The 72,089-nt window shown below is 39.7% G+C and overlaps 1 protein-coding gene across 1 annotated transcript; it reads right to left on the bottom strand.

The window, feature by feature from the left end:
• Nucleotides 1-24,313: 24,313 nt before the first annotated feature.
• dtx3la (deltex E3 ubiquitin ligase 3L a) lies at nt 24,314-48,849 on the bottom strand. The gene is made up of 5 exons (XM_080050153.1): nt 48,726-48,849; nt 47,809-47,891; nt 47,549-47,700; nt 30,823-31,034; nt 24,314-25,114 (listed from the first exon to the last, which is right to left on the bottom strand). Exons 2-5 carry the CDS (start codon nt 47,888-47,890, stop codon nt 25,045-25,047), a joined length of 516 nt encoding a protein of 171 aa, XP_079906279.1. The 5' UTR covers nt 47,891; nt 48,726-48,849; the 3' UTR covers nt 24,314-25,044.
• Nucleotides 48,850-72,089: the final 23,240 nt, after the last annotated feature.

The following is a 72,089-nucleotide window of genomic DNA, read 5'->3' as shown; positions in this document are numbered from 1 at the left end:
ATAATATCTTATACAGACTCATTACATGCAAAGTGAGATATGTGAAGCCTTTATTTTTATAATTGTGATTATTATGGCTTACAGTTTATAAAAACCCCAAATTCAAAATCTCAGAAAATTAGAATATTACATAAAATCAATAAAAAAAGGATTTTAAATACAGAAATGTCGGCCCTCTAGAAAGTATAATCATGCATATGTACTAAGTACTTGGTTTGGGCCCCTTTTGCGTGAATGATTGCCTAAATGCGGCATGGCATGGATGCTATCAGCCTGTGGCACTGCTCAGGTGTTATGGAAGCCTAGGTTGCTTTGATGTGGCCTTCAGCTCGTCTGTATTGTTGGGTCTGGTGTGTATCATCTTCCTCTTGACAATAGTCCATAGTTTCTCTATGGAGTTCAGGTCAGGAGAGTTGTCTGGCCATTCATGCACAGTAATACCATGGTCAGTCAACCAGTTACTAGTGGTTTATGGTACCGTGGGCAGGTGCCAAGTCTAGCTGGAAATGGAAATTGTCATCTCCATAAAGCTTGTCAACAGACAGAAGCATGAAGTGCTCTAAAATCTTCTGGTAGATGGCTGTGGTGACTTTGGACTTGATAACACGGTGGACCAACAGCAGCAGATGACATGATACCTCAAATCATCACTGATCCAAATTAAATGTTGCGTTTCATTTGGAAATCAAGGTTCCACAGTCTAGAGGACGAGTGGAGGGGCACAAAATCCAAGGGGCTTGAAGACCACTGTCAAGTTTCAACAGTCAGTGATGATTTGAGGCATCTGATGGTGTTGGTCCACTGTGTTATCAAGTCCAAAGTCACCACAGCTGGCTACCAGGATATTTTAGAGCACTTCATATTTCCTGTCTGTTGACAAGCTTTATGGAGATGCTGAATTACTTTTTCCAGCAAGACTTGACACCTGTCCACAGTGCCAAAACCACAAGTAACTGGTTGACTGACCATGGTATTACTGTGTTGATTGGCCAGACAACTCTCCTGACCTGAACCCAATAGAGAAACTATGGACTATTGTCAAAAGGAAGATGATAAATGGACTTGACTTATATAGCGCTTTCTAGCCGATTTTCTCAGCCCCAAAGCGCTTTACATATCTTACCACATTCACCCATTCATACACACACTCATACACCGATGGTAGAAGCTGCCATGCAAGGCGCTCTCTGAACCATCGGGAGCAATTTGGGGTTCAGTGTCTTGCTCAGGGACACTTCGACATGTGGCAGGGAGACGGGGGATCGAACCTCCGACCCTGCACTCCAGAGGCGATCGCCCTACCGACTTCGCCACTGCCGCCAGACCCAACAATACAGAGGAGCTGAAGGCCACTATCAAAGCAACCTGGGCTTCCATAACACCTCAGCAGTGCCACAGACTGATAGCATCCATGCCACACCGCATTTAGGCAATAATTTGTGCAAAAGGGGCCCAAACCAAGTACTTAGTACATATGCATGATTATACTTTCTAGAGGGCCGACATTTCTGTATTTAAGAGATGGAGACTCATTGTGGGAGTGGAACTACACTCACTCAGTGAGTGTAGGTCCACTACACTCACTACACTCACTCACTAGTGACTGCCTTTTTTAAATCACAGTTTGCCTTTGTTGTAAAAACGGCCGCTCTTGTGCTTTTGTCACAGTTTTTATATTCTCTGTAGAACAAGAAGTATGTCCGTATTGAGTGGACCTCTTCAGTATACCTCTTCAATTTACTTGATTGGAGTAAATTGATGTATTGGTGTTTCGCACCACTAGAGGTCACCACAGGCCAGTCAACAGACTCACACTAACCTGTGTTTAAACTGGTTTTATGAACCAGCATTTAAGGGGACGTAAATGATATGGTCCTTTTAGCTAACTTCCTGTCAGTGACTGCAGTTAGCAGTCCCCTCCCTTTTCCCTACATCACCACCAGATGGATGTGCATCCGTCTTCCGTCTCGTCAGATAGTGCCGCGATGGAGAGCAGCGAGTCATCGTTCACAGGCCAGGGGTGTAAAGTAGCGAATTACATTTACTCGCGTTCCTGTAATTGAGTAGTTTTTTTGTGTACTTGTAATTTTTTAAGTGATTTTTTTAAACCTATACTTTTACTTTGAGTATGTTTATTTTGAAGTATTGTACTTCGCTACATTTTATATCACCTGCGTTACTGAGTAAAAAAATAGTTAGGCTAAAGGAGAGAAAAGAAAATAAATATCGCGGGGGCTTTTATTTTTACGGCACAATACCGGAAACTAACACAGTGAATGATCGACAGGAAGGAGAGAACACATTGGCCCTCATTTATCAACCGTGCGTAGAACAGAAAAATAGGTGTACGTACATTTCCACGCAAATCTCGGCATTTATCAATATGGACGTGAGCGTAGGATACGCTCAAATCCCACGCCAGCTCTCAGCTCGTGTACGCACGTTTGTAAACAGCATGGACTCGCAGTGCAGGCTGTGCCGGGTAGCCGATGACTTTGTTGGACAATTATTAGAAGGTAATACAAATGCAGTGTTTGCTCAGACCGAAATAAAGATATTAATCACTTAAAATTGTGCAGCTTATGGTGTGAAACTGAGTAGGAGAGCTGATTCAATAGTGCGCACACAGGCCACAGGAGCCCTGCATGGGACTGCGTAAGGGCAGTTATCTTCGACTTGGAGCAGCTGGGGGGACACTGAGGCACGGGGGCTGCATTCATTCAAAATGTTAGCCACAGTATTAAATATGTAGTAGGCCTACACTGCTCTTTATGATAAAAAATACACGGCACAACATTTTATTTATTTGACGCACTTTTTAGATGTTAGTTCCTCTTTTAATGTGTCATTGATCGCTTAAGCGAGCGATTTATTTCCACCGTTAACCGGCACGTTTTTCCGATCTGCTAGTGGAGCAGCTCAGCAGGACAGTGGGCGCTCTCACAGCTGATCGTTGCCTGGTCGGCTTGTGCAGCTGACGGCCGGGCTGACCACTCGTGCCAAGAGCATGCTGTCATACAGTAACATGCAAAATGTGTTATTTTTAGTTTTTAAAATCCTTTTTTTATTGATTTTATGTAATATTCAAATTTTCTGAGATTTTGAATTTGGGGTTTTCATAAGCTGTAAGCTATAATAATCACAATTATAACAAATAAAGGCTTGAAATATTTAATTTTGAATGTAATGAGTCTATATAATATATTAGTTTCGCCATTTAGGTTGAATTACTGAAATAAATTAACTTTTGCACGATATTCTAATTTTTCGAGTTTCACCTGTATATGAGCAATAGGAGCAGAGTGCTCTTACTTATTGGGACTGTTAACCTTAACGTGTTAATCACGATGAATACAAGGCAGAGCCTGTGTGGTGGGACTCAGCTAAGCTGCCTCTATGTGTGTGCTTCACCTGATTGTACTCTCTCACAACTCTGTCAATCTAGACCCTCTGCACTGGATACACAGGGCCGCTATAGTTTTGCTGGATAACGGAGCACGTAACGTATCAATCCAGCACAACACAGATTGAGCGATGAAGTAGGACACTTACACAACATTAAAACATCCGCAAAATGTTCTGAATAAAACACTCACTGTGTACTGGAAACAGGTCGTATTTTGCCTAACTATATCAACAAAACATCAATGTGTGAAGCCTCAACAGGTGTGAGGTTTTCAAGATATCATTGAGGTGGAAAAGCACTCACTTATATGGTCAAAGTTAAAATGATTATCATAATAGATAACTTTCTGTGTGTTTGTTGTTATGGTTATACCACTTGATTGTTTGTAATTCTGTTATTACCGCGGGGAACTCGTTAGTCTCGCAGCTCCAGCTCCAGCACAGCAGTGTGAGCGCTCCACTCTGAAGCAGACAATGGTTGCTCCCAGACGGGGGAGCACAGAGTGGGCACTGGGAATACAAAGCCCAACACAAATGGAAATTTGAATAGGAAAACAACAATTTTGCATTAGGAATTTGTAGTGTTAGTCCAAAATTGCTGTGTGATTGACTCCTGTTGCTGTAAGTAATTAGCTGTCAACACAGAAATCCACAATACATTAATTTGTCTTACATTTATTGTCAACATTAAAGGTTCAGTAAGCGGCATGGTCAGTTTAGCTAACATCCTGTCACTTACTGCAGTTAGCAGTCCCCTGCCTCGTCCCACCTCACCACATTAATACACTGCGGTCTTCCAGAAGTTATCTAGCAACATCTCAGATCCTTAAGTGTGATAAAACATGATAAAAACCATCAAAACAGACATTGGGAAGGATTTTTACCTGCTCCACAATGGTAGGCGCATACACATTCACCCATCTGTGCTCTGCACGTGCACCGTCAGTGAGACGGGTGCCGGTTTGTGGCGTTCTCTCTTCTGATTGGTTATCAGTAGTGGGATCCCTGAAAAGTTTATTTGACGATTACATGCAGAGCGGGTGACTGAGAGATCGGCTTTATGAAACGCGCACATTTTATAAGTGATTACTGTATGAATAAAGAGCGATTTAACACTAATCTTAACATAAATAAATCGCTTATTGACTCTCAGCTCTTTTAAATCGGGTCTCAAAACGTTCTTGTTTCCCTTTTAACCTGTAATTTATTTATTTATTTTTTTTATTTATTTATTTTTTTTGGTAAAATGTTTTAATTCTTTTATTTAAATGTTGTATTTTTATCCATGTTTTAAATTTGTTCATTTTTTTTCATTTTTTTTTTTGTATTTGTATTCTTTATTTGATTTTAACCCTGTGAAGCACCTTGAGTGGCCCTGTGCCTGAAATGTGCTCTATAAATAAAATTGCCTTGCCTTGCCTTGCCTTGCTTACTTCACCTTTAACTTCACAACATTTTCTCTTCTAGAGATTTGCACGGTGGTCTCTGCATTCTATTGAAAGCTAAACATCTACTATGGTTTTTGTCACTTGATCATTCAATAAATGGTCAGTTCACTGCTCATTGAAGTAGGGAGCTATCTGAAACATACTGTACATAAAGTGAGCATGAATGTGGTCTTGTCCCTCAAACTTCTGGTGCCCTTGTCTTTGATAAAACATTCAAAAGTATTGTAGATACTGCTAAAGGTCATGTCACAGAAAAATTTTCTAATTAAATAGTTGGGTATGCGATGTCCAAAGATTTTATTTTTATATTAATATTAACTGGGTGTGGCTCTCCACTGCGTTTAGATGACCGTTAACAGAGCCTAGGCTGTGTATAAACAACCAACTTTCTTTCAGGGCGCGCAAACTACGGACAAGTATCGATGGTGAGTGAAAATAAGCTGATTTTGACAAAAAATGTTCTGGATGGCATTGACTGAGCCTTCAATTTGCTGCTATTCTATATTACTTAAAGAGATTTCAATAATGAAACAGATATTGGTGTCTCATAACCAACACTGCTCGTCAGTCTTACATTGGAGGAGGGCAATAGTCTGACTTCAGAATAGCTTTGGCTTTCAGAGATCATTTTTAATTGACAGTTTTCTGTCTGGTTGACACGTTTTATCTGCCCCTTCTGTGTCTGCATGTGAATGCTTTTCACTCCACCCAGATCTGTCCAATTTGGGGGCTACTTTGCATGCGACATGCATTACTGCGCATGTCAATATGGTTCATTCAAGAGTAAAATGCACACTTAAAAAGTCTGTGTTAACGCTGCATTCGTTCTTGTTTTGTTTTTTTAAATGGAATGACGAATGAGAACAAAGAACTGCCATCCACACAAACACTGTCTCCACCTCTCCCATTTTATTGTTCTTTCTTTCTTTCTTTCTTTCTTTCTTTCTTTCTTTCTTTCTTTCTTTCTTTCTTTCTTTCTTTCTTTCTTTCTTTCTTTCTTTCTTTCCATCTCTATACCTCTTTCTCCACTTTCCTCTCTGTCTCTCTTGAGTTCAAAGGCTGCCAAATCCTCCCAAACCAATTAGAGTGTATGGAAGGTCCTTAGGGGGGCCCTGCGGTGACAGTACACTGTATGGAGTGGCAAGGGGTCTGAGGAGGCAATCAAAGTCTGCAGTATTCAACAATATCAGAGAGGAACAACAATAGCAGGCCATAAATCAGTCCTGGAACAGTGAATAGACATTGACTTGTTGGATACGGGGAGACAATAATAGTGGCTGGTGCAGGAAAAACACAACAGAAGAGGCCCCAACAAATGTACAGAGCAATGCATGCTCACAAAAATTACTTGCATTACTGATAAAGATGGCTATCATCCACACATTATTCAAATGCCTGTCTTTCAGTAACCATGTTTTGCAGCCATAACTTACACAGGGATAAAAACATTTAATAATGAATTCAGTATGTATGTTTGGGTTGGTGTTTGTAGGTGATGAGCTTTCTAAAGAGTTTCAAAAAGAGCGGTCGGTTAGCTCTCATTATAGTTAATTGCAAAGTGGATTAAAACCCTGGTTTTATTAATACCATAATATCTCCTGACTGTGATTTCCTCTTAATGACACTGGCATCTCACTGTTCCTCCAGATTGTATTAAAGGTGATAGGTTAACACCAAGGCTGCTCCCAATAATCTTTCCTGCTGGTTTATGAAAGCAGATGGCTCTAAATACTGCCATAGCACTCTATTCTGCTGATCTGCATAGACATTTAGCCATCCAATCACTCAACTCACTCAGTCTCTTCCGGGGCCGGCGGCAGCCAGGGGCAAGGGTTCGCCCCACCCAAATGTGGGCCCTTCCCACCCAATCAAAAGTGAAACAATGTTGATGCTACTGGCACAGTGGAGGGTCACTGCTCCTGAACGTTACTGTCCACAAGCTCTGCCCCCCAGCAAACGCTCTCCCAAGGCTGCACCTATACTCATAGAATCTAGAGTTAGCTTACAATACATAACTAACGCTTTCTCTTCTATTGGCTCAGGCTGCCTACTGTAACATGCCTTGTCAGGTTCTGAGGTGTCTTTGTGACGGTGTTGTGCAAAATATTCTGTATATTTATTATCTTCTAAGAAAATTTGAAAATTAAATATTTAGCTTTTCATAGAAGGTTGCACATGGTTGTTATGTGGAAAACTTCTGGTAGCAATGCTATCCTGGTAAACCCCACCCCTACAGCACTGATGTGTCTAAATGCTTACATTAGTAAATGTGCCAAAAAGCAGGCGCAGAGATCTTGCAAGGGTTAGTAAAATGTCCTGCACGCTCGCATCTTCGGCTCCTGGAACGCCTCATCCTGGCTCGTATCACCCCAGTGGTCGACCCCCAGCTACCTAAAGAACAAGCTGGCTTCCGAAGCGGCAGGTCTACAACAGACCAGGTAACCCTCCTGTGCCAAGACATCGAGGACAGCTTCCAGACAGGGGAGAAGGCTGGCGCCGTCTTCCTCGACCTTACAGCCGCCTACGATACTGTCTGGCTACGCGGGTTACACCTGAAGCTACTGATAACCATCCCAGATAGACATATGGTGAGCTTTCTAATGGAGATGCTAAGCAACCGCAGCTTCCGGCTACTGACCAACAACGGCCAAAGCAGCAGGGTGAGAAAGCTCAAGAACGGCGTCCCACAGGGTTCAGTGTTGGCACCTGTGCTGTTTAACATCTACAGCCATGACCTACCCCCAACAACATCTAGGAAGTACGGTTATGCAGATGATCTGGCCATCCTACTCAGCAAACCATCCTGGCAGGCAGTGGAGGAGGGCCTCTCGGAGGACATGAACACTCTGTCCTCGTACCTGAAGAACTGGCGCCTCAAACTCAGTGTGGACAAGACTGTGTCCACAATGTTCCATCTTAACAACAGGGAAGCGTCACGCCAAATCAACGTCATGGCTGACGGCACCCGGCTACAGTCTCAAGCCTCCCCTACGTACCTCGGCGTAAAACTTGACAGAACACTGTCATTCAAGCAACACCTGGACAGTGCCATGGCAAAGACCACCGCCCGTACTGCACTTATACGTCAACTAGCCGGTACAACATGGGGAGCCACGACGAGGACACTGCGCATCTCCACCGAGGCCCTGGTCTTCACTGCTGCTGAGTACTGTGCCCCAGTCTGGTGCCGCAGTCCGCACGTAAAAAAGCTTGACACTTCCCTCAATGAAGCCCTACGTACGGTCTCCAGATGCCTACGAGCCACCCCAACCCACCAACTACCTGTTCTAGCTGGAATCGCCCCAGTCGAGATCAGACGGGAGGGAGCCATGCTGGCTCTTGCTCAGAAGGCACTGACAAGTGAATCCCACTTCCTCCACAAGACCATCACGGAGAGACCACAGCGCAAGCGCCTCAAATCCCGCCGCCCATTTGACATACATGCCCAGGAACTGCTCAGCACTACACCAGCTGACAACAGCAGAGCTTCCTGGGTCAAGGCCAGATGGACGGAACAGTGGAGAGCAGCAGTACCATCCAGACTCCACCGCTACATTGAGGATCCTGCAGGCAGTGGACAACCCTCAACCGCCTGAGGACAGGTGTGGGATGCTTCGGAGAGTCAATGCAGCGGTGGGGCCTTGCGGACAGCGCCCACTGTGAATGTGGAGACCCCCTACAGACTGTAAATCACGTCCTGACCAGTTGTCCCAAACATCGACCACCAAATGGCGACCCTGGCCTAGCGATGACGAGACGCTGGAGTGGCTTGCTACAACCGAGCTGAGGATCTAAAGACATACGCAAGAAGAAGAAGCATCTTCGGCATCTCTGCCCACCTTTTATTTACATAAGCCCACCCTAATCTCACTGGTTAGAATCGGTCTCTTCTCTGTCGTGATTCCACAGAGTTGGAAAGAATATCTAACTGAAGTGTAAATAGCAGAAACACTGCCCGTCTTCTGCCAGACTAAATACCTTGAGTTTCAGACTACTTCAGCAACCTTTGCTATCACTTCTCATTCCTCTTATTAATTAAAAAAGAGAGATAAAACATATCTAAGCACTTGAACATGTTTTCAGTTATTTCTTTAAGAGTATACGCCTTATTGCAACTGGCAGATAGCTTTTCGGTTTAAAATACATACCCAATACAAAATGTGACTACTGCAATTACTTGCCACATCATCCAGTTGGTGTGTCGGGCCAGGATTACCCTTCCCTATTTGCATGAGCCAACCCTAAAGACTTCCGATAATATCAAACATGTTTGACTTTGTCAGAACGTCCAGACTGAAAAATTACTTACTGAAATCAGGTCAGATGACGATCTTACACCAAACCATTGACATTAGGGACGCTCGCCACATCTCGAGCAAGATTCTCGTGATTTAATTCAGACATTGGAAATGTGTCTGTGACAGTGAAATCCTGTTAAAGTTATTTGGTTTAAGGGTGGCATAAGTCTTTCAATAGATTCCAGACCGACAGTTCCAGACCGACAGTTTTCTACTCCCAAGCTACATTATATGCATCTACAGAAACGTCAAGATTCCCTGCTATACCACTGAGTGGGCGAGGACAGACAGACAAGGTACCCTCTGTACATTATTGCTTTGTTTAATGTCTCTAACTTCAGAGAAAACCTTTGACACAGTGAACTCCTTTTTTCTCCAGCAGTTCCATATATGCATCCATTCATTATGTTTTTCTTATTCTTCCCAGATGAGTTATGACATTCCTATAGGCTTTCTCTTAGGCTGAGCCAAGCCACTATGTGGAGATAATGCTTTTTTTCCACTTGCATCTTATGACCATAGGTGTGGGTTTAAGCATAGAATGACTTGTAAATTAAAAGATGTGTTCCTTCCTCTGCATTAGTCCTAAAGGGATGGGTCAATATTTGGCCTGCAGCAGCATTTAGTCCGACCTTCTGCTGGCTCGTTTACTTAAAGATAATAGAACAAGTGTTGAATTTAACCGGCAAAGACTGCTTTTCTCCAAACCGTTCTTTTGAAGGTGTAGACGGCGTGTCAGCATAAATAAATAAAAATGGAGTTAAACAGTGTAGCTGTATCCAGCAGGCTCCCTGCAGCTCTGGACTGATCCATCACTCAACCCTCAGCAAGCTCATTAATCCTGACAGAACATGAGCTCAGCCGAGGAGGGCAGTTAGAGAGGGAGGAAGTTCCACTATACTGTATGCCACTGACTGCCTCTGTGTTCACAGCAGCATGCGGCTAGTGTTTGTATATGTTCCTAAATGACAGTAGTGCTGTACTATTACTGAGATGACACTTACAACCGTTTGTTCTTTCTGGGAAAATTTTAATTTCCCATGAGTGTGTATCAATTTCCACAAGTGACCAAATGGTTTTAGCTACTTCAGTGTAACCAAAAGCTTCAGCTTGTTTTGGTTACATGGACTTTTCTGAGTATGGATTTGACTGCGTCATTGAGACTTGGAAGGAATTACATGAAGGATTTTAGATTTCGAGATTGCTGCCAACAACCACCAACAATATTCAGGCAACATCTCTTTTGAGGTTATTTCTATGATGTAGTTCTAAAGAGGGTCCATTCTGACCTTTACAGGGAAACATATCACCTGGAGTCTATCTTAAAGTTGTCCTCCAACAGCAAAGCTTCACTCAAAATTTTCTGATCCAGCTTAATGGTTATGAGTTGTTCAGAATTCTCTTCACCCAAGTCACCCAAACATAGGAACTTATGCCTCGTATCCCCTGACCAGTACAGTTCGGTTCAGCACGGTTCGGCAGGAACAGTAACCTTAGATCATGGCTTACGTTTCCACTGCTGACAATACCCTTACATGATAGGCGGGGTTCATGATAGCACGGTCAGAGTAAATAGTCTATGGGTCATAGCCACTGAAAGGTGTTGGCCTACTTAACTATGGTGACATAGTAGTGGGACACAGTGTAGCCCGCTGAAAATAGGCTAGATTGGGCCTGATTGTTCTGTCAAAACAAACAGATTTGGCAGAGCGGCAGCTAAACCATATGCCTCAGCTGTTAAAGAAAGGTGTCATAATGTAGCACACAAGGAGTAATAGTGTGTCTGATGAATCCCAGCATGCACTGGGGTAATGGAATTATCGTGATCATATTTTTTATCTATTTTGCTGTACTCTTACTGATTACGTATATAGAGATACTCACCCTTGAAAATCTGATTCCTAGATAATGTGAATCACATTAAGTGTGAAGCTTCAAGCTCCTGAGTTTTTTCTTTTCTCAAAAAAGTATCTTCTCGTCTACTTGCATCTGCGATGGTTAAATATTACTACTATTAAAGGTTGGCGAATGGTCCAGAGAATGTTTGTTTATATTTATACTAACTGAGGGAATATTTGACGCTCAGAGCGAGTGCTGCAACCGACCTGACAGGCGGCCATCAACACAGGGGGGGCCGTGCCCCAAGTGACTGTGTTTAGATAGCCTTTTACAGAGTCTAGGCTGTGTATTAACACAGACACATAGTTTTTATATGGTATATATAAAATAGCGTACATATTTCTGACATAATTGCTATAAAGTGAGGATGTTTTCAAAAATATTATCAAGAGACTTCAAATAATATACTACATTTTACATAGCACCTTCTTTAACATTGTTAAAGTGCTTATCAAGGGAAAACACCTGTAAGAAGACAGGCAGACAGGCCCAAGCACAGAAATATTAGAATATCATAAGAGAAATAAAAATGGTATAAAAACAGAATAGATCAAAGCTCAGGATCAGCGGATGTTAATAAGATCAGAGATAACATAGGTAAATATAATCACAAGTCAAACATATCCAAACGCTTTTATAACAAGGGTAAGGGGTAGTCATTATGGTGCCAGACAAGGCCACATAGGTTTACTAATGAGGCCTAGCACCTCTTAAAATTAAAAATAGGATACAATATAAAAAGTCCACAGAAACACAATACAAACAAACCATGCAAAAAAAGAATTAACACTGTAAAACAAGGCTATGTTAAAAATAGTAAATAAATGAAGGCACTGCAGAACTCAAAACACAATTTAGAATATGCATCACAAAAACAGGGAGAAACAGAAACCAACAAAATCAATATTTGGTGTCACCACCCACCCTTATACCGAACTTGTTTTAAAGGAAGTGAGTTTGTTTCATTCACAGTGGTTGGTGTTTAAAATCCACTGCAGGCCAATCTAAAGGCATGTTTGTCCGCTGTTAAAAGCTGAGTGACGCAACATTGTCCTAAATTCTGATCAAATTGAATCGCTAGCAATTTGCTCCCCTTTGATTGAGAAATCAGTCCGATCAGTTAACAATACATTTCGGCAATTGCGTAATCTCTCAAAGCTCACAAGTCAGAAATCTCTGTGTTAAGTTTGACCCTAACCTCTCGTCGGATCAACACATCAGACACTAACAAATGAGTGTGTTTTCACCTAATAAATGTAGCTAAAATTAGGTCTAGTTTGAACATGGAGATACTAAGATATGCCTGTGTGTCCTCTTGGCTAGACTACTGTTATGTAATACTGTCTGAACTGCCTAGAGAAATGATGATTGATGAAATGATTAGAAGTTTACAAAAAATCCAAAACACTGCAGCAGTGCTCCAAGATAAAACTATAGAAAATTTGACCACATTACTCTGATTTAAGCGTTGGCTCCCTGTCCATGTTAGCCTGGCTCCGCCCGCCCACCTACTTCGGCCCAAATTTAATTTTCCCTTCAGTAGTCAGTCTGGGGATGGGGCGTATTAGTGGGATTCTGCTCGTCCAGAGTTGTGGTTGTCCAATCAGCGAATAGAGCGAGTGGCAGAGAACGATGACATCGAAGTCTCGCTCCAGTTTCAGTTGAATGCTGCGTTCCTTTATCAGGGCTGTACGCTTATTTTTTTAGGTGGTAGCACTGGTGCTAGCAAGCAAAAATAATCAGTAGCACAAAAATAAATTCAGTAGCACACAAAGTATGATCGAAAACTTGCATAACCTTAACCCATGCATTTCGCTCTAATTACCTGTTAGCCTGTCATCTTGATCTCATTTGAAATTCTCAATTAATATCATATCCTAGTGTGTGCAGTAATAATTGTAGAAAAATGAATAGGGGTGCACTGATTGTAATTTAGACAAAATAATCTAACCTGCCAATTGCAATTTTTTGCTGATTCAGAATAAATTCTCCCCATGAAATTAATATCTATATATTTTTTGTACATTTTTGGTAAATGTCTTTCTGTTAATTAAAACCAAACTTTAAAACATATAGCCTATTAAATAAATAAGTATACATATTGGTACAATTTAGGATAAGTTAAATAGGTTGTTGTGAATGTGTTGGAAGTTGTTCTTCAGTGGCTTATTTCAAACTTTGTTTAAACCTGCAGTGTGTAGAATTTTGGGTTTTATTTCCTAGCAGATTTTGTAGAAAGTAATTATAATATCCATAAGTACATTTAATTTAGTGCATAATAGCTGAAAAAAACGTTTTGAATTATTATTTTTTCCCTTAGAAAGGGTCTCATATATGTCCATATTTCTGCATATTTTGGACCAAGGCCTAGTGCCGCCATCTTGAAAGTGTCATAGTTGGAATGTCATCAGGTGCATTGTTTAAAATTTAGAATTGTTCTTGTCCTTGAAGGCCACTGTAGCTTCTGTTATTATTCAAAAGGGGTGGGGTTACCCAGGGAGTGTTGCATTCTAGAACTTTGTAGAACTTTCTTGATGATGTCATATTACACACTGCACCTTTAAATAGACTACTGTTGACTGCTCTCTGCAGCTGAATGAGTTGCCTTTCTAGCTAGAGCACTGCAGGGCTCTGAAGCGCTAACTTCCTGTTCTTACCGGCTTCAAAATAAAAGTCAACTCACGTTTGGCTATTAACAGGCTTTTAATGTGAAGGCGCACAGGAAATGTTCTTTTTGCACACGCGCTAATTTAACTGCGGTAATCTCCTTTCCGGTGACTTGACATTTTCTGCTACCCGTCAGATTTTGCTCCCTAGTGGTTCTGCGCATGCGCATTCCGAAAATAACAATCCTGCGTGAGCAGCCGTCAGATTCTGCTACCTTTTTTTCCTACCGAGTATTTTCTTCAAAACATGTTTTTAACTGCGTAATTATGCTACACATATGTTTAAATTGTGCCTTTTGACCTGTGAGCATGTAGACACTGGCTTTGCTGCTGAATATAGAAATAAAATTATAGGCTTTTCTATGTGTTAACTTTACCAGACTCGGAGTGGAGAAAGTTTTCGCCGGTGGTGGTGGTGGGAGGGGGGTGTACATAGGTAGTGGTGTAAAATAACGTGATTCTGTAGCGGGAGCATTATTTGATAGAGACAATTGATCTCACATTATACCCTACTAAATCTATAATAACGTTATAAAGTAGCATAAAAATATACAGCTTTCAGTGTAGGCTACATGGGGTGAGTAGTGGTGTTGTAAGTAACGTGATTCTGTAGTGGGAGCATTATTTGATAGTTAATGGGTCTACAGATCAAATACGCTACCAATTACGTGAGGTAGCATTTTCTGATAGGGTAGCATAATTTGATATAGGCTATTAAACACTAACAGCATCAAAATATGCTCCCCATATTCCTAGGCTACACTGTGTGTAGGCCTACATAGGGTGAGTAGTGGTGTAAAATAACGTGATTCTGTAGTGGATGCATCGTTTGATGAGGTAATTGTCTATACGCTACCATGACGTAGGGTAGCATTTTCTGATAGGTAGCAAAATCTGACGAGGGAGCAGAAAATGTCAGAACACCGGTTATTACCGTTGGTGAAGTGTATTAGACGCTGGAATCGCCGCACAAGTACAGGTCCGGGGCACACATCTTTCACCAGCCAAAGTGGAGGGTGGACTCAATAACTTACTTGCCTTAGACCGCATTTGGAGAGTGTTAATGTCGACTACTGTTGACTTTAGTGTTGCGCAGTGTTGTGCATCTCTCCTCTGTGTCTCAAAGAGACAGCATCTGCTCATTAGCAAGCTGTCGCACTAGTGCTAGTGGACTTGTATACTCGGAAATCAGAATTTACCGACTTGGTAGTTCCGAGTTCCGACCTGTCAGTGCATCTGCTCGGGAAAGTATGGACCAGGGGTGTCCAAACTTTTTTCACTGAGGGCCACATACAGAAAAATCTACGAAGGGCCGGGCCACTTTGCAAAAGTAACACATTTATCAGGACATGTAGCTGCTCTGATGTTTAGTTTCATAGTGTCTTCGTAAATTGTAATCCTTCTTCACGGCAACACTTTCCTTACACATTTCCCCTCTTGTTTATATGCCAATGATACACCCAGTCTTTTCTGCCTTTGCGTCCAATGTCCAGCAGGGTGAAAATAGTATCCAGCCGAGGTCCCGACCCTCCTAGGGGGGTCCGGGGGTATGCCCATTTCACTTTAATGTTTTTAAAGTGAAATGCATGAATCTGGTGCACTTTGAGAGGGAAATTAAGAGGCTAAATCTGAAGAATTTTGTATGAAAAAAAATGGAGACACTGTGTCAGATGAATTAGAAGCTATTGGAGAAGGACACATAGATTTTCCATAATAATATTAATTTAAAATAAAATATTATGCAGGGTCCTCTGGGATGGGCTTGTTGCTCTTTTTCTTTTATGGGACATATTTCTCTGTAATATAATGAGTGCATTTAAATTATTAAAAAATTAAAAGCGCCATATTACATTATATTTTTCAAATGTGCCACGGGCCAATCAATCAGTGTTTGACACCCCTGCACTAGTGGGTTAACTAAGAAATGCAAAAAATGTTATATATATATATTTGTTTCTTCTTCAAAGGGCCATATTACATTATATTTTTTTAAATCGGCCACGGGCCAATAAAAAGCGGGCGGCCCGCGGGCCGTAGTTTGGACACCCCTGGTATGGACGCTTACAACCTTTCTCATTCAAATAACTAAACATTAGGCTCTAGAAAGTTACCGTTGCCAGGTAGATCCATAGACTACAATATGTAGTGAAGTCGAAAATTTCTGAGTTCCCGTCAGAAGCCGGCTCATGTCGTACGGCACAACCAAACGTTATGCGATTGGTTGGCTAATCCAGAGTGGCACTGAGCAGATCCAATAGTTTTAAACTTCAACAGACACCCGCCTCCAAGTGAGCACTTTAAAATGTATGCCCCATCCCGGGCAGTACGGCCTATGAATGCAGGGCTCCTGTCTGTTCCCCAGGGTTAAAAAAGGCTGCCGGCTGCAGGGCCTTCTGCTAGTGAGCTCCTTTTTATGGAACAATCCCCCGGCAGACATCAGACAATCTGAGTCTGTCTAGGTGTTTAAATCTAAACTTAAGACTTATCTTTTTGACCTAACCTTTAGATTGAACATAGTCATAGCCAGAGGGATGGCCTGGGAGTGACGTTAGAACAGCAGCTGGTTCGGTCTTTTATGACAAAATTATGAATACATATCTGGATAAATGTGAGTAACAAAGATCTATTCATTTTAATGATGAAATTTAAGGTGTGTAAGGAACACATTCTAGATCCGCAACCCTTTGCTTAGGTCAAGAAAACTATATATTTTGAATACTTTTATTTAATTTAGACATCAAACCAAACAGGCCCAAACGCCGCTCCATATCTTAATGAGAGGAACTAGTCCCTAGTGTCACAACAAATCAAATTGTCTACTTCATAAGCGTTCTCTATGAACAACATTCTACTCCATTAGACCCTATATTTACTTTACAAATAATATTACTAAATACCATACGCAGAGTCCCTCACTCTTTAGTGTGTGTCATGTTAAAACACATGGTTATGGCAAAACTGAATGGCTTAATGCATACATTTTAACAGTCAATGTCAATTGTTACATGGATGTAAAAGATTTCTGAGGATGTTACAGGCACATTATCAAATGTTTTATTATTTAAGCGCTCTGAGTGAGAGAAGAGCGCTATAATAAAATATATTATTATTATTATTATTATTATTATTATTATCGCTTTGTTATCATTTGGATTTGGCTTTGGCTTTGGAAAAGAGTTTAAAGTGGTCGTATGAAATCCAATTCAGTCACACAAAACAATTGCCCACATAACAATAACTTTCTGACTCATTTGATGTAATTGGCCAAATGAATCAAACAGAGAACCTGCTCAACATAATGATATTGGTCTGATTAGAATGCTCAGTATCTCCTCATTCTGACCCGCTCAACATATCCAATCATTCTTTCATTTGGCCACTAAGTGAAAGCACCTCCTCCTGTGCTGTTAAAGCTGTAATGAGATACCTATGTCTCACTCAATCCTTCTCCCCTGCACTGATGATTTCATTCAGTTTGGTCAGTAATAGCCAAGGAAGTAATAATTACATTCAAATATTAATCTTTGTTGTTGGGACAGAGCAATAAATCAAAATCCTTCATTTCATCTCTTTCCAAAGTCTCCTCTCGTTCTTTGATTGCCTCCCCATACTCCCTGTACCCCCCCATGCCACCCAGCAGATTACAATGACAAATTATTGTAATTACCATTCACAGTAAAGAGGGATGGATTTGAGAGCCAGTTTTGTTCAGATTTGTGGTGATAAGTGGAGCACCATACTAACCGGACTGTGTGTGCAAGAGCTCGCATAGTCCCTACAAGTGGGTGTACTTGTGTGTGCTTAAGATGAGCTGAGGATGGAAGAATATATGCTAAATGTAGTGAGACAACATTTGCATTGCATTCTTTAGAGGGTCAAAAGCTGGAGCCAATCACAGCTGATTATGGACAAAGGGCGGGGTAAACCCTGGACAGTCGATTACACATTCATATTCAATCCTACAGATACAGTAGAGAAGCCAATTAACCATGGACAAATGGTCAACGGCCGGGGTCTGAAACTCAGTTTGGCCTCAGACCTTTCCAGCCGGTAGGTGGCGGGCCGAAACATAATCAAAGACTAATTCAAGGAATGTATTAATGAAAAATGCATCTGGTATTCACAACAGACCACCTCATGGGCTATGACACACATGTGTGAAAAAATGTGGGGAATAAATGAAAATAAGTTCAAGCTATTTAGCATTTTAATTTTGAAAATGACAGGCTGGTTTGTCACACAATACACAAAACATTATTACTAAAAATGAAAAAGGAATCATAAGCATGATCAATAAGGGCCAGATATTATTTCTGGAGGGCCAGTTATTGTCCACGGAGTACATTTTGGGTGATAATGAGAACACAAAGACTTGATGGATCGCATACCAGCCAACAATGAGAACTGCACGTTACAGGGACTCAAGTACTATCAGCTTATCAGAGCTGCAAGACTGTTGCTATATTATAGTCAAGAAATATGTATTAGTGGAGGCTTAAGTATGGTACAGTTCAACACATTTGCATTACCTAAAACCATTTCCACAAAATCATCAGGAATAAATTGCAATTTGCACTGTGTTTACACAGTACTATAACGCAAAAAAACGAATATGTAAAATATGTAAATGTCGTCGGGACTAGAATGCCAATAATGATCACACACAAGGAAAATAAATGGCATATGAATGGAAGTCCTATCAGTCTGTGATTTACATGGGATTTGATGTCACTTTTCTCTCTAGTTGCTCACACTGGGCTATGGCTTATATCCATTAATCACACATAAATGGTTGTCACAGCTGTATTCTACACCCATCTAACATGGCTAGCCACTGTCAACTGGTTGACACATGGAGAAAAGGAGGAGTCTGGAGACTGAGCAGAGGGGGAAGGTGACTGGGGACCCAAGTGGGTTATGGTTCTTTAACAAAAGACACAATGATAAGCTCGCAGAATCAGAAATACTTGATCCTCTCACATTTGTTTATATTGGTCAAGATCTATGTTTAAAGTACATTATCATATTTACTATGCTGATGTAAATTAGAAACATACATGCCATATCATCAGAATCATAAAATGGTTTTATAGCAACGTTCTGTCTCTCTGGTTTTGGACCAGTTAGTATTAGCTGGGAGAAGGCCCTCTATAACAACCCTAGTCCTTCAATTAAAACCAATGGAACTATATTTGGCACATTTTTTCATATGGCACATTTTTATTTACAAAGCCTTGACTGGGAAGCTTCCTCATTATTTAACAGAAATGCTGCACATTTCAGATGGGCTTTATCAAACCCGCTCCACTGACATGCTTATGCTTTATGTCCCACAAGCCCGGTCTGAGCTGGGAAAGACAGCTTTTAGCTTCAGTGCCCCCGACTCCTGGAACAACTTACAGCTAAAAATTAAACTAAATACATTCATATCCTTTGGCCAATTTAAACAGACTATCCTGGATCTGCCAAACTCTACTTGTAACTGTTTTAATTAGACTATATTGTACTTTATTCCTTTTAATTGCTGCCACTCTTCACCACTTTGTAAATGTTTCAATTGTTTTTTTTCTCTTCTCTTCACTTGTTGTGTATTTGATGTATTTGCATTGAATATTTTGTATGTATTGTTGTTTTGAATTTGTTTTGAACTCGACGTCATTGAAAATGAGGGTCACCCCTCAATTGGTCTCTCGAGGATAAATAAAAGTTAAATGAAATGAAATGAAAATATCTGAACCTTTCCAACTCCTAAGATCTACCCGGCAGGATTCTTCCGCCTCACCATACCTCTTCATTTTGGCCTTAGAACCTCCAGTATGATGTGCAATCCAAGCAGATAAGAAAATCGTTGGTATCCATATTGGGGGTTATGATTTTGATGCCAATGCCAATGGAAGTTTTCAGTGTATAAGGGAGAGAGAGAGAGAGAGAGAGAGAGAGAGAGAGAGAGAGAACCATGTATGGAGGTAACATAAAAAAGGAGATCTAATTAAGGAAGGCAGTGGATAGGGAGACCATGACAAAATCAGCGAGGGCCTAGGTAGGATGGATGGGCTCTAACAAACCATCTCTGGGTCATCTGGCCGCCAGTCAGGGTGGATGATGCAGTGTGACATTTATTGGAGCCCAGAGAGCAGAATGTGCAGATAGAGTGAACGCTATGAGAGAAAGGAGAAGACAATAGAAGTGAATGGTGGGAAGAAATGAGAAAGGAAGACATAAACGAGAGAGAAGGAAAAGACAAGAGTGAGTAAGCCACGAGGAACTGCGCTTTTCTGACGTTAATGTTCAACCTCCATCATGACAAAGACAGACCAACAGCTACAGAAGATATTTTCCACATGTTTCCATCTTTCCTCTAGTATCATCTTTCTTTTGTCTCTGCCTTTCAACCAGCCAGAGGAGAAAAGGCAAATATCTATCAGCAATTAAGGGTGAGGCAGGGTACTTTTCTTATGGAAAAATAAAGTAGGGAATTGACCATGGACTGCATGGCTTTGAGTGCCATGTCATCCATTATATCCCCCTCCACTTCCACCTATTTTCAATCATTCACTTTAACTGACATTTATTAAGTAAGCAAATGTATTCCCAGCAAAGTCATACTACTGAGTGATTCATTTGGAAAGGCAGATAAGGGGTGGAACTAAAATTTAAATTTGGCCTACAGGTGCGTATCTTTTGACAGACAAGTGTTAGATAGTCGACACTGACAGAATAACAGTTGCACATAAACAGTAGAATGAGTCCACGAGTTGGTTATAAATGAGTAATTGCTTCAATGTAGTATAGAGTGTAGTATCAATAAAAGCATTATTTTACTAGTTTTTTTTTATATATAATTCAAGAACTCAGGAGAACTCTCAACTCTACAATAGACTGTACATATACAGTCTATTGTAGATATGTATGATTAATGTTGCCCAACTAATTCATAGTCTTCTGTTCTCTATCATAAAGTGATGTGAATGAGAAGCTAAAACACAAGACATTAAGAAGTCCATTATGGAGACACAAACATATTATTCATAGAAGTTCAATGTGAATGTATGAATTTAAATTTTATCTTAATGTGTTTAATGTTTACACCTTTTTTTGGTTAGAGCAGGTGAGCCGGACAGCTGCTTTTAGACTACCGTTCATACAGAGATTTTAAACATGAAATGGTGATGTCATCTGGAGGCCAGTAGCCGGCACCATTTTAAGGGGGGCAGCAGGCCAGAGTTTAGATGCTTTATCGAGGACCTTTTAAAACACTTTTTAAATAGTCCTGACTAACATCCAATGCTCTGACATTCACTCACTACTACATTCAGATTCAGGGAATGTATTTTACAGTCAGGATGAATGGCTGTGTCCACTGAGAGTCAACATTCCAAAACTCCTTCACTGCTCTGTGAATAGCGGGGAAGAGGACAGAGATGTGCAGACACTGGAACCGTCGCGTATATGATATCACAAGTCTCCATCTTCAGTGAGGAGAAAGCTTGAGCAGAAAAGGAAAAGGGGGCAAAGATCCAATCACATGACAAAAGATATGTTAGAGAAAGGGAGCCACACACACACACACACACACACACACACACACAGTCCACTTAGCATGGCTGGGACTATAACCTCACTGTACAATGTGTCTACAATGGCCACTGCTGAGTCTTTTGTAGAGGGATCAAGTGAGAGCACAGGGGAAGATGATTGACTGTAGCCTGGGCTCTGATAGCATTGTGAGGAGTCAGGGTGTAGGGCAGGAGAGGACTGCTTATTGAAGGATAAAGAATGACAGGACCAATGTCAAGGAAGCATTTAGGTAGCTATCTGAAAAGCATACCCCTCTAAATGTCTTTGGAATCTGATTCCAAATATTTGGTTTCAACCATTTCTTTTTTTCTTTCTTTTTTAGAAAGTCACATACTTTCTGATATGATTATCAGGAAGGCGGTTATCAAATCCAATTTATTTTTATTTAAAATATAAAATGTATGCAAAAATAACACTTTTTTGATGTATTTGTAAAGATGTCTAAATCTACTTTTTCATCCAAATAGGATGGAGTCTAATTGCGGGCCAAATTAAAGAGCGTAATGAAACTCTGCTTTGGACCATTTATCAGCTCTCACAAAAAGACAGGGGCAACAGAGGAGGGATGGAAACACCAACACGTTAAATAAATATGTAGTGTTTCTGTGGTTGACCCTCACAACTTTACTATTAGGGCTTTAATCCAACTGTTTATAAATATGTAAAGGAAAGGATAACTTAAATCAAATCGTGAGCCTCCTCATATCTTCTGAATAAACTGGAATTGGGTATATAGCCGCCCCTGGAGCTGCAGACTATTCTACAGCCTAGTACTTCCCTGATGTGTGCGTTTATCTCGGCTGTGTTTGTGTGTGGTGGTGAAGACAGATTTGACAGGCTGTGTGACCTGCCAGTGGTGGACAGATGAGTCTGTGTGTGAGCGTCCAGGAGAAAGTGCTTTAAGAGGCTCCTGGATGACAGAGGCCTCCCAAATGAGATTAGACTTTATTGTCAGTGCAAGGACCTGGGTGTAATTCAGTTTGAGGAGAACAGCAGGCCTGCATTAAACTGGAAAAGTTCACACTTGGCAATATGCACCACTAAGGCAGCGGCATGGCTTTAGGCAGGGTATAGAGAGAAAAAATATGACTGTTAAAGAATTCAGCCACCACTTCCAACTTGAAATGTTGTGCATTGGAACCACTTTTGTATGTCTTAAAGGTGGAGTCAGTGATTCTGGAGACTGTTTGTTGTCAAAATCACCTTTTGTCAAAATCAATTAATATCTCCTCACAATCCGCGACCTGCCCGTACTGTGTGTGTGTGTGTGTGTGTGTGTGTGTGTGTGTGTGTGTTGAAAAATAATTTGGTTTTAATAACAAGCCCCAACCACAGCGAGTTCTACCAGCATCCAATGAGGAAGTGACAAAAAATGCAGTTCACCGAGTGGCCACAAAGAGGTGAAAACCAAAACAGAGCAATTTCTCTTTTCACTCCCATGTTCAATAGGCCGTTTTCACAGCATTATTAAACTTATTTACGGCCTGGTCCAAAAAACCATTCTAGTCTGTATGTTTAGGTCATTTCTCCATTACAACACTGAGGGGGGTTAATTGTTTTGGCCCATGCTAGTTTTTATTCTATTGGAGGTTGACGTCATATGCCTTTTTTTCGGTAAGAGGAAATGAGTTAAAACCATAGATAGTATAATAAAGGTTAAAACCTGACAAGATGGTGACGCGCATAGGCCAGGACGATTGGATGCAGTTGAAATAACTGAGGTCAGCCCCGGATGCTACATCCATTTTATATACTATCTATGGTTAATACACAGCCACGGTTCTGTACAATGTTAGTTAAAAACAAAGGGTACGCAAACGAAGCTGTGTTTCAGCATGCATTACTTGTGATGAACTGGCAATAACGTGATTCTGCAAACTTCTTTTTAAAATAGATAACTTTTGGGACTTTTATTATCAGTGTCCAATGTCCTTTAGTTTAGTTGAGCTTAGTGTCACACAGACTGTTTTGTAAGCTGCTCTTCAAGTTGGAAGTAAATGATCACGCTGGCTACGCGCCATCTTATGCCTCGTTTCCACCGAGTAGAGCGGGTCGGATCGGAGCGGCTCAGAGCGGGACAGCTCACTTTTAAGAATCTCGGTGTTGTTTCCACCGCCGACCCTACCCTTACTGGTAGGGCGGGGTTTAGGCTGGACTGCGATAGCCGACGCCAGAATGTGGGTCAAACTATCGGGCTGTGGGAACAACTGTGGTCAAGCCAGCGGTCTCTTGTTTTTGCTTGGTCAAACCAGCCGCTTCTTTAGTTATTCCCCCCGTGTTGTGAGCACAGAGACGGCTCGGTGCAACTGATAGAGACAGTGAGCGAACAGCACTGGCTGCGGCAGCTACGTGACATCGTAGCAGTGGGACACAGTGTAGCCAACTGATTCATTTAATGACGAGGAAAAACACCACACAATAAACAGTGCCGCGCTCACATTTTCGCCAAAACTCTCTTCACTCTAGCCGAGGTGACTACAAACGGCGGAGACGATTCAAACCAGCCGCTTCTTTATGTATTCCCCCCGTGTTGTTGTGAGCGTGTATTACTACTATCTATGGCGTAAACACACAGAGACCGCTCGGCGCAACTCATAGAGACAGTGAGCGAACAGTGCTGGCTGCAGCAGCTACGTGACTATGGGACACAGTGTAACCAACTGATTAATTTATTGACGAGGAAAAACACCACACAATAAACAGAGCTGTGCTCACATTTTCGCCAAAACACAAGACTCTCTTCACTCTTGCCGAGATCTACACATGGCGGAAATGATTCTTTCGACCAATCAAATGACGGCAGTGTGTAGCTCCGCCTTCTCATGCATTTTCGGCCCGCTTTCAGGCCGCTAGTACCCCTACGGAGGAGTACTGAGATCGGGAGCGGCTCAGAGCGGTTAGGTGCGCTTAAACCGTACCCTACCCAACTTTTGGCAAATGAAAAGCCAAACTACCCGGACCGAACCGCTCCGACCCGACCCGCTCTACTCGGTGGAAACGAGGCATTAGTGTCATTACTTTCTATACACACAGCATTCTATATATTAGTTAACAACCACAGGCGTTCTATCAGCTATACATATGGTCTCCAACATGTACATTGCTAATAATTCTATAGATTATCCGTCACCCAAGAATTTGGCCAGACGTTTGTTCTGTTAAGAAAAAGGCAAAAGAACGACAAAAATGTTCTATGGGAAAATGAAACGGAATGTTCGGAGCTGCAGTGTTTGACACCATAGCTAGAGTGCGGGGCAACTTTAAAATAAAGAAGTTCAAAAGTTTTAAAATCACGTGTTCAAACATAAAAGATTGCTTTGACTTAAAAGTATCATAAACTTTCATGATAAATAACATCTTATACAACAAATGCATTTTATCTATAGGCCTACTATGTTGCTGTTCAGTATGTTGAGTGTACATTATTCTCTGTACTGATTAAAAATATACAGGAATATGGCCCATTTATATTTTCCGAAATCATTGACGTCCTATAATAAGTTTAGAAAGTAATGTATTTTTAATAATATAATAAAATAATCAGTTCACCTGAGGACATGTTATTGCACATATGACGGTTCCAAAGTTAGAGTATATACTGTACATGTTATAATAAATACATTTCAAGTGTAAAAAACCCATGTTACACTCCAGATCACATATTGACAACAACTCTCTGCTTTCATATGTCCATCCAGCAGTGTGTGTGTGTGTGTGTGTGTGTGTGTGTGTGTGTGTGTGTGTGCTCTGTTATTCAATGCCTTTATCTCTCAGGAGCTGTCTCACATTCTTCAGGTAGTCAGGGTCTGGGTAGCCATCACTGAAAGAACACAAAGAACAAAGACATTGATTCTGTTACATTTGACACAATACTTCTCAGAAGCAAAGACAATATTCTTGACGTCAGCTATGATAAAGCATTAGTGGTTTTTCTAGGGGTGGTGGCACTGACTCATTATCCGCCATCAGCGCCAGCTGTTTGGAGAGGTTTTTTTGGCATTTTGGAGACAAGGAGTTCGACTGGCGAAAAGGACTGAGAAGAAGTTTGTCACACACCAAATATGAACCAGCCTACTTCGTGTGAATACACTTCAAACATCCACATTCCAGAGGGCGCTTTGCCGATACCTGACATAACTGCACCAGTGTGCTGGTGGTCTGGAGGTGAGTCAACCAAACATCCACTCCAAATAGGCAAGAATGCATTCACCCTGTCGCTATGCATTCACGTAGGGACAATACGTTATGGGATGGCAAGCCTCAGAAGATCTCCAGAGAGTTATCACGGGCCAGTTAAGCATAGTTCACCAAACATTGTTGTGGAAATTAGCTTCAAAACAAGTCAAACCAAACATTGTTTTTTTTTAAGATTTTCATTACAAGATAGTTTAACTTGCAGAACAACACTGAATCACATGCGGGTCTACCACTACAATTACAGTGAACCTGTATTTATCTGTCTGTGAAGACCCTAGAGTTGGTTGTGGAGAGACAGGTGTTACCCAAGCTGCTGATGACTTCACAGCCCTACAAAGCCTACTGCTCAGAGTCAAACCTATCCGTCTGTCTGTATGTCTGTCTGTACTGTATATATATTCTTATCAACAAGTTAATTATAATATTAGCTAGCCAGCCATATAACATACCAATATTGTTTCCATGTGATGCTTTTTCCCCCTCTTTTATTTTTTACTTTTGGTGGCCTCGATTTGCTTTTTTAATGACATGATTGTTCAAAAGTTATCAGCATCAAATCACGCTAGTGTTAACTGTATTGCAGGAGTCGACTACACCATTTGTACATTTTAGAAAGGGGTAGCGTATGTTGTTTAACATTCAAGAAGAAGTATGTCCACTAAGTATCTGGGCAACTGTAATGAGCATATCAAAGCTAAACTCACCAAACATCCTCAAAACAAGAAAGGGTTTGGGTTTTCTTCACTTAAACATAAGAAGTTTGCTTCAGCACAATAAACTAGACCATGTTAACATCTTAGTATCTCAGGCTGACCCAGATGTCTTGGTTCTGACTGAATCATGGTTGAAGAGCAGTACACATGACTCTATGGTGGCAATAAATGATTATAGTTTATTCAGAATAGACAGGACCACACGGGGTGGGGGAGTGGCTGTCTATGTTAAATCACATTATTCTGTATCATTACTACATGCTGTCTCTGTTCGAAGCTGCTTTGAATTTATTGCTTTGGAATTGTCTTTATCATCCAATGATTGTTTTGTTGTAATTGGTGTGTACAGGCCCCCTTCAGCAGTAAATAGCTCCTTGAGTGAGCTAGCACATTTAATCTCTCCATATGTAAATAGAGAGGTCATTATGATGGGTGATTTTAACATTGACTGGCTTTCTGGTGCCTCTGAACCAGGGGCGGTTCTACAGGGGGGCAAGGGGGGGCAGCGGCCCCCCCACTGAAGAGCCTTGCCCCCCCAGCTGCCCCCCTAACTTTTGCATTCTCAAAAATGTACTTATAAGAACAAACCGCCACTATGTCAACAAGCCACTCAAATAATTTAAACAAACAATACATTGAACAAAAGTAAATTATTTTAAATCTAATCTTATGCCCTGCCCCTCAAATACTTAGCCACGGCCCTGCATCATATGCGCATATCAGCGATCACACAGTTTGTCACACACAGCGACTCAGCGCGCTGCTGTGCCATGCAGCCCTGCGAAGAGTAACTGACCTGCTCCGAGCATCTTAAGGTGAAGTCAGTTTACCCTTGTGAATTTTAAACACACCAATTTAACTTAAAGTTAAATTTGTAATGAATGTAATGCAATGTAAAAGTAGCTAATTCATCGATAAGAGCACATCCATTCATCGTTGGCCAAAAGGGAAATCACTGGCTTGTGACTTGTAGGAGCATATTGCCCTTTTATTAATTTGTAGGCCTATTGTAGTACAGGCAAGAGCTTGATAAAAATATTTAAAAAAAACTTGCATGTTCGGATCCATACAATTTAACAGTGGATCGCCGTTTCGAGAGAGAGAGAGAGAGCGAGCGAGAGAGAGAGAGAGAGAGAGAGAGAGTTGCCGTTTCTGAGGCATTGAGTTACTACGGAGATCGATCATGTTTGTTTGAATAGCCAAACATAGCCTACTAAAAACTCTCACATATCACAGCAAACGAGCGGCACAAATTAAACCAGGTTACATTAGGCTATCACATGTTAAAGACATGAATAAATAAGTGGAGGAAAAGAAGAAATAAATGTGAGGGATGAAGAGGAGGTTTTATATTCAGACAGAGGGACAGAGGCAGGTAGTGATCAGCAGGCAGGTGAAAGGTAGGCAGAGGGTCTGACTGCAGTCCCAGCCTAAACTACTGTATTGTTATTCTCCTTCCATATAAATTCCACTAGACTAGAATGATATGTCATGTCACTCAAAATAACATGTTTCAATGATTGCCTGTTTTCTGTTGTAGCAATGTGTTGTATGGGGTAAGCTATGTAGGCTTAAGACATAGGCTACAAATGTCTTATTTTATCAGAAATGATGATCAATATAATATATATGGGGATTCCCGCTACCGTCCTCCCATGCCCCCATGCCAAGACCTCTTGCCCCCCCTTCGCCACCCCATGTAACATTTTCTAGATCCTCCCCTGCTCTGAACCTTTTAAAGAAATATGTAGCAACCTAAATCTTACACAAATAATAACTGAGCCCACAAGACCAAATCTAAAAAACCCAGCAAAATCAACTTTGATCGATTTAATATTATCAAATCAAAGCAATAAAATAGTTTCTGCTGGTGTCTTTGAGCTTGGAATCAGTGATCACTGCCCGGTGGCCTGTATCAGAAGTATTCATCTTAAAAAATCTCAACCCAAAATCATCATTAAGCGTAATTTTAAAGGTTTTAACGAGCAAGCATTTTTAAATGAACTCTATCAAAGTGACATTCATCTCACAAGTGAAATATCTGATGTGGAATTGGCCTTAGAATTTTTCACCAATACTTTCTCCTCCATTTTGAACAAGCATGCACCCCTTAAAAAGCACAGAGTAAAAAATAGATCAAACCCCTGGTTCACAAATGAATTGTCCGATATATTTGCAGAGAGAAATAAAGCATGGTCCCTAGCTAGACGCTCTGGTGAAAACTCCAAGTGGACTGCTTTCAGACAAATCAGAAATAGGTGCATATCCATGGTTAGGAAAGCTAAATCAGACTACTACCTCGAACTAATTTCAAACTGCTACTCCAACCCTGCACTATTTTGGAAGGCTGTGAATTATAACAAAAACAATTCTAGCACTGTTCCCAGTCAGTTAAAAATAAATGATCATATTTTAAATGATCAGAAAGAAATTGGTTTAGCTTTCAATAAACACTTTATAGCTGCTGGTAAACTCTTTCACAATGGAGTATCTACGCCTTCTACGCCTACCACCACGAGAAATAAAAATAGCATACCACCTGTCTCTAAAACTCCTCTTTTCAGCCTTGTTCAAGTCCCAACAAGTATTGTTGTAGATGCGCTTCTTGCCATCAACCCCAGGAAGTACATGGGAGAGGACAATTTGGACCCATTTTCAATAAATCTCTCTGCACTTATCATATCAAAACAAATAACCCATATTTTTAATCTTTCCATCTCTTCTGGTATTGTTCCTAAAGTCTGGAAAAAAGCTCACGTCATTCCATTACATAAAGGGGGTGACAAAAGTGATCTTAACAATTACAGGCCAATTTCCAAACTCCCATGCCTGGCAAAAATTCTAGAATCAGTCATTAATACTCAGTTGAAATCCTTTTTATCCAGTGCTTCCATTTTGAGTCCATTTCAATCTGGTTTTAGGGCAGGCCACAGTACTATATCTGCTGTCACTTTGGTCTTAGACAACATTGTTACAGCTATCGATAAAAAAATGCACTGTGCAGCACTTTTTGTTGATCTGTCAAAAGCTTTTGATACTTTAGATCACCATTTGCTTTTAGAGAGGCTGCATGAAATTGGTTTTGATTATTCTACATGTAGCTGGTTTAGGGACTATCTCTCTGATAGACAGCAGTCAGTTAAGCTGGGAAGCTACCAAACTGAGTTTTTAACAGTTACAAATGGTGTTCCGCAGGGCTCAATTTTAGGTCCAGTCCTATTCACAATTTACATCAATAACATTGTTTCATCACTACAAAACTGCCATGCCCATTTGTATGCTGACGACACTGTACTGTATTGCATTTCTGATTCAGTGCAACAATCTGTTCAGAACCTACAGAGCTCTTTTAACACCCTGCAGAACTGTCTAGTGGATCTCAGGCTTGTCCTTAATATAGAAAAAACAAAATATATGTGCTTTTCCAGAGCAAGAATTACACATTTTAATGATCTTATTATTCACACAAATAATGGATCTCATATTGAAAGAGTCACTGAATATAAATATCTTGGCATCTGGATAGATGAAAAACTCTCTTTTACATTTCACATAAAAAATCTTGTCTGTCGTCTCCGACAAAAGATTGGCTATTTTTATAGGAATAAAGCCACCTTCCCGTTGTTCAGTAGGAAAAGGATTATTGAGGCAGTTTTTATGTCTGTCCTTGATTACGGTGATGTGGTTTATCGGCATGCATCTCGTTCATGCCTTAAACTCCTAGACTCTGTATTTCACTCTGCTTTGAGATTCATTACAGGAGATGCTTATGATACACACCATTGTGTTTTATATGAAAAGGTTGGGTGGTCCTCCCTTAAGGAGAGACGTGATGCACATTGGCATATTTTTATATATAAAGCTCTGACTGGAAAGCTACCACTATATTTGACAGAAATGCTGCTTATTTCAGATGGGCTTTATCAAACCCGCTCAACTGACATGCTCATGTTATATGTCCCCTATGCCCGGTCTGAGCTTGGTAAAACCGCTTTTAGCCATAGTGCCCCTGACTCCTGGAACAGCCTACAACATACAATTAAAATAAATACACTCATAACTGTTAACCAATTTAAAATTATTATTTTGAATCAGCCCCTCTACACTTGTAACTGTTTTAATTAGGCTATTATGTCTCTCATTCAATTGATCTGAATGTTTTAAATTGTTGTTGTCTGTGTGTGTGTGTGTGTGTGTGTGTGTAAACTTGTTATGTATTCTCATTGTATATTGTGTATATGTACAAACTCGACGTCATTGTAAAAGAGGGTCACCCCTCAATTGATCTTTCGAGGTTAAATAAAGGAAAATGAAATGAAATGGTTTACTTTTATTCTAATGAAGTGAAATGTGCAGATAAGCTATTTATTCCAGGTTTTCTGAAGTCCCTTGTCATGTAGTAGCTCTTGTGACTTAGTTCCTGTATCATACTATTCAATAGTAAAATCATTTTAAGACTGTCTCAATGAGAAAGGGACAGAGGTTTTTTCTACTCATCCTTTGTCCTCCAAAAGGATCCTATATTAAACTGAAGAATTTATGAAAAATGTTGTTGATGCAATATTAGTCAATTCTCAGTGATCAACAGGGTCCATCTATGATTATAACATGTCCTTACACTCTGCTCCCTCCGTCTGGTTGTGTTTTCAGGGGGATTGAAGTGGTAGTGACCATGTCCTCTCCATCCTTGTTGGTGGCGACAGCAAACAGGAGCTGCTGGTTGAAAGCCTTGTCCAGCTGCTTCAGAACCCTCCTTCCCTCCCGGCTGTCAGGCAGGTAAGCACAGAGACGCAGCCCCGCATAAGGCTGGCCAGGGTTAGGGTGTTTCTCCTGCCAGAAGAAAAGCTATACGTTTTAGTGGCACAGAGAAAGAAAAAAATACGGTCTCCTATGAATTCTATTTACATTCAGTGAATGTGCATTGGCTGATACAATCAAATGAAACATAACTGATCTCCTAATAAAGTACACTGTCTAATTTGTTTTTGCTACAACACAGGGGTTTGAAATGGTTCTGCGAGGTCAGGATTGTTGCACAGGGTTTAGGTCCAGTCTAATGCTTGATTTCACACATCCTTCACTAATCCATGTGCTTTAGTTGCTTACACCTAACCCTACTGTATTTGTAAAAACTGCTTTACTTATATAACTATAACTATAGCTATACACTATGTGCTTTGAGTTGCCTCAAAAGAACCATAAAATCCTTTACATTTTAAGAAGCCCAGTGGATAACAAATGAAAAACACTGGCATCAATATAAACATCCCCATTAGCAGTAGTATAATAATAGTCCACATAGTTGTGTGATCTGGCTATTATAATGAAATTAATACATTCATGAATGCAAACCAAATATATATATATATATATTAATCTCACCCCATGTTATGTGGTTTCAAGAATGGCTGATATCCAAATCAAAACTCATAACGTAAAAAATAAAAGCATGAACTCTCTGCTGCTTCACCTTTTAGCAGGTTTTAGTTTGCATCCTCCTGTAGCTCTGCTAACCAGTCTAACCAGTTCATCAGCTCAACTCAGAAAGAATGATGCCACAAACTCTATAGAAATCTGTGCTCTGTGTAGAGATCTTTCAGTTTCTTTCACTCTTAACAAGTACTACTCTCCTGTAAATTACTGTTTATATTCATGTTTAAGAGATCATCACCTAGCAGAAAGTGAGAGATATTTTAGGGTTGTGTGTGATTTTGTTTTGGTATAATCTTGGTAAAATACAATGTATCTTCCAATTATTCAGCACAATAATAGCACACCAGAAAAGGCACTACGCCTTTTCTGGTGTGCTATTTTGTTTGTGTGTGTGTGTGTGTGTGTGTGTGTGTGAGTGTGCCGACCTATCCAACAGGGAACCTAAGATCGTAACACATCCACTAACAGTGGACTCCAAAACTAACAGGGGACATTTTTCAAGTCCCCTCTTGGACATGCTTTAAATCATCTTAAAAACATGTATAATACCTTCTGGTAAATTTTCATAACTTTTGCTAACAGGGGACTTGGAAGTGTGTGAGTGTTAATTTCATATCTGGGACAGCCTCTGCCTGCCCTGGCCTGGCCCATTCACACACGTCGTTTAAACACTCCTCTATTGTCTGAGCCCCAGGGAGTCGTTCAGGCTGTGAAGAGCTGTTGACAGGCTACTTACTGCAGACACCAGTCTCTTGAAAATAGATTTGTATTTTGTTTTTGAAACTAAATATATATGTTGAGTTGAAGTGTTAATAAAAGTTTTATAAAGGACGAAAGATAGATATAAACAAACATGGGAAAAAAGATCAGCAGTAAGATCCTTTATTTTCTTGCCAATGTGATTCTCTGTCTACTCTCCACTGTCAGACTACTCATGTGTGGCAGATTAAAAGAGAAAGGTATGTTCTTTGTATTTTAATTCATTGCAAAAAACAAATTGATCATCAGACTATTATTTATTATCAGAACATTTTATAGGTCAAGACCTTTAGAATAGTCCAGTCCCTCAAAATTAATTTACTACTAATCTTTAAAAGAAGAGGTTTTCAATCAATTTGACAGTGTACTTGTGTCTTCAATCTATATTTATTTTGTTTATTTCACAATCACAGAGAAAGGTCCACACTTCCACTGTATCTAATGACTGGAGTCCACTGTTGGTTGGCATGGTGCGACTTTCACACTCCATCGTGGATGAATTTAAAAGGAATAAACCAAACTGGATTATTTCTTTATTTTCAAAATTCCCTTTATTAATCTTTATAAGAAGAGGTTTTCAATCAATTTGACAGTGTACTCGTGTCTTCAATCTATATTTATTTTGTTTATTTCACAATCACAGAGAAAGGTCCACACTTCCACTGTATCTAATGACTGGAGTCCACTCTTGGTTGGGATGGTGCGACTTTCACACTCCATCGTGGATGAATTTAAAAGGAATAAGCCAAACTGGATAATTCTTAAGGGGAAATAATAATGTCAATGTGGTCTAAAATGTCTTATGTGTGTCATACTAATTGACCCTACCTGCAGTACTACATTCTCCAAATGTAACGGAGAGTTAAGGAGATTGTCTCTGGACCATCTCAGACCTGGCTGAACAGCTACCCAAAGCCTGCAGAATGTGAAGACAGTTCAGCTGCCAATTTGGTTCTCTGTCTACTCTCTCCTGTCAGACTATGGGTGACAAGTTAAAAGAGAAAGATACGTTCTTTGTATTTTAATTAATTGCAAAAACAGATTGATCATCAGACTATAATTTTACAATCAGAACATTTTAGAGGCCTAGACCTTTAGAGTAATTCAGTCCCTCAAGATTCCCTTTAATAATCTTTATAAGAAGAGGTTTTCAATCAATTTGACAGTGTTCTTGTGTCTTCAATCTATATTTATTTTGTTTATTTCACAATCACAGAGAAAGGTCCACACTTCCACTGTATCTAATGACTGAAGTCCACTGTTGGTTGGGATGGTGCGACTTTCACACTCCATCGTGGATGAATTTAAGAGGAATAAACCAAACTGGATTATTTCTTTATTTTTTTGGCATTGTTATGCTTTACTGATAGTGTAGAGACATAGTTGAAATGGGGCAGAGATGCTAGGGCGTATTCACACCTGCCGTGTTAGTACACCTGAACAAACTCAGTGTGCATCTCTCAGGCTGCTGCAGTTTGTTTGTGGTGTGAATTTGGCCGGACCCGAGTTGGGTCCGGCCAAATTCACCAGAATGCACAAAATGGTATGTTTGAAGCACATTTTTTTATGGTGGACTACCCCCAGACCCCCACTTATGTTGAAGTGAAACCGAAGCCCTTGTTCTTGCCACCCAAAAATTATCACTGGCCCCATCCTGGCCACCCCAATGAAAATGTCCTTGCTCTGCCACTGGACCCGACCTTAATGCAGGAAGCACTGTGCATTTTCCTTCTTTTCTTTTTTAATAAATCGCCATCAGCTTAACATCACGGGAAAGTGTTGTTGTTGCCATCATTAAGAAAATGAGTTTTGGTTTGACCGGGAGCCCTGAGCCAATAGGCTTCAGGCCTATTACATTTGATAGTGAGGATGAGTAAAAACGCCGTGTTCAATGATCAGATGAAAGAGAGGGGAGTGTCTAAACGGAGTGTTTTGCTTCTGATGGTAACAGGTTCGACCGATAATGGGCCAACTGTCCCTTGTCGGTTTGGCGCGACACACATCTGACAGTGTGTCAGCTCCAGCCTATTCTTCTTGTGAGCTGTGCGTCCAGCAGCAAAAATACAGTGAAAATAATGTTTCACATTGTAGGCTACAAGCCACAAAACGTGACATTGACATACATATTTAGACAATATAAAACAACAATAATGTGATGTTTTTCTTTTTAATGTATAGGTCTAGATGTATTTATTTATTATTTTGAACTCTATATAATCAGGCAGTAGTTTTACTCTCTCTCTCGCTATCTCTCTCTCTCTGTGTGTGTCTCTCTCTCTTAATCTCTCTCAAAAATTTAAATGACTCACAGTTTATAGCCTAAAGATGTAAATGACACACAGTTTTTTGTTGATGGCACCAAATCACTAAACAGATCGCAGTATGGAATATTTCCATGATTGTTTACAGTTTGGCAGTTCACTGTGTGCTTCCTGCGGCCTATTGCACAAAACCAAGATAAGATTTACCTAGGATATTTCTGTTATCCTGGCTTGCTTAAGCCATGATTCAGTTGCACAAAAGTTTATCTTATTCAGTTGCATCCTTGGTTCAGTCAGCTGTCACTCTGAATTCATGCTGTTTCAACAGTTATTCTATGATCATGTACCACATCAAGGACTACAATTTCATTCAGTTAAATATTCCTGCTTGTATTATCTTTATTTAACCTGAACCATTTCTAATCAAATTAAATACATTATATTTTTATGGTGGAGAAGAGACGAACCGATGGAATATGCTGCCCTCACGATTCACTGTCAGCCCTTCCCTGATGTATTTACATTCACTATTCCGCAAAAACTCTTTCAAACATCACAACATTTCCATCAAACTGGTGCTTAGAACTGGTGCTTAGAACCTGTACTTTTCCAGCTGAAGGCCTATTTGTTTATTTCCAACAGTCCAATCATGTTGCATTTCAGTAGGCTACATTTGTATTATGTAGCCATCTCTAAATGACTGATCTGTAAGCATTGGCACTAAAAGATTTACCGGAAAACAAAATTGTTTTGTGCAGATCACTTTGAGATCCCTACATTACAGCGCATTGTATTTGATTTGCGTCGAGATACTGGATTTTTTTAATCCATGTTTGTTCCATCCAAATGAAAACAAAAGAAATGCCTCACATTTTTTACTTTGTGTCATGAATCTAGAATATATGAAAGTTTAACTTTTTCAGTGGACTTTTATTGCTTAAAAGAGCTTTCAAGGAAGAGTTGCATATTTTAAATTTTTTCAAGTTTACTGCCTTGTTAAGATCCTTTTTTGAGTATATTGTATTAAAGGATTTGATTTCCAACAAAAGTTAAATGTTGATTGCACTCAACCTATTTTAAATGTAATTTGTATCAAAGCATCTTCTCCAATACAGCGGAAGGAGGATGACCCATGTCACAGTCACTCTGAATTCAACATAACATCTTGGCTATTGAAGTTAGCTGTTGTTGTTGAAGGCCTAACGACCGTCGTCAGACACAGGTACCCATCCCCCACACTGCATACGATCAGAGAGTGACACAGGCTGTCACAGATAGAAACAGCACTCGCCTGCTCTGAGTCACTGAGGCACAATCCCTAAAGCCTCAAGCCCCAAATGTTAAAATGGCACTTTTTTCTTTACCTTTGCAATGCAATTTCTATTACATTTAAAGGGGCTTGTTTGGCATGGAAAATAAGTGTTAACTTTACCAAAGCAATAGTAAGGAAATAAGATAAAAAGCCTAAATGAATTCTAGTTAACAAATTAATAAATAAAAGTACTTACCAGAGAATATATTAAAAAATATGCACAAACGTTATAGTTGGCTTGTGACTTTATTTTTTACATTAACTGTAGGCTATTCTTCCCTGCCGAGGCTCTTTAGAGATTGACTGCCTGATGTGAACGTGTTGCAGGCTCTTGCCTTAGTGAGTGGAGGGCAGGTAAATATCAAGAAATACATTTATTTATTTTCAAAAATGCATCACAAAGCAAAAGTCTGACACGTCTCATATCTCAAGACAACCTGTCACAAGTCTCTTATATTTTACTCTCAGACTAGAAGTTTTTACAGAGACAGGAGATCTCATATTTGCAAGACCACATCTTGATTCCTTTTAAGATCATGATAATTTCACATACTGCAAACAGGATCTTTATTAAAGGGACACCTTTTAAAGTCATACTGTAGAGTAGGGCTGGGCAATCATTTGATTACAATTATTAATTGCGATAAAACTTGCGTTGATTATGACGATAAGCTTTTGACATAAATGCTTGATATGAAAAACAAAACAAAAAAACAGTCCTGATATGAATTTACCAAACAGCCAAAGCAGAAATAAACTCAACAGCCAGTCAGATTGCACTTTTTGCTGTTCCTGTCTAAGTGCACGCCCATTTCCTGGTGTGACGTGCATGTTTGAGCTTCCAGCGGCAAGGAAAGAGGAGAGCCATGTGTAGTCACCTCGGCAAGAGTGAAGAGAGTCTAGCGAGAAATTTCTAGTAAAACCAGTAATTTGTATTTTACATCTTTAAGTTTAGAAGTCAAAGCTTTTTTTGTAATCAACATTATGTTCTATAGGTTACAAGGCAAGCTATCTTTTTCATTTTTTCATTTAACTTTTATTTATCCTTTTATCTATCTTATATTGTTAGGTGAAGTTAAAACATGTTTGTGAAGATCAATGTTTATAATAAAATGTGATTCAATTCTATCATCACATATCAAAACAATATTATTTTGAGGAACCTGGAACCAACTAGAATATGTTTGTAAACCAAACTGTGGGCCCTGCTGCTGTAAACAACAGTGAAACAGTAACTTTTCAGGAAGCTTTCTAACTTCAAACAGTGTTCCAGGGATCACATTTTCCTGTGAGGAAAGTTTGTTTATTCAGTTTGGAGAATATACCTTAGAAAATGTTCACTTCTCTGACACACACACATGTATACACTGCAGCTTATTTCTGACCACAGACAGAATTTAAAGATCTATTCCCATTTTTGTGAGACTTTTTTAGAAGAGCCTTTCACTGTTGTTTATTTTTTTCTAATTTAAGGAAAAACATAACGTCCTTAAGCCTGATAGAAATAAATGGGGGTTAAGGAGATTTTCACATAAGTAAACTATGACGTCTTGCCAGAAGGGAAGTGAAGGCTAGTATTTCTGATTGCAACTAGTAAATGTGGAGTTGTTGCCCGCCAAAATCATAAAAAGGCAGTCCAGAATGTATGTAGTCTGAGACAATAAAAAAACGTATGACTAAATTTAGATGACGAGGTGTGGCATCTGTCACACTGGTCCACAACATTTGGATAGATTTTAGATTTGCTGAAATGGACTCTATGTAACACTTTAACTATATAAGCTGCAGCCTGGCACAAGGAGAAGATGAGCGTATACTATGTACCACCTTATCCCATCATTGATCTGTCAAATTTACCCCAGGCTCACGCTACCAAGCATTTTTAGTTTTGACAGCCAAATTGTTTTCCAGAGCCATGAGTTTGTCATAAATCTTAGAAATGAGCAATTTCTGGTGAGGTTTAAAGGTGTTGCTGGAAAAAAGGTGTGAAGTGTCTACTTTGAATAGAGACAATGCAGGCCGGGGGTTGGGTAGAGGGGCAGTCAGCAAGAGCATGGTTTGGCAGGTATGCATGTTGAGGACAAGGGTGACCTTTAACATCAATGGAAAGTTAGTCTGTATAAGTAATATATCTTTATTAAATGAATGATCCCAATAAAACAAATCCAGAACAATATTAATCACAGACTCAAAAGATGGAAAATCAGCAAACTATTTATTTTTTTAATTTTATACAGTTTGAACAATTTTAGTTACTTCACACAAAGATCTTACTATTTTCTTTGAGGAGAGTGAAATTATTTCACATGAAATTGTTTATTTTATAACATGTTAGTTTTTTAGGTAAACAAAAATAAATTAAATCAGAAGTTTGCCTCAATAATTCAAAATGTTATTATATTTTATTTCATATTTTATTGATATGTAACATTTTCAAATGTAGTATTTATCTTTGTAAACATACTATAATTGTAATACAAAAAACAATTCCTGCAATTTTGCATTTACTGTAAGAGTGCAACTCTCACTGATGGAGTGAATAGCTTCTTATTTCCTAAACAACCACGTCAGAAGACATATGCTGTGGTTTGGGAAAAGATGTAACTCTGTTTCAGAGGAGTGAAATTATGACTAAATTTACATGAGGAGGCGTGGCATACGTCACACTGGTCCACACCATTTGGATACATTTCAGATTTGCTGAAATGGACTCTATGTAACACTTTAACACTGTATAAGATGCAGCCTGACACAAGGAGAAGATGAGCTTATACTATGTACCACCTTATTGATCTGTCAAATTTACCAAAGGCTCACGCTCCCAAGCATTTTTAGCTTCGACAGCCAAATTGTTTTCCAGAGCCATGAGTTTGTCATACATCTTAGAAATTAGCAATTTCTGATGGGGTTTAAAGGTCAGAAGGTCTTCCCATGGTTGGTTTATAGAGAGAGAAGGATAACACGAAAAAAGAGAAGAGGCACAATGTCTAATTTGAACGTACATAAATAAATGGGATGTAGGTACATTAAAACCTTTTGGGAAGTCTGAAAAAGTAGCAAAGTGCCCATCCTTATGAAGGTCTGAATACCTAAATGCCTTTATTTTGCCATAACATGTAGGATATATTCCCAACAGATGGGGGGAATAGATGATTGTTCACTATGGGCATCAGAGTGGATGCAGAGGAAAACATAAAATGGCGCCTAAACTGGAACCAAATCTTCAGAGTAGATAGCACAATAGGATTCCTTGTGAAACTAGAAGGGTTAATGGGCTTCAAAGTGAATTTGAAAGGTAAATTCCATATTTGTACATGTTTCTCTTGTAAGGATCTATCAATTGATTATGTTGGTAAATAAATGATTTCCTACATGGCTGGATATTTTTAGGGAGCTACTCTAGGCTTAAAATAAAGTTACTAAAGGAACCAGATATCCAACTAAGTTTAGCTTAAACATGTTGGCGCATACAACTGTTACCATACCTCTTTTAATAAATCCACTATATTTATGTTTGCAAGGAGATGTATGCAGCCTCTGGGAGAGACACAGCATCACAGTCTTATAACACAAGTCCAACTCACTGCCAGTGTTGCTGTAGAAAATGTGTGAAGTGCCTACTTTGAATAGAGACAATGCAGGCCAGGGGTGGGGGTTGAAGGGCTGCCAGCAAGGGCATGGTTTGGCAGGTATGTATGTGGGGGACAAGAGAGTGACCTTTCACATCAATGGAAAGTTAGTCTGTATAAGTAATATGTCTTTATTAAATGAATGATCCCAATAAAAGCAATCCAGAAAAATATCAATCAAAGACTCAAAAGATGGAAAATTATTTAAATAATTATTTCACTGGAGGAAACATTACGTTTCAGTGAACTCTGGGAACCTATGTACACTGTCTGCACAATTATTAGGCAAGTTGTATTTTTGAGGATGTATTTATTATTGAACAACTAAAGTGTTCTCGGTCAATCCAAAATGTAAATTAACCTAAACCTGAATGTTTAAGAAATTAAAAGTGAGGTTTTGTCTTTTTTAAGTGAATACATATATTTGCAGAATTATTAGGCAACTATTAGTGTGCAGAATTATTATGCAACTAAATGAAAAAATAAAATTTTTCCCATTTCACTTATTTATTTGCATCTGTTAAAGTGAGAATGATAAAACCACTCAACATTTACAAATAAACATTTCTGACATGTAAAAAAAAATCAGTGACCAATATAGCCACCCTTCTTTTCGATAACTGTCACACTGTCATTCATGGAGTTTGTCAGTTTCTTGATCTGTTGACGATCAACTTTTTGTGCAGCAGCCACCACAGCCTCCCAGACACTGTTCCGAGAGGTGTACTGATTTCCTTCACTGTAAATCTCTTGTTTAAGCAGGGCCCACAGGTACTCAATAGGGTTTAGGTCAGGTGAGGAAGGGGGCCATGTCATAATTTTTCATCCTTAAGGCCTTTACGGGCTAGCCATGCAGTTGAGTACTTCGATGTATGCGAGGGAGCATTGTCCTGCATACAAATCATGGTCTTCTTGAAATATGCAGACTTTTTCCTGTACCACTGCTTGAAGAAAGTGTCTTCTAAAAACTGTCTGTAGGTTTGGGAGGTGATTTTAATGCCATTTTCAACCCAAAAAGGTCCAACTAGCTCATCTTTAATAATACCAGCCCATACCAGTACCCCACCTCAACCTTGCTGCCGTCTGAGTCGAAGTGGAGCTCTGTGTACGTTACTGATCCAGCCACGGGCCTCCAAATCTTTGGCAGTTAATTTGCGTATTTTTTTCTCAATATGTTTCTTGCGACCCTGTTGGCTATTTGCAACAAAACGTTTCATGGTTCTGTGGTCACGCCCCAATATCTTAGCAATTTCAAGAGTGTTCCATCCCTCTAAAAGACTTTATGCAATTTTTGATTTTTCAGAGTCCGTTAAATCTCTTTTTTGTCCCATTTTGCCTGAGAAAGAGAAACTGCCTAATAACTATGCACACCTTGATATAGAGTGTTGAACTCCTTAGGCCACACCTTAACTCATTACGCAAATACACATCACCTGGTATGCTTAAATTGAATAAGCACTCAATTGTATACAGCTTAAAGTTGGAAAATATGCATACAAATTATGATATGGCCAAAATACTCACTTGTCTAATAATTGTGCACACAGTGTAGTATAAATATGCAAAGATTTTAGAAATCTGTTCACCCTAGCCTGAGAAAAGGCTACAAATATTTTTTATTGTCTCTCAGGCTCTCTGGCTCAAAAGGAAGAAATCCTCCTACTACCAAAATGAAACAAAACACCAGCACATTTTTTTAGAGGGAACTTCAATTCTTTCACATGAAATTGTTTATTTTATAACATACCAGTTTTATTTGGTAAACAAAAGTAAATTAAATCAGAATTTGCCTTGATAGATCATATTTTTATTTATTAATTATCATATTTTTCTATTTTCTATTTTATTGACATTCTGATTTTTTTGTAGTATTTATTTGTGTAAATATTCTATAATTATAATACAGAAATCAATTCCTGTAATTTTGTCATCTGCTATAAGGATGACATATGCTGTGGTTTGGGAAAGATGTAACTTTGTTTCAGTGGAGTGAAATTATTGGCCTGCATTAAACAAAGAAAACTACTCAGGAAAAGATGAAACTACTAAAATCTTGTTAAGAACTGTCCAACGCATTATGAAAAGCCTGGAGAGATAGTAGTGAACTTTCATCTTTGAAGAAATGTGGTCGGGGAAAAAAAAATAATGTTCATGATGGGAGATCACTTAAAATAAATACAATTATTTGGTTGTATCAACATTTTAAATATCAACAATAGAACTCTTGGCTATGTTCAATATTGAACTTGAGAGCCTATCATCAGAGGGGTGTTTCAGGTAGCTGGTTTTGAGGCAACCCAGAGTTTGTTCGCTCTGAGTTAGTGGAAACTCTGGGTCAGTTTCAGCGCAACCGAGGGTCAGTTACTGCGGCAACATATGCCATGGGTCTAACCTGCTGGATAGGTGGTTAGACCTACCCTGAGTTTGTTTTCACTTTACGCTGCAGCTCCGACTGAAGAAAGAGTGTCACTGTCACACGCGTGACTGTACAGTTTGAAGCAAAATCACTCCATAGAAATCTCCATCGGGATGTTTTGATCATTTCCTGATGATTTTACGTTTGACCGATCATTTATCTGATCAGTAGCCTTGTTCTCAGCCCTTGGTCCGTTCATATAGGCGGCCCCCTTACACATCGTGACATGCTCTACATTCAGATTAATAAACCTATTAGTATTGTATGCTTTTTAACGTCTGTGCCACTGAACAGATTTATGTCAGGTGGATTCATGTAACGCTGCGGCTGCACGCGATCGTTACTGTTCACTTGTGCGATCCTAAAGTCGCAGACGAGCCTCGTTAAATAGCCTAATATGAATATAAAAATTATACAATCATTTAAACTGTGATCACTTGAGGAAAATGGATCTGGTAATAAATCAATCAGGCTCTTCAATGGAAACTGTCACCTAATGTGTCTGACGCAATGTATTTCACTCCCCATTTAAAAGAAGTGACAGTCTGTTACTGCACAGTATTAGGCTATAGCTTGCCAACATATTATACAGCGAATATAAAACACTGTCAGCAATGCTGTGCCGCGCCAGCTTAATACTTTACTGCTGATATGCGTAACTTTTTAAAATAGACTATGGCTTATCAAACGGAAGCGAAATTATTCTCTTGACAAAAAATGTTTTCTCAGTTTTTTTCTGAATTGCCGAGGAGATTAGATCAGAGTTATGAGACAATATCCCCGTTAATTCTTCTCCATACCATAAGCTCATTCGTTAATATTTCTAACTCTAGTGGGAGGAGCGGAGATTTTTTTTCTTTTCTTTTTTGAGAAGTGGAGAAGTGGGAGGATCAATCACGCTCAGAGTTGATTAATCCAACGCTGATCCACTGTTCTGAAACCGAAAACCCAGAGTTGCTTATCAACCCTGCGCTCAAACTGCTTCGATTAAACTGAAAGTATGTAAAACCAGCTATCTGAAACAACCCCAGAGGGGTGTTTCAGTTGGTCAGGCCTAGGTTCTAAGCAACTTTATGTGCCAAAATAAAGCGTATCAAAATGTGTTACAGCAAATATGTGCTGTAATCAAAGCTAAAGATGGTCCAACAAGATATTTGAGTGTGTGACTTTTATTAGGCCGGGCAGTGATCCTATTGAAGCGAACTGTTGGTTTTCATTCAAGTCACTCACATTATTCAAACTGTAATGAGTAAAAGTTTGTAATGTGTTTATTTGTGTTTGATGCTGGTGTTTTTACTCTGTTTGCTCTGATAAACAGTGTAAGTTTGTGTTTTGAGATGTGTGTGACAGTGTGTTGCTTGGAATGAGTTTTGCAGGTGTTGTGAACTGTTCAGCTCAGGTGACTATTGGTAAAGCAGACTGTAGTTAGAGTGTTGCACATGTCGCTCCACTTGTGCCCACTGTCGTTCAGCTATCGTAAAAAAATATTTAAAAAAATATATGTATTACAACATTTTTAAACTCTACAAATCATTTACAAATTATATGTTGTGTTATAACTATTCTCAAATGCAGTTAATATTATTTTCATAGGTATTATTGATCTAGCTAGGTATTTATCATCCATGATGGAGTGTGAATATCATTCCATCCTAACCAACAGGGAACTTCTGTCAATTAGTGCCAACTAAACGGGGACTCCTGTCATTCCATACAATTTAGGACTGCAGGTAGGGTAAATATGTATAACATAGCACCATGCTGCTACAATCACAGACTGGTTTTCTGCCCTAAACTACCTCCATACAGTGAACTTAAAGTACATGTTGTGAGGGAATTTTCAGTCTTTAGTATGGTTAATATTAATGGTAGAGATGTATAGTTAATTTATACCTGTCTTGTGTGTTTGTCTATATCTCAGACACTAGGTCAGCCTGGTAGACTGTTAGGAGACACTTAGGTCAGTTGTATAGATGAAGTCTCATCTCCTTAAGCCCAGTTCAGACCAAAGATTCGCCTTGCAACTGCTTGCGACAAGACGGTTTTAGAACGTCGCGGGGGATAAATCGCAGCAGTGTGTACTGCTCGTTGCAGCGCGTTGCAAGCCGTTGCATGGCGTCGCAGAAGATTCAACATGTCAAATCGCAAGGTCCAGTTTTAGAACGTTTCGGCGGTCTCGTCGCAAGGAGTTGCAGTTGCAAGCAGTTGCAAGGTGAATCTTTGGTCTGAACTGGGCTTTAGACTCCAGAATGTTATGGTTCACTGTGTTCAGCTCTGAACCAAAACATTGGTACGCTTGGTGCCCGAGTCAGGGAGGTGTTAGAGATAGCACAAGGTTAATACACAGCTCTCAGGAAGTGTCTGTCAGAATTGAAGTGCAAGTCACCCGAGTTGCAGTCCGGTTCTCCTTGGCCAAGTCTGTAATAAATATTGCTTCATAATTCATCCAAGTCTCCTGAAATATTCTTCCACCTGAGTTGACCTCCAACCTTGAAAGAACTTCCATCACAAATAATTTGTGATGGAAGCTCTTCCTAATTTTGATGTTTCTAAACCCATGTTAGTAGGGTGTAAAATGTTTTTACCTTTGCTGCGCCAACTGCAATAACAACAGCATTGTAAACCCACTACAGTGTAAGCCATATGTTTAGAAATGTATACAAAATGCTATGTTGCATATTCAGGAAGAGGCGAGGTGGGAATCATCACAGTATACCCACTACACAAAACTAGGCTACACCTCTAATATATTCCATAGTGTGTATTACATATTGTTAAAAATCACAGCAACCAGCAACAGATACTTGCTGTCAGCAGACTAAATATATATTAAAACATGTTAATATCTACGAATCATGTTCAAATTATATGTTGTGTTATAACTATTCTCAAATTCAGTTGAGATTATTTTCATAGGTATTAATGATCTGCCAAAGTTTTTTTCATACATGATGGAGTGTGAATATCATTCCATCCTAACCAACAGGGAACTTGTGTCAATTAGTGCCAACTAAACGGGGACTCCTGTCATTCCATACAATTTAGGACTGCAGGTATAGTCAATATGTATAACATACAGACATTTAAGACTACATTTATAATATTTTATTTCTCTTAAGAATGATTCAGTTTGCCTAATTAAAATGCATATTTTTACCATTTTAAAAGTAATAGCAGTGTTTGATTTATTCCATAATGTGCATTACATATTGTTAAAAATCACAGCAAACAGCAACAGATACTTGCTCTCAGCAGACCAGTCATCCATGTGTTAGCCCTCTGTTCATCTAGTCAGCACCACTAAATACTTTTTATAATAGACAATTAAGATTTCACTAGAAAGTCCCCTCTCGTACTGTTAAAACTGAAAGAAGAAAATTATAACAGCAAAATAAACTGTTGTGGTTTAATACATCTTTAAAATGTAACATTGAGAACACATTTGCTTGGATAAGGTAAATGGTGTTACTAAGTCACTGATATTAGTGCATCCAATAAGTTACTTCTTATTTGATATTTATTTGCAACTAGTGGCCATGACTTTCTTTGGACGGGCAGTGTATCTATTGAAGCAAACTGTTGGTTTTCATTCAAGTCACTCACATTATACACATTATACAATCGTAACATTTTTAAAAATTCCTTCACTCCTAAAGCGATTGGGGTACTGAACACCATGTCCCGCTGATGTGTATACTGCCACTGCTGTCCTGCTTCTTGCCCTGAAGATGTCTGTGTGTAAATGTTGTTGTTGTTGCTTTTGTTGTTGTTGTGTTGTCCTGCTTGTTGTTTTTTGTATGAGACCGAAGACGAATCTCCACACCGTGGACAATAAAGATTTAACTAACTAACTAACTAACTTATTCAAACTGTAATGAGTAAATGTTTGTAATTTGTTTATTGGTGTTTGATGCTGGTGTTTTTACTCTGTGTTCTGATTGACAGTGTGTGTTTGTGTTTTGAGATGTGTGTGACAGTGTGTTGCTTGGAATGGGTTTTGCAGGTGTTGTGAACTGTTCAGCTCAGGTGACTATTGGTAAAGCAGACTGTAGTTAGAGTGTTGCACATGTCGCTCCGCTTGTGCCCACTGTCGTTCAGCTATCGTAAAAAAATCTTTAAAAAAATATATGTATTAAAACATTTTTAAACTCTACAATCATTTTCAAATGATATGTTATGTTATAACTATTCTCAAATGCAGTTCAGATGATTTTCATAGGCATTATTGATCTGGCTAGGTCTTTTTCATACATGATGGAGTGTGAATATCATTCCATCCTAACCAACAGGGAACTTGTGTCAATTAGTGCCAACTAAACGGGGACTCCTGTCATTCCATACAATTTAGGACTGCAGGTATAATCAATATGTATAACATACAGACATTTAAGACTACATTTATAATATTTTATTTCTCTTAAGAATGATTCAGTTTGCCTAATTAAAATGCATATTTTTACCATTTTAAAAGTAATAGCAGTGTTTGATTTATTCCATAATGTGCATTACATATTGTTAAAAATCACAGCAAACAGCAACAGATACTTGCTCTCAGCAGACATCCATGTGTTAGCCCTATGTTCATCTAGTCAGCACCGCTAAATACTTTTTATAATAGACATACATTTTACATACATGATGGAGTGTGAATATCATTCCATCCTAACCAACAGGGAACTTGTGTCAATTAGTACCAACTAAAAGAGGACTCATGTCATTTCAAACAGTAGAAGAGAGGACCTTTTTCTAATTAGAACCGCAAAATAAACTGTAGTGGTTTAATAAATCTGTAGAATGTAACATTGTGAACACATTCCTTTAAATAAAGATAAGGCTTGGATAAGGAAAATGTTGTTGCTATGTCCCTGATATTAGTACATCCAACAAGTTACTTCTTATTTGATATTTATTTGCAACATGTGGCCATGATTATATTCATAGTATTTGTATCATATGTTTAGTTAGTGTTAAAGTTAAAGGTATATAATCTATCTTAAAAAGAAACAAAGGGAGGTAACTGCAGCAAGCAAACACTCATTGAGTGAAACAATAGGCACAGACAGCTCCATTGATGCAGTGAATGGAGTCCACTCTTAGATGTCACCCAATGATTCAAGTCCACTGTTAGCAAATTCTTAAAAAAAAATAAAAAAACACATTTAAAGTAATATTATGACAGAAGACATTAAAAGTAAATATTCTGTTGTGTTTTTTTATTTTTTAAATGACCAGAAATAGGTTGCCACACTTGGCTGGTACCTGCGATAGTCCCCTGTTAGTAATGTAGGTGTGTCTGTGTGTGTGTGTGTGTGTGTGTGTGTGTGTGTGTGTGTGTGTGTGTGTGTGTGTGTGTGTGTGTGTGTGTGTGTGTGTGTGTTGTGTGTGTGTGTGTGTGTGTGTGTGTGTGTGTGTGTGTGTGTGTGTGTGTGTATAGTGTTCAGAAACAGTTGTAACACCTTTATGGTTGGAATTCCCCAGAATTCCAGAGAATGTGCATATCCACATAGACATTCATTGGTTTGAGCCACGCTTACCTTCTGTACTCCATCTGGGAATATGAAGCTGATCTGCAGGGTGTTGTCATCAGGGAATCCTGGAAGGTCTCTGTTTAGGATCACCCAGGTCATCTGGCCCTCTGGCTGGCAGCCAGCAACTGATTTGGACAGCCCATTCAAGCCTTCACTAGCTGCACACAAGGCAGGACAGTTTAGTCAAATCATCCATCAGTAAGTAGAAGATCATTCTGGTAAACTTGACAGACAAAGTAAATGAGTAATGTATAAATGTGAAGCACCTTGTTGTACTAGTGATGGAGGGCCCTGTCCGTTCAGATATTGGTTACAGGTGAACTTTTCACTGCTATGGCCAGAGCCCATACTGGAAAGCAAGAGGCAAACACACATAGAGATCATCAGCACACATACACATTATCAGTCAACACAGTCTAAAATGAAACAGGAGACTTCTCCTCTCAGTGGCAAATAATGCACATTTAAATGCAATTCATTTTGATTTGCACATTAATAGTTATAATGCTGTCTAATGCAAAACGGAAATTTCCCTTTCTCTGTTAACTCACAAGCTATCTCACTATCTCACGAAATCCTCCAACTTTATGGAAGTGCATTGCCAAATCACGGAAAACAGGAGGATTTATTTGTTCACATGACTGAGGATTCACACCCTGACACAAGACACTGGGTTACAATGTTGTTCGAGTCTCAGGAATAAAGGGCTGAATTGTTGTGAAACTGCAGAGTGAACTGGTTGATTTTGTTTCAAGTATTTACGTAATTGATCATTTAAGTAACGTTTGGAAAATATAATGCTTGATAAAAACTCTAACCTAAAGAATGTACCTACCCTTAGCTGGATGACACATCTGTAATGGATGTTTTCACTCTGTTTAGAATTGTTTTCCATATAAAGTGGAGCAAAGTAATTGTGGGCAAGAGCAGAAATCAAGTTTGTCAACATGCTTACACAGGGAGATTTTCTGTCAGTATGTGGTTAGCTGGTATAAAGCATGAAGATTGCTGATGACTCAATACAATCTGGTAGTCTGACTCAGTGTTGACCAGTGTTCCAGCGGATTTGCCGTCAGTGACTGCATTTAACAAACATAGGTTTTGCTGACACAACACATGCATGAAACTTTCTAAATTCTAATGTATGCCATAATGCCAAGAAATTTGATGTTACTGTCATTACCTGTTAAAATGCTCTTCTTCTCAACACCTTAGTGAGGTTTCCTCCTTCTCTGCTGTGCTGTTCTGGAGTTCAGATGTTTGCTCAGCTCATGATGACACCAAAAAGAGACAGAGACAGAAAGAGGGATATAGATAGGTGTGGCCATTGGCTGGGTTTTGTTGTACTCCTGACTGATCTGTTGGACTGGTGTAGCAGCTTTTACCGGGAATGTGTGTGTGTGTGTGTGTGTGTGTATATGTGTGTGTGTGTGTGTGTGTGTGTGTGCGTGCGTGCGTGTGTGTGCGCGTGTTTGTGTGCGTGTGTGAGAGAGAAATAGAAAGAGAGAGAGATTGAGATCATAAATCTACTTTAACTCTCCTAAATTAAGTACAATCAGCTGTTTTTATCTCAGATGGCATTATTAGCATAACTAATACTCTTTATATAAGACAAATAATGTATTATGATTATTTGATGGTGATTTCTTCCGCTATATTTTGCCCCTTTCGGTAGTCCAAGTATGTAAAATACATTGGTAGTATTAGGGCTTAGGTAGTTGGTATCTGTTTTTATTGGAGAACAAACTCACAGCTCACACTTTCTTTAACAACTATCCCCCATCTGTAAAGGTTTTTTTATTGGAAAGTGGAAGAAGAATAAAACCATTTTAATCAAATCCGCTCGGGGTTGAAGACAAGAGTTTACTTTGACCTAATGAGATTAGTGTTGTGTGGCTCTCAGTGAGAACATAAGCTTGATACTCTATCATGGTGAATGCTATAATTAGCTGTCAGGTATTACTGGCATCTGCAGTGAGAAATGAGGCTAAACTACAAACTAAATGGACAGGAGCCATGCGCTCACAGAACTCATTCCGACCAGCTCACCTTCCGTTGCCCTCCGTGTCTTTCTCCTCTCCCCTCCCTTCCCCATTGCTTCCACTTTGATTCAATCACCTTGTCTTCTCTTTTTTCACTAGCCCTGCTGCCTCCCTATTACAGCCCACTTACTCTCCCTTTGCCTCCTCGATTGCCTTCAATCGCCCCAGCTTAACCAACCGCTGTATACTCCTAGTTATTGGATAATTTGGCTTTCTCCCACATGCCTTTTTGCTAATTAAATGTAGTGTAAACTGTCTGGAGAATGTCACAATTGATTTTTCTTTTCTACAAGGCAGTGGGGAGCTATTTAATTTTAAGAACACACACACAGACGAGCGCACAGACACACATTCACACATTTACTCTGTATTACCAAAGCCTAACTTTCTACTGCTGCACCAATACTCCAGACCACCTGAACCATCTTGACATGATTTCAAAGTCAAGAATGCTTGAAAAGCTCATGTCCTCTGACTCAGAAATCCAGACCAAGAGACAGTCAAAATTTGGTCCCGGAGCAAATTCTCAGCCATCACAAGAGAGACTTGGGACCTTATTGATGAACGTTGCGTACCCACAAAAGAAGGCATACGCCACTCTCAGTTATGTCATTTTATTTAAAATGCATATTGGAAAGATACCAGGAAGTGTCTCTGACAGTCACATACGTATGTATTTGGTTCTAAAATGTAATGTGTAAAATTATAGAGCCTAAATAAATAATAATTAAATAAATTAATTAATAGTCTATTGCTATTTAACACATGGTGTTTTACGTCAGAGACTAGCGCGATGATCCGGGACTTGTGTTCCCACCGAAAAAAAAAGAAATCCAGATCAATGCGGGTCCATGCATTAACTAAGCAGTAACTTACAGTTAATTCATGTACCCTTATTGTAAAGTGTTAGTCTGAATAGTCCAGGTCAGGTTTTGTCATGTCGACAGGCTAAAACTGTTGACTTTTTGATACCAACGCATTTCTTTAAAACTGGTGTTTTAGTTTTTATGTCTCATCACCATCCACTAAGTTAAGTGTTCCTCTCTGTTCTATTCTTGTGACACGCCTATTGCATGTCTGTCCGTGCTCGGAGAGTGATCCTACCTCCATTGCTCTTCCTGAGGTTTCTTGGGTTCTTTAAGGCCAGGACACACCAGCCCGATAATCGCCGTCGTCAAAAAAAATGGAGTCGGCCGTTTCAGGAAGCTCCAGCTTCCCGTCGCTGCTAAAGAACACACCGAGACGACTGTTTATTTTCCGTACGCTCGCGGGACGTAATGTCTCCACAACAGCAGGCGGCGCTAATCTGTATTGTGGCCCGAAAAAATACGAAAGCCGGAAATGATTGGACATCTCTCTAGAGCATAAACATAGATAGAAATACGTATTTATATTTATGGACCATAAGAGCACAATTTTTAGCAGAGAGTGTCGAGCATGGTGTCGAGCAGTCAACAAGGGTTGATGCATGTGAGTACTCTCAAAACGAAACGAACAAACACATTAAAACGATGGCTAGCTGTTGTTAGCTGTTTGTGCTACCCGCCTCACTTCCGGGCTTCACTGATTCGCTAGCCCTCCACCAATCAAATTGCTCCAAATGAAAGACGGTCGGCCGCCGATTGAACATGTTCAATCGGCGGCCGACAGGCTCAAAACAAGCCCGACGACCTCTACGTCGGCCGACGTCACGGCACACACCAAACAGATTCGTCTTTTTTTTTGACGACGGCGATTATCGGGCTGGTGTGTCCTGGCCTTAAGGACAGAGCATGCTGTATGCTGCCCCCTGAGGCAAACTGTTGTCCCTGATATTGGGTTCTATAAATCAAATTTACTTAAATACTATTTGAATGTACAAGTGGAAAGCTGTTGCCTCAATCAGAGAACAAAGAAGGTAAGAATCAATTATTCAGAAGCATAAACATGTACTAATGTGCTGGTTCATTACATTTAATATAGAACGATTTTTTTTTGCATATTTGCCTTGGAAGAGACAGAGGTTGAGAGGAAGAAACTGTGACCAATGTGCTTTTGCTACCGGGGGGCCTGCTATGGGAGATGAGTCTTTTTACACCCTGAAAACAAATTAAGATATCAGTGATATTAAATCAGACAAGGCCCCTGATAACCTACTTGGCTATTTGCCCATCACATTTCCAACAACACACTATTAACTCCAAGTAAATTGTGCCAAGTAGATCACATCCACTCCACACAGTAGCTGTCACTCCTCATCACATTAACACTGCTGCAACCAGGCTCATTCAGGGAAAGGAAAAACTGCTGCTAAAGTATAAGAGTGTTAGTACATGTCTCTGTGTCTGCATGTGAGTATGTGTGTCTGTTTTTGAATAGGCCTGTATGGTCCGTGTGGATTAGATTGCCATTGGCCTATTGGACGGTTACTAGAAGAAGTTGGGTCTTAAGTAAGTAAGTGAAACTGACATAGTGGCTGTATTAAAGCCACTACGAGTGACATTGCACGTTGGCGGCCCCTTTGGACAAAAGCGGTAGTATTTTTACGACGCCCGCTGTCGCAAAGCTGTTTTCTAGCTCGTGCCAGGCGTGCGAGTGTGAACTGAGAAGGGAGCAATATAGTGCATGTCCGTGTGTTTAAAGTGTGAGGACTCTTTTCGGCTCCGTGAGAGTGGTTTTGACACTGCATCAACTAATGCCAGTCAGTGCAACACACACCTGATTGCAATGAGTTGATGCAGCAGTGTCACCTAACTACTCTCTCTCACGGAGCTGAAAGATTACGTGTCCTCACAGAAAGCGAATGAACGAGAGACGGCAGCTAGTATGGATCACGATGAGGTAATGTGTTTGTGTTGTTGATGTAAATAATGACTATTTCAGATAATGGTATCTGATGATGGTGAAGCAAAGCAAACTTTGTGTTAGTACCAACCGCTCATTCATTTAGGAATAAACACTGCAGTCTAGTTCGCTCTCGTGAAATTGTATACACGTTGCTTGGCAACGCCCTCGTCCCGCCCGTAGCCTATATCACTCTCCCTTTTAGCTTTTCTTCATTGCATTCTCTTTTTTTTCTTTGATGGTTCAGCCCCGTTATCAGTCATTATGACGACAAAGAACTGTCTCAAACAAGGCTCCCGCTCCCCTTCCCTCACCTGGAGGGATAGGCTTCTCAAATCGCGTTGCTGCGCCATACTGAAATCTGCGACCAATACGGATATGTGACCATAGAGCCTGCACGTGTGAACCGAAAATCGGACTGGGTGTGCAACCAGACCAAACGCAGTAATAAAAACTATATAAAAACGTCTTTCTTTGCACTGATGGTCTCGTTTGCTGTTAGTTTTTTACGATTGCTAAACCACAGTGGGCACAACTGGAACGACAAGTGCAAAACTCTAACAACAGTATGCAGAGCAGCGGTTCATTCGGACCAAACTGTAGCTCGTTTTAGCTCGTTTTTCATTGCTTATACACAACTTTCAAAACTCTACACACCTATCTCATGGCTTAACCACAGCCTGCACAACACTGTGGATTTCCAGCACTTTTTTCAAATGCTAACACACTGCTGCCACAACTATAAACCACACATTCAAAACAGAATGAATCCCTTTCTAACACTGCGGATTGCAATTTCAACTCAAACAAATGGACCCAGGAAGACAGGTTGTTGGAGGTAGAAGAGTGGCAGTGAGAGTGTGGATGTGTGGAGGAAGACCTAGAAGACATAGAGCTGTAATGTCTGATGAAATACAGTAAGGACAACACTGATAGACCCTGTTGTGAATCATGGTCTCTCATTGAGAGAGGCAGGGTTGAGAGTGCAACCCAATCTGCAAAAATCTAAAGTTGCATCTGTAATACGAATTTTCCAGCAAACAAACAGCTTAGAGTTGCATCCTTACAGTAAATGACAACATTACAGGAATTGATTTCTGTATTACAATTTTAGAATATTTACACAGATAAATACTACATTTGGAAATGTTTTCAATAAAGTATACAAAATGTGTATCTATTGAAGCAAACTTCTGATTTTCATTTATTTTTGTTTTCCTACAAAAACTGGTATGTTATAAAATAAACAATTTCATGTGAAAGAATTTCACCCTTTCATCAAAGAAAATATTATATAATTTGTGTGAAATAACTCATATTATTCAAACTGTAAAGTTTAAAAGTTTGTAATTTGTGTATTGGGGTTTGATGCTAGTGTTTATACTCTGAGCAGGTTCTGAGTGACAGTGTGTGTTATCTCAATGAGGCTGGTTCATAGTGTTTGCTGCACTGAACTTGTTTTGCAGGTGAAGTGAACTGTTCAGCTCCAATGACTGTTGGTAGTGCAGACTGTAGTTAGAGTTTTGCACATTGAGCTACAGTTGTGCCCACTGTGGTTTAGCGATCGAAAAAAACTGTAAAGGTAATTTATGATTATGAGAGGAAACATGAGGCTGTTTAAAAGATATTTAAATGTTACTCGGAGCTGCTTTAATGTATTCAGGTACAGAGGAGGTAGGTTTCGTTTCTAAGGATGCTCTGTGAAATAGTGGTGTATTGGCCATTTTTGAATGCACTAGACAGTTATTAGACAAATCATGTGTGCATAGTGATCCACTGAGGTATTCTGTGCCCTCATTGCACAAACTCTTGAAGCTGCTTTGGCGGGCAAATACAGGAAACCACAGTGAGAAGCTTATTTTCCTTTCTTTTTCATGGAATCCCAATAACACAAAACTATTTTTTAACAATACACACAGAGGCCGGCCCATTGTTAGCAGGATATCATCCATCATAGAAAAAAAAAAAACGGTATGTGGACCACCTCCAGACACCTTCATCCCAGATTTATGTGCATTTTAGAAGTGTGTCTCATAGGGTTCCTTCTGTTATAAGGCCATGGCAGTTCAGAAATACATGTATTGCTCTGTATACTGGATCATGTCCCGTTTTCACACCACAATATGTCTTTGGTCTCATTATGAACCACTAACTCAAGCATACAGGAAGAAATTGCCCTACTTTTTGCCTCAACCTATTTGCTTACAACAACAAAAAACGACAATAAGGACTTAAATGAATCATAAATGAATATGAGATATGGCCAACAGGAAAGAGATGGATGGATGGATGGATGGATGGATGGATGGATGGATGGATGGATGGATGGATGGATGGATTGGTAGTTACTAGATGAACATAAACAGGATAAGGATTTCACACCCGAAACACATTATGATTGCAGAATATTTTTATTTGTGGAATAATCTTTTCTTTCTTCCATCAATTGAGATTTAAATTAATATACGACAGGAAACAAACGCATCACAAGAAAGTTCACCTCCATCAAAAAAATATCTTAAATTTGAAAAAAAAATAAAACTGTCAACCAAGTATGGAAATGATCTAACTGAATGTTTTGGAAAAGCTTTTTTAATTTAAACACATTTTGGTAACACTTTACAATAAGGTACACAAAAAAAGAGTAGTTTACCTTTTAAAAAGGTTAGTTTACCTTTTAAAAAAGTTAGTTTACCTTTTAAAAGGGGTAGTTTACCTTTTAAAAAGGTTAGTTTACCTTTTCAAAAGGGTAGTTTACCTTTTAAAAAGGTTAGTTTACCTTTCAAAAAAGAGTAGTTTACCTTTCAAAAAAGAGTAGTTACCCTTTTAAAAGGTTAGTTTACCTTTTAAAAAGGTTAGTTTACCTTTTAAAAGGGGTAGTTACCCTTTTAAAAGGTTAGTTTACCTTTTAAAAAGGGTAGTTTACCTTTCAAAAAAGAGTAGTTACCCTTTTAAAAGGGGTAGTTTACCTTTTAAAAAGGTTAGTTTACCTTTTAAAAGGGGTAGTTTACCTTTTAAAAAGGTTAGTTTACCTTTTAAAAGGGGTAGTTTACCTTTTAAAAAGGTTAGTTTACCTTTTCAAAAGGGTAGTTTACCTTTTAAAAAGGTTAGTTTACCTTTTAAAAGGGGTAGTTACCCTTTTAAAAGGTTAGTTTACCTTTTAAAAAGGGTAGTTTACCTTTCAAAAAAGAGTAGTTACCCTTTTAAAAGGTTAGTTTACCTTTTAAAAGGGGTAGTTTACCTTTTAAAAAGGTTAGTTTACCTTTTCAAAAGGGTAGTTTACCTTTTAAAAAGGTTAGTTTACCTTTTAAAAGGGGTAGTTTACCTTTTAAAAGGTTAGTTTACCTTTTAAAAAGGTTAGTTTACCTTTTAAAAGGGGTAGTTTACCTTTTCAAAAGGGTAGTTTACCTTTTCAAAAGGGTAGTTTACCTTTCAAAAAAGAGTAGTTTACCTTTCAAAAAAGAGTAGTTACCCTTTTAAAAGGTTAGTTTACCTTTTAAAAAGGGTAGTTTACCTTTCAAAAAAGAGTAGTTACCCTTTTAAAAAGGTTAGTTTACCTTTTAAAAAGAGTAGTTTACCTTTCAAAAAAGAGTAGTTTAAAATGTAAACTAACCTTTTTAAAAGGTAAACTACCCTTTTTAAAAGGTAAACTACTCTTTTTTGAAAGGTAAACTACCCTTTTGAAAAGGTAAACTAACCTTTTGAAAATGTAAACTAACCTTTTTAAAAGGTAAACTAACCTTTTTAAAAGGGTAACTAGGGGAGAACGGGGTAAGTAGGCACACTTTTTACTCTAGTGAGAATTGCTCATCACCTAAACATCTGTCAATAGCCATTCCTACATTAAATTGAAGCTTAAGGTGTTGGCTAGAAATGTGTGTCTCTCTTTTTTTCCAACTTATTGTAATGAAGAAGTAATTTACCATCAAAGACACTCTGACACATTGTGACAACCAACCCCATCAAGGGGTCGGTTGTCACACACTATGGGGTTGTTTGTCACAATGTTATCTTAATGGGAAACATCTTAAAAAGAAGGCAAGGAGGCAGAACCAAATTTGAATGTTTAATTGCATTGTCAAGTTGACAAATAGGCCTACATAATGTTCTGTAGCCTTGGCAGCTGGCCTAGTTTGGGATGCACTGGGTTGTTTTGATTTTGTTGCCCTTTTTTCTTTTGCTTGCTAGCTGCCTTTTCCTGCTCTATTCTTTCCTTCTCTGGGGTGTCAGTGAGGATACAGCTTGACAATTTATTTCATTATTGGGTTCCTTTTCTGGCTGCAGCCTTGAGATAACATGTGACAACCAACCCCCCAAAAAATTTGACGACCAACCCCAACTTGAATTTCTTGCTAGCATCAAGGCCAACAACCATCTGACAACTAATTAGCTTGCTAACCACAATCTAAACTATAGTTTACCCTTCACACTTTCTGAGGGTAACAAGTGTTTTGTTATAAACCCATTGTGTAAAAGCCTAGAAGAAAAATACTGAGAAGCAAAATATTTTGAATTTGACATGAAAAACACAAAACATCCTCTCACCTGAAATGCAGCTGTCTTCCTCCAAGGAAGTCTATGTATGTGACCTCTGATCCCAATTCTGGACCTTTTTTATATCAACATTTCAGAGCTAGCGCGCTCTGGTGGCGAGATATAACGAATGTGACATCCAACCCATGTGACAAATTACCCCGTTCTCCCCTACTCTTTTTTTGTGTACCTTATTGTAAAGTGTTACCCAAATTTTCACTAGTATTTAAAACATAAAAACCCCAAAACATGTCAAACTTTATGTCAACTAGTTCTTTGAAATATTACAGTTTTTTTCGATTGCTAAACCACAGTGGGCACAACTGTAGCTCAATGTGCAAAACTCTAACTACAGTCTGCACTACCAACAGTCACTGGAGCTGAACAGTTCACTTCACCTGCAAAACAGGTTCAGTGCAGCAAACACTATGAATTGTCCTCACTGAGATAACACACACTGTCACTCAGAATATGCTCAGAGTACAAACACTAGCATCAAACCCCAATACATAAATTACAAACTTTTAATCTTTACAGTTTGAATAATGAGTTATTTCACACAAATTACGTAATATTTTCTTTGATGAAAGGGTGAAATTATTTCACATGAAATTGTTTATTTTATAACATACCAGTTTTTTTTAGGAAAACAAAAAGAAATGAAAATCAGAAGTTTGCTTCAATAGATACAAATTTTGTATATTTTATTGAAAACATTTCCAAATGTAGTATTTATCTGTGTAAATATTCTATAATTGTAATACAGAAATCAATTCCTGTAATGTTGTCATTTACTGTAAGGAAAGGCAACTCTAAGCTGGTTGTTTGCTGGAAAATTCGTATTACAGATGCAACTTTAGATTTTTGCAGATTGGGTTGCACTCTCAACCCTGCCTCTCTCAATGAGAGACCATAGCCCCTTTTACACAGCCAGTGAAAGCCGGGAATATGCCGGCCTTTCGGCCCTCCGCCCTGCTGTATAAATGCGACAGTTGCGGAACGAGGGAAGAAAGGTGCGAGTGATCGTTCCGGGAATTTTACTACCTCGGGGGGTAGTAAGATTCCCGACACGATCAGTTCCGCCTCTCTGTTTAAATGCTCCAGCTTGTTGATGCGGAACTGGGGGGCGTTTGACGTTCCATAGTCTACGTTCTAAACATGCGACCATGTTAGCAGTTGAAGGACGTGTGTTTAACATTAACCACGGCGGCCTGATGTCCCGTAAAAATCACCAAATAAAAGGAACGGCGTATAATCTAGCTGATCATAACGTCCGTTGCTCAATCCAAACCCCCGCGCTTCATTTTGCAGAGTGTATGAGTCTATTTCTGCCCAGGAGAAGTTGTACAATGGGAAAGCTAGGCTAGGCTAAGTAAGGGATAAAGTATAGCGAACGGGTCACTTGCTAGAAATAAAGTCCGACAAGCTGAAGCAGGAGCCCGACGCGCAGCGGAGGGCTCTTGCTCTAGGTTCTTATGTAACTAAAACGTAGTTCAGTACGCCAGTAAATAGGAACGACCAAGGAACGGTGGAATAGTCTGCTCGCCCCGCTAGACTGTCTGCTTCAGCTGACTGAAGGCTCGGGCTCAGCTGTTAGCCACAGAGCTACTGTTTTGCTAACACAACTCAAGACTCGCACACTCTACAAATAATAATTCTAATCGGCCAATATGTTTAACAAGAGTTCCATCTAGCTAACAAAGCATTATCCCCCAACATAAATAACACAATTCATGGAGAAAATTACTGCGGAACGTTTACATTGCGGGCTGCAGCCTGAAGTTACTGTCTTAATATGCGGCCAAACGTACTCGCATCGTCTTGACTGGATTCCGCCGCCGCTATTATTATCCTAAGTCTGAGCGTATATCCACACTTTATTTCTGCCTACAGTAACGTGACTTCACACACTGTGTGTAGGATATGTTTATGTCTATGTTTATGTCTGTCTCACAAAGAGACTCGCTCACAACCAACCTGTCACACAAACACACACACACAGACAGACAGAGGTGAAGCAGTGAGCAGCGGAGTGATTTTTGTCAGTTTGGTTAACAGTCCCAGAGATGTTGGACTCAGCGCGTAGCGAGATCAACTGGCACATCGTGGGGACAGTAAAATACGGCCCTCTTACTGCAAGCTCCAGCACTTCTGCTCTCAATTCACCGGCCAGTATTGTTGTTGTAAAGCAGCTGACCGGCGCGGCTCTAAATGTTTACGTCACACCTGACGCTGTTTACAAGCACCTCTTTCATTCCGGAGCGCTGTGTAAAAGGGGCTACTGATGCGCCAGCAGGCCGGCGTTGCTTGGTTCTGTGTAAATAACACAGAAGCAAACAAAGCCGGCATTTTGGAGTGATGTTGTTCCGTCAATATGCCGCAATCTCTGTGTAAAAGGGGCTCATGATTCACAACAGGGTCTATCAGTGTAGCCCCTACTGTATTTCATCAGACATTACAGCTCTGTCTTCCTCCACACATACACACTCTCACTGCCACTCTTCTCCCTCCAACAACCTGTCTTCATTGGTCCATTTACAAAAAAAATATGTATTTTTGAGTTTTCCCTTTATACTGTATATGTTCACTAACAAGTATAAAACAAGACATCTTTGTGTTTCAGTTAAAATTGCAATCCGCAGTGTTTGAAAGGCATTCATTCTGTTTTGAATGTGTGGTTTACAGTTGTGGCAGTAGTGTGTTAGCGTTTGAAAAAAAGTGCTGGAAATCCACAGTGTTGTGCAGGCTGTGGTTAAGCCATGAGATAGGTGTGTAGAGTTTTGAAAATTGTGTTTAATCAATGAAAAACGAGCTAGAGTTTGGCCCGAATGAACCGCTGCTCTGCATACTGTTGTTAGAGTTTTGCACTTGTCGCTCCAGTTGTGCCCACTGTGGTTTAGCAATCGAAAAAAAATGCATGTAATCGGCAAATAAACTTATTGGAGGATCCCGACATTTTTATCCAATCACAAGAGAGAACACTACAAACCGTTGAAAAAAAAGTTTTAGCAACAAGCTGGTTTTTCCCATTTAACGTTTTTCTTAGTAAATACCTACACACGTTGTATGGGTAAAGTCAAGAAGGTTGGCTGACTAACTTGTTTGGCTCATTTTACTATTCATTTGAACTGAAATAAAAGTGTTCTTTGTCTTTAATTCTCTTCACCAGAGGACACCAAATTGCTTATTTTACATGTTCAAATCACAAGAAATTCTGGGGGGAAACCCTCCTACAGGGGTTTGTTTGAGGACACGTCACCTTTTTCATGTCTCATGAATATGCATGCATGACACTAGTGAGGCCACAAAAACCTAAATGCCCAGTATGGTTTTCATTTCTGCTGACCAATTCTTCACTGTGTCCTTTACTTTTAATCAGTGCAGGCAGACATGACATGGTTGAGCCGATCACCTGCTCAAATATGTAATTTACAGTTTTTTTTTATCGCTAAACCACAGTGGGCACAACTGTAGCTCAATGTGCAAAACTCTAACTACAGTCTGCACTACCAACAGTCATTGGAGCAGAACAGTTCACTTCACCTGCAAAACAGGTTCAGTGCAGCAAACACTATGAACCAGCCTCATCGAGATAACACACACTGTCACTCAGAACCTGCTCAGAGTACAAACACTAGCATCAAACCCCAATACACAAATTACAAACTTTTAATCTTTACAGTTTGAATAATTTGTCTATCTTTATCCCTCCACTGCACACTCAGTCACTACTATCCATGCTAAAAGGAAGCAGAATTATAACCTCATTTAGCACATTATTTTTAAATATTTTATATTATTTATTCTTTTTTTTTCTCCCCCATCTAATTTTGACGATTTTTAGAAAAATGTGTTGGTTTGTAAGCGCTAAGGGAGCATGTTGAAATAAAACCTGTGAACCTTAACTTTTAAATGTATTTTATTTCATGTTTCTATGTGCTACACAAGCTTAGATATTAAGGTTTTGGTAGACTTGACAATTCGTACTATTTTTTCAGAAAACCCTCAGGCATTAAGGACATGCATCCTAGATTGCCATAGTCATCAATGGGTTAACTGCTATAAATCAAATTCCAAAATGTAGGCTACATTTATGTGTTTATTTGACTAAACCTTGTCTGTTTGCGTATATTTCTCCTATACCACCATCTTTCAATACTCAAATAATACAAAAACTATCAACTATTGAAGAATTAATAGAACTATTAGTACCGTAATTTTCGGACTATAAGCCGCGACTTTTTCCCCATTTTTCGACCCTGTTATTACACAGCACAGTATATGTTCTGTAGCTACTAGGGATGGGCGTTAGTAATCGAGTACTCCTCGTTTCAAATGAACTCGATTGGTGGATGAGGAAAATCTTCTTCTTTTTTTGTGTGTGTCTGTAGCCTTTAGGCTGGCGGGCCGCCCCTATTTTAAAATGTTATATACGTGTACAAAACGGCACAAAACGGATAAAATAAAGTTTAACAAAATTTAATATTTTGATGCAAGTGCAATAAACTGAGCGTTGTGTCATACAGCAACTGCAAATAACTGCCACCTCCGTGCCACCGCAGCGCAGCCTGTGTTCTCCACGGCACCGCGGAGCTGAACACGGTCTCTCCTTTCTCCAGAACATTTTCAGGAATATAACTGTCCAATTATTTCAAAGCAGATGATAAAGTTACGTTTATAAAAAGGGGAGATGACACATGTTACTCTCAGTTAGTAATGAGTAGACTCCAGGGGCCTCATTTATAACGGTGTGCGTAGAAACCTTCCCAAAACATTGCGTTCGCACAAAGCCAAGAATGTGCTGCGCAAAAAAAAAGTTGAGATTTATAAAACTGTGCTGCGCACAGTTGCACGCAATCTTCCCTTTATAATTACCCACCTGCGGTGATTTGTGCGCGGACGATCTCCGCCCGGTGTCATCCCACTTCACCTCCCAGTTTCATCCCACAATCTACCATACATGGCGAATGCTAAATAGCTCCTGAATATGATGACGCACTTAATAACCACGGAATTTTGACTGACATGAGGAAAAAAGGGAGGTAACCGGCCACAAAGAAAGCGACTGGGAAGGAAGAAAGCCCGTGCCATGCGTCGCTGTAACTGCCTCAAAAACACAAACACACACGCGCGCGCTGATCACATATCATGATTGGCACAGTCGTTATAGTCTTTGTTAAGATGTTTTGCCCAACTTTGTACTGTATGAAATATCACGTATTAGCGAAACTGTAGGACTAGCCTATATGTAGGACTATATAAAATGTGTTGTGAGAAGTGAAATAATGCATTAGCCTATAGTATATTCCAAAGCATTGTTTCCCTTCCATAGATCAACACATTTCCAACAACGTCAGATTATAGGCTAGTTTAAACTTCAAGGGTTAGTTGTTATGGGAAAGAGATGCATAAAATAATTTGCTAAATTCATAACATGATTTTATCTAACGAAATATATAGTTTTAATTAATATGGTTGGCCTTAACTTTGTACAAAACTACTTTTTACACACAGCCTAAAATATAGACTATTTGCTCTCCCGCTGGCCACTCAGGGACACACCTCCCGACGTATATGATATTATTATAGAGTAGAACTATAAGATTCAATTTCAAAATATAATCAAAATATGTATAGACCTACTTGATAAGTAAATCAACCTACATCATTACTGCATGCCATAGACAACAGTAGCCTATATTCGCAACAATAGGTACGCACATAATTGATGAAATATATTGAGTGCCAAGGATATGTGTGTTTTTCCGATGACAGAGCTTTATTTCGTGGTGTTGCCATTGAGTGTCGCTGATTCCCCGAGTCAGCAAAACCTTGCGTGAGCTCTACGCATGGTCAAAAGTTTGCGTGGGAATACGCACACTTCTACGCAAAGAATTCTTTTATAAATACCACCGTTTTGCCACCGCACAGTTGACCGCACATTTCTGCCGTCTACGCAAGGTTTTTGTGCGTAGAAAGCTTTATAAATGAGGCCCCAGGTGAGCATGCAAGGTGCTCTCCGCTTGGAAAGAAAAGTAAAGAAGAAGTAAGGCTTACTTCAGGCACATTCGCTCCGAGCCAACAACAGTTAAAGCTCACATATTATGCACTTTGCTGTCAATTTTATATGGTCTAAGTAGTCCCTAATACTTATTTTTTTTAGATGTTTGCTGAAAAACCCATTCAGATAATTTATTGTAGCAAGCCTCTATACCCTGATTGTCCTCTGGTCTCAGGATGACCTATATTTGTGCGATCTGGCTGGCCCCTCCCACCTCTCTGCCGGGTTTTCTTTATATGTCCATGCGGCTCTCCCACCGTCTCTGCCGTGCTCTCGCGATACTAGAGAGACACTGCGTGACTGCGAACACAGTGTTTACCCGGCCGGAGCTAAGCCATACTTTGAACAGTTTGACATGACCTGACATGATTAAAACCAGTGAAAACAGTAGCTTCAAAGTTTGATTTCTACAGGAATATCTTCCCATCCTTTGTCATGTTAAAAACGAGTCATTTTCAGACTGCTGTGGGGAATATAAACAGCGTGTTATGAGCAAAACTTAGTGCTACAACCGAAGCTACATGGGCGCTAACGCTAAAAATAAGACTCAGACGATAAAATAAACTAAAAATACCACTAAAATCAGTGAAAAAAATATCTTCAAAGTTGACTTCCACACTATTAAGTTCCAATCCTTTGTCCTGTTAAAAACGAGGCATTTCCAGACTGGTGTGGGTAATAGAATTATGTTTTTATGAGCAAAGGCTGAATGCTTGTCTCGAAGCTAGCTCGGAAGCTACCAGCTAAAAATACCACACAAATCAGTGAAAAAAATATCTTCAAATTTGACTTCCACACTATTAAGTTCCAATCCTTTGTCCTGTTAAAAACGAGGCATTTCCAGACTGGTGTGGGTAATAGAATTATGTTTTTATGAGCAAAAGCTGATTGCTTGTCTCGAAGCTAGCTCGGAAGCTACCGGCTAAAAATACCACACACATCAGTGAAAAAAATATCTTCAAAGTTGACTTCCACACTATTAAGTTCCAATCCTTTGTCCTGTTAAAAACGAGGCATTTCCAGACTGATGTGGGTAATAGAATTATGTTTTTATGAGCAAAAGCTGAATGCTTGTCCCAAAGCTAAATAGCTATACACCAGTCAGGCAAAAATACCAATAAAAACATTTCTTTCAGTTTCACTGTTTGAAAAAACCCACAAGTAGCTTCCTATCCGTTGTGTTATTAAAAATGAGGCATAGACTGGTGTGGTTAAGATAAATTAGTGGAGTATGAGCACAAGCATTCTGTGTTGGTGTATGTAACATTCAGGCTGTAGACTACTATGGGCATCTTGTCGCTTAGCGGGGAAAGCAACATGGCTGTCGCTCGGAAAATTTTCTAGAGGATCTCGGGGCCGTGGACCAATAAGAAATGGGGGGGTGGGGTTATCATAGACTACTGCACGGTGGAAATTTCTGGTTTCTAATGTGGGGGGGAAGCATGGACATATAAAGAAAATATGGGGATGTGGCTGTGCAGTTTATGACGTCATAAACCGCGAGAATTATGAACGGAGTATATTGGGGGGAGGGGTGGGGGTTTCAGAAAGGGGGAGAGTGAGAAAAGGAGAGATTGTTATTTTTTTTAATATTTTGGCAGTCTCTAGGCACACCGTGGACCCATGGATATGTTGGAACACATTTAAAAAGTGCATTTAGCATAATATGTGACCTTTAAGAAGCCTTCAATAGGGAATATGGGGATAAGATTCAAAAACCGACCGGTGTAACGTTCCGTTAATGAGGAATTAGTCGCGGTAATTATTCACGGACACGGAGTGAGCAATACGCGGTTGGATATACAACTATCTCCTTTGGTGAGTTATTTATATATATTTAAATTGTAGGACAATCATTTTATATTATTTGCTGCCCTTCTTATTTTAAATGGTGACTTAGGCTATTTTTTTTTGTTACAACTACAGCCCATGCTTTTTTTCTCCGCACCGCAGACCTACTCGATCGGTTTAAGTTGTGACCCGTCTATTTAATTACTTTCAGCGAGGAAAATGTGTTTTAAACTTGTGGAAAGAAATCTTTAATATTATATGGCAACTGTGACTGTTTGACAATAAGCATTGAGCGCTTTATTGCGGCCGGCCTCCAGAAAGGGTTCCTCACCTTCGTCTTCGTCGCTGCAGGCCCCCAGAGGGACTGAGCCCTCATCGTCTATGCCGTCGGCCTCCTGAGGGGTTCCACCTCCACTCTGCCCCCGCTTGCCCCCCAAGCCGTCCGCCTGAAGCTCCCTGCCGAGCCCCTGCTTGCCCCCCAGGCCGTCCGCCTGAGGCTCCAGTTTATGCCCTGGGGCATGTTTCTGGCCGCCTGCCTGACACCCCTCCATTCTGCCCCACTCCAGTTCCCTGGCCAGACGGTCACCCCGTGCACTGCCCCACTCCAGTTCCCTGACTAGCCGGTTGGGTTTGACATTTTTTTTTCTTCCAGTGTTTGGTCGCCTGGTAGTCGACCTTTAAGGGGGGGGTACTGTCATGGTCTGGGTTTGTCTTGTTTTGGTGTTACCCGTGTTTCCTGTTTTATTTTGGTATGTCTGTCTTGTTCCTACCCATGTCCTGTCAAGTTTCCCTCCTGTGTGATTGCTGCTCCCTCCCCTAATGTGTTACACCTGTGTCTCGTTGTGTCTTGTATATATACTCCTTGTGTTCCTTTGTTCCTTTTCTGTGCATTATGGTTTGTTTCGTGTCAATGTCGGTGAGTCCGTGTCCTTTGTGTTCCCTGCGTAGTTGTGTTTCCTTGTGCTCCTAGTCCTGGACCTTTTTTGTTGACTTTTTTGAGCTTAATAAATTATTCTTTTGCTACTACGTCTTGCGTTTGGGTCCCGCTTGCCTGCCTGTCTGCCACACCGTAACATAAGGGCCACATCAGAATCAGGTAGCCTACTGTTGTGGAGGGCTGGACCAAAAGGCTAAACTCAATTCTGGTCAATATTAGTTGTATCTCTTTATGCAGTAAAGCAGTAAAAAAGCAAAACATATGAATAAACGTTCCAATATCTTACATGCATCTGATTTTTTTCTCCAAATGGGAGCTAGAAGTGAAAAATTATTATATAGTTTGAGGCAGATCTTGATCTTATTCCATGTATGTAATGTGTTTAGAACAATGAAGTTGTTTTGAACCTCTGGGTTTGCAGTTCTAATGGTCCTAACCCATTTTTGGACTCCATATCAATCCATGTATTTGCAACATCTGGGTAACCCATTCATATACAGTACATAGCATTTGTGCTGCCCAATAGTACACCCGCATGCTTGGAACCTTGGACCGTTGCCTCTCTGTAGCTTTCCTCTTCTCATTCTGTCCTATTCATGCTGCCAGATGAACTGTGTAAACATTGTGATGGCATGCCTTTTTATACCCATCCATTTGATTGAACCTAACATGCTACAGGTGTGGGAGTTCATCTAATTCGTAAATTATGGAAACAACAAATGGTGTTGCACAACAAGCATGTATAATCATAATTCAACTCCCTGATTTGAACACGATTTAGGCTACAAAAAACAGACATTTAAAACAAACGATAAGCGCTATGTGCTCCTATCGCCAGACGGAAGCCTCGAGAAAAAGCATCCGTGTAAACTTGTCCTTATCGCCTTATTATTTATGAGAATAAATTCCATAACATGCACATTTTGTTTAATAATTACAGAACATGGTTTTATTTGCAAATATATATTTATATGAATTTATGATAGACTACTAGTTTTCTTTATTTTCCCCCCGCACTGCATAGAGAATCTATGAAACAGGTGTTTGTGTATTAATTGTAAGAATAGCTTTTGAGAATTCTTAATATGATTAGGCCTAATCAGAGGCAATAATTTGATTTATTTTACACATTGGTCTCAGTTTCAAAATGTTTCCACGTTTCATTCTTCTGCCAACGGCGTCGCCGTTTCTCCTTTCTCCACTTTCTGTGCGTACGCATGGGTCAGAGTTTGCGTGGAGGACCGCACATCTCCCGTCAAGTTTGGTTTTTATAAATCCCAATATTTGCTTAGAAATTGGCGTGCGCCCTCTTCTGGGCGTACGCATCGTTTATAAATGAGGCCCCAGAACACTCTCAGTGAGGAAGGTTCAATTTTGCCTAGTCCAATGTAAAAAAAAAATATTTTGACATAAATGTTGAAATTTTAAGTCCGATTTTTGAAAAAATTCGAAATTTGTGTGAAATAATACCTTTATTCATCTGATTGAATTATTTTGGCTATTGAAATTGCTTCTCCAAAACATTAGCTTCTACAATGTACTGGAATTTTTCCATAAAAAGGTTGGGAAGAGCAAAAAACATGACTAAAATTATCTTTTTGTCCAAACGTTTTTTGGGTTGAGATCTAAGGGCATTTTCTCGATTTTACATGCTTTTATAAATTACCATTTTAGAGGGCAAGTAGAAAACAAAATACCCAGGTGATTCATATCAAAATGTTAAGAACACTCTCAGCTCTCAGTAAGGAAGGTTCAATATTGCCCTAGACCAATATATATATATATATATATATATATATATATATATATATATATATATATATATATATATGGCCTCCGGGATATATTTTTGCCCTATATTGGTCTAGGGCAAAAATATATATATTTTGTCAAATGCTGAAATTTGAAGTCCGATTTTTATAATAGATGTCACTTACAAAAAAATCATGAAGGAATACAATAATTGACTAATGTTAACATGCTAATACTAAAATAAAATATGAATAGTGTGGATGCAGGAGGACTTCAGATGCTGCCAGAGGAAGGACCTGATCCACACCGTCTTGTCTCCACCAGGGAAAACTGGAAGAGAACAGACAGACAACAAATGAGCCAAGAAAAGTGAACAGGCATGAAAACAAAAAGAGTACTATCCTGCTGAGCGAAAGCATTATCCCCATTTACAAAGCATTAGCTTCTATAATGCACTGTCATTTTCCAAAAAAAAGTTGGGAAGTGCAAAAAAACATGACTAAAATCAAATTTGCCAAAATACAAATCTCAAGTCTCTTACTCTACTTTGACCACATATGAGGAATTAAGCAAAATGAGACTGAATAATGACTTGATACCACATATAAAAAGGTCCATGGGATGTGTAATGAAAGGGACGCATCACAATCCGTGTAAATGTGATACCCTGTCCCTAGGTATGGCTGCACAAGTGACATTACAGCATCGTAAGAGAGGCCATGTCCGGAGGGGATGTCACTTTTCCCTGTGTAAATGTTAAAATCTATGGTGTAGCCATTGCTTGAGTCCGCCAAAACGAACAATTTGAAACCCCACTTAGTAGGTTTGGCCTTCATGTATTGAGTCATTCCGGTTTTAGCCTTTGAGGCAACCATCCTTTCATCCACAGCCAGGTTTTAGTGTGGATGAAAATAGGTCTTTGCTGCGGTTTTGATCGAATTGAGGAGAGGTTTGACCCTGAAGAGTTTGTCGAATTGTGGCGTTCCCTTCTTCCTATCATTGTTTACATCTTTATCTGGATCACTTATGTGTAAGTTCCAGGAGATGACACCAAATCTGTCCCTACTCATGACTGTTGCCGCAAATTGACAGGTTAAACTGTGGTTCTGCCTCCAGTAATCAGCAATGTGGTGTAGTCTAACCAGGGCCATGTAAAAGCAGTGGCGTTTTCTCCCGGAGGCCAAGGGAAGCCAGGCTTCCCTGTTTTTTAGGCTGTAGTTGTCATCCAATAAAAACATTTATATTAACAGTTTCGGTAATCTTTGGTGCTGTGTTGCTGTCATTTCTTCCCCATTTCTCTCCTCACGTTGAGCATTTCACAATGCGCGAAACAGCGGCCCTTTACATTTAGATTCTGAAGACGCGGCGAAACACGACACTGCACACTGTATGTCTGCGAGGAAGCCAAGCTGGCTTCCCTTGGTAAAAAAAAAGAAAAAGAATTGACCAATCAGGTGAGGACACTGCCCTCCTGTGATTGGTCAGGAGGGTGTCAGGAGGGTGCCAAGGGAAGCCACTCGGCCTTTGGCTTCACACCAATCAAATCAAAGCATCATTATCAACGTCACTGAAATTTAACAACAATAACAATAGCGGGAGATTAGCATGTTTGCATTGTTGTCATATTAGCAAGAACAGTTATGGAGGGTGGAGATTTTGAGTATTTAGTAACAAATTATTTTACCAAACTGCCAATTGAGAAGCCATTAAAAATCAAATCTGACGGCAGGCCAATGCGTGTGGAGAGAAAGAAAGTTTATCGCACTTTCTGTGAGGAGAACTATGTCTGCACCGAGTGGCTAGCTGGTAGCGGCAAACTTCAGCTAATGGCCTTCCTCTACAAATAGTGAGTAAACTTTGACCACATATGAGGAATTAAGCAAAATGAGACTGAATAATGACTTGATACCACATATAAAAAGGTCCATGGGATGTGTAATGAAAGGGACGCATCACAATCCGTGTAAATGTGATACCCTGTCCCTAGGTATGGCTGCACAAGTGACATTACAGCATCGTAAGAGAGGCCATATCCGGAGGGGATGTCACTTTTCCCTGTGTAAATGTTAAAAATCTATGGTGTAGCCATTGCTTGAGTCCGCCAAAACGAACAATTTGAAACCCCACTTAGTAGGTTTGGCCTTCATGTATTGAGTCATTCCGGTTTTAGCCTTTGAGGCAACCATCCTTTCATCCACAGCCAGGTTTTAGAAGTGTGGATGAAAATAGGTCTTTGCTGCGGTTTTGATCGAATTGAGGAGAGGTTTGACCCTGAAGAGTTTGTCGAATTGTGGCGTTCCCTTCTTCCTATCATTGTTTACATCTTTATCTGGATCACTTATGTGTAAGTTCCAGGAGATGACACCAAATCTGTCCCTACTCATGACTGTTGCCGCAAATTGACAGGTTAAACTGTGGTTCTGCCTCCAGTAATCAGCAATGTGGTGTAGTCTAACCAGGGCCATGTAAAAGCAGTGGCGTTTTCTCCCGGAGGCCAAGGGAAGCCAGGCTTCCCTGTTTTTTAGGCTGTAGTTGTCATCCAATAAAAACATTTATATTAACAGTTTCGGTAATCTTTGGTGCTGTGTTGCTGTCATTTCTTCCCCATTTCTCTCCTCACATTGAGCATTTCACAATGCGCGAAACAGCGGCCCTTTACATTTAGATTCTGAAGACGCGGCGAAACACGACACTGCACACTGTATGTCTGCGAGGAAGCCAAGCTGGCTTCCCTTGGTAAAAAAAAAGAAAAAGAATTGACCAATCAGGTGAGGACACTGCCCTCCTGTGATTGGTCAGGAGGGTGTCAGGAGGGTGCCAAGGGAAGCCACTCGGCCTTTGGCTTCACACCAATCAAATCAAAGCATCATTATCAACGTCACTGAAATTTAACAACAATAACAATAGCGGGAGATTAGCATGTTTGCATTGTTATCATATTAGCAAGAACAGTTATGGAGGGTGGAGATTTTGAGTATTTAGTAACAAATTATTTTACCAAACTGCCAATTGAGAAGCCATTAAAAATCAAATCTGACGGCAGGCCAATGCGTGTGGAGAGAAAGAAAGTTTATCGCACTTTCTGTGAGGAGAACTATGTCTGCACCGAGTGGCTAGCTGGTAGCGGCAAACTTCAGCTAATGGCCTTCCTCTACAAATAGTGAGTAAAATACACACCTTCTCCCGGCGCGGGTTAACTGTTCCCTTAACTGTCTGTGTAGCTATGTGTGTTGTGTTTTGTGTTATTTTATTGCTAATTGTGCCTTGATTGCCTGGATTAAGTTGCATTGGTAGGCTTCTGTATATCCACTGAAGTTGTTCTGGGTTGTCTTAAGTAGGCTATAGTGTTGTAATGAATATTTGGCTTAAACGAAAAGGATGTCTCGAAAGTGTGTATGTCAAGCACCTACAACTGATTGTGTGAGTCGTGTCTCACGTGAACGTGAAACTTAAAATAGCCTAAAACGTCCCCTAATTATATTGTGAATGAATTCGAATCTGCATTGGGCATTAAGCGGCTAGTTGTGCATTCCGGTCGGGGTGGGGGGGTGCATTTATAATAAAATGTATAATTTAATAAGACGATAAGGAGGTGTGTGAGTGAGAGAGAGAGTGAGAGAGAGAGTGAGTGAGAGAGAGAGAGAGCGAACGAGCGGTGTCGGACAGATTACAGGCGTGTAAGTCCTGGTAAAGTGACCAGGCGCTATAATAGCTCTTGTAGTTACATTAAATACAAGCTGCGACGTAGCCTACCCTTTTCTGTCCCCCACCTTCCAATAAACATGTAGATTAAAGGTGTTGTCTCACTTGGCTTCCTCAAAAAAAATCCCCACGCCACGCCACTGTGTAAAAGAGGAGTCCAATGTACTTGTAAAACTCCTCAACTGTCAAATCAGTCCATTTAAACTTTTTACCCATGGCAATTTTTGTTGGCAGCCTGTTTGTTTGTGTTGCTACAGAGTGTGTGTACTGTGTGTGCAGTGAAACACAATTTGAAGAGCTCAATTGGTGTGTAGAAGTGCGTGCCTAGCTGTGGGCCAGGTGTGCGTGCAGGTTGAAACCTGGAGACAGGAGGAGCGGTGTCCTGGTCTTCCTCAGTCTTCCAAGCCCGCTGCTGCGTAGGGGGTGCTGGTGGAGTTGGGACACGGGACCTCTTGCGGGTGGTTCTCCTCTTCTCCTGGACCTGGTGCTGCCACAGATTCACAGAAATCAGTCTCATTATCTCATAACAAAAATATTCAAACTTCACAACTTGTATTTGCAAACAACAGTGTAATAAAAGTCGATGCAAAAACATTTCCATTCTCTACTATTTGTAAATTGTAAAGGGAAATACTTTTACACAGAATACACACCTATTACTATTATTTTCAAACAAAAGTAAACAAAAGTAGTGCTATCAATAGAGAAATCAGTCCCTGTAATGTCAAGAATGCAAAATTCAAGCTATCTTACATTTACACACAGAGCTTCATTTGCAATTTCTAAAATAAATTATTATACCCGTTTATAAACAGCTGTATAGCCTACTACAGTTTGTTTGTTTCTCTCTCTCTCTCTCTCTCTCGTAACTTCTGTCTCCTCCCCTCAGCCAGACTAAATGACGAC

This window comes from Ammodytes marinus (assembly GCF_949987685.1).
Source record: "Ammodytes marinus genome assembly, chromosome: 21".
NCBI classification, from domain to species: Eukaryota; Metazoa; Chordata; class Actinopteri; order Uranoscopiformes; family Ammodytidae; genus Ammodytes; species Ammodytes marinus.
The sequence above is the reverse complement of the archived record's forward strand: the minus strand, read 5'-3'. Positions and strand labels throughout refer to the sequence as shown.

What these genes read in the sequence shown, in the direction of transcription:
- dtx3la (XM_080050153.1), bottom strand. Translation starts at nt 47,890, where the DNA reads ATGGGCTCTGGCCATAGCAGTGAAAAGTTCACCTGTAACCAATATCTG. An exon ending in TCCATCACTAGTACAACAAG is followed by an intron (nt 47,701 to 47,808) that starts GTGCTTCACATT and finishes CCTTGTGTGCAG; the next exon opens with CTAGTGAAGGCTTGAATGGG. An exon ending in CCAGACGGAGGGAGCAGAGT is followed by an intron (nt 25,115 to 30,822) that starts GTAAGGACATGT and finishes GTGTTCTTTCAG; the next exon opens with TGATGGCTACCCAGACCCTG.